Here is a 71171-nt window from a genome sequence, read left to right as displayed (position 1 = left end):
CCCAAAGGTCCCCTCCCAACACCATCACCCTGGGCATCAGGGCTTCAATATATGAAACTTGAAGTGGGAAGAGAGCAAATTTCAGCCCAGAAGGCAGCAGCTCCCCCAGGGAAAGGGAGCTGAATATGAACCTCCTGTGATCTTCAGCCAAAGGTGAGAAGGAGAGGAAACAGGAAATGAGCAAGGGAGATGGAGAATTCCACTGATGGGTTAGTTTGCAATGGCCCTGGGCAGTTCCCAGGAGCTCGATGGGCGCACCAGACTCCGCTGGGGAATGAAAGCTAGTCAGCTGGACCCCATTAGCTAGGTTTGTTTTCCATCCCAGTTTGCTGCCCGAGGCTGGGAAATAGTGGGGCACCACCTTGGTGCTGAGTCACCCCTCAGCCACCAGGATCCTTATATAACCAGACAGTTCCACATGTTTGCACCTTGGGCTCAGGCTACGGGGACAGGAAGAGGTGAGGCTGGGGGCAGCAGGAGAGGATAGGAGGTGCTGGTCCCAGGGACCCTGAGGCAAAGTCATTCATGCCCGGGATCCCTGTGGACCCAGGAGAGAGTGAGAGGTCACAAGACTTGGCAGAACTCCTACAGATTCTAGATACAATTTAAAGAGAACAACAACATAGACCTTCAGCTTTAAATCCATACGACTAAATTCTTCTGCACCCTCTCCTTCAAGTTTTGCGAAATGTTAAACCAGGTCAAAAAAAAAAAAAAAAAAAAAAAAAAAAAGCAAAAACAAATAAAAAATAAAAATGTGAACTCCTGAACTCCGACACGTCTTCAGGGTATTATTACTGCCCCAAGAGGCCTCACTGCAGGGACTGGGGACCATGTTTGCTGGGTAGGGAAACAGTCCGTGGGCTAGAAAAATGTGAGTGGGCAGCTTTTTGAACTGCAAAGCTCCTTCCAGTCATGACCCTTTGCAGATGAAAATGAGGAGACCGGAGGTAGGGCATATTCTGGGACTTGGAACATTCCCCTTGGTGAGAATCTTTTCCCACCCGAGCTGGTCAATAGCTTCAGAACACCCCCTCCACCCGCAACACCCTAGGAAGATGATCCAAAGGAAAGTTGCTTCCAGATAAAAATGAACCCGTCTTTCCCACCAAAAACTATTGCTTTGGTGCATTATTTATATGCATACATTTTCTTGACCTCTTGTTATAAATGGAGTGACAACTTGTCCTGTTTCAGCCCGTGTAGAGAGAAGAATGACCCTTAGGGTGAGAGAGCACGGAACTGGACTCCTACTCCACCTTGGTTCATCTTCCTCTACCGCCTTTCTGATCCTCAGTTTCTTCCTCTGTAAAATGGGATGGTCATAGTATTCAACCTCACAGGTCATCTGTGAAAGTTAAAGTTCAACTGAAAACTTTGGATACTCTAAAGCCCAGCACAAATATTTGCAAGTTTATTGGTCACTTTTGGTTTTGTTCTGTTTGTAGGGCTGGAGATTGAACCCAAGAACTCTCTACCACTGAGTTACATCCCTAGCTCTTCTCAGTTTTTGAGATATGCTAAGTTGCTGAGGCTGCCCTTGAACTCGCAACCCTTCTGCCTCTGTCTCCAGAATAGCGAGGATTAAAGGCACACACACGTCACCCGGTCTAGTTCTTTTTTAGTTGTAAATGACAACTGAACATTAAAAGAAAAGGTAGCAGAAAGTGAAAAGAAGAAAGTTTTATCTTATAGTGATAGTAGAAAGGATAGAAAAAAGAACAGTATTTTTTTTTAATTGACATAATTTGGCCTCATACACACAAGTGTGCACACACACACGATCTAATAAAACTTATAGGCAAACTTTCCAGGAAAAAAAAATGATCATATTCATCCAACGTCCATACAATTTTACGGAGGTTCATGGATATTCTGAAGGTGAATAGAGAGAGATCTCCAAATAAAAGTCCTACAGTGTAAAAGGATTCATGCAACTCCCAAGCCAGTTGCTTGGCATCTCTAGGGAAAAGGGAGAAAGAGAGGAAGGTATCACTGAAAAATATTGTGACATAAACATGGTCCCCACTAAGGGACAAATTCCTCAACAGAATTTTCTCCTGTGTAATTTTTTTTTCCTGATTTTTTGTTTGTTTGTTTTTTGTTTTTGTTTTTAAGTCTCAAGGGCTAAAGGCGACTCTGGAGGACTGAAATTCATTGTCTGCCTAGTGCAAGGCTGGAGCTGGAACGGGAGGGTCTGCTACTTGCAGCTCCAGATTCCCCGGGGGGACTCACCTTCTTGCCCACTGACAGGAGGGTCCGTCAGTGCTGGGGTGCTGAGGAGGAAAGCTCTGTCCACAGCACAACTAAGAGAACTGAGACTGAGAACATAAAGGTGATTTTCCATCCTCAACTGCCTGTCTTCATCACCAAATGCTTTCTCTTCTCTGGGGGTCATGCAGAAATTAGAGAGGGCAGTGCAGTCTCCTCACCAACACACCTGTGACTTTGATTCCGGTGCAAAAGGATGCAAAGCAAGTGCAAAGAGTGATCAGACCCATGATGCTAAAAAGATGTCCAAAACGTGTCTCTAAGCCTCTACCCTGAAGAATCCTTCAAAAGTCAGACTCAATACCCCTCCTCCCTCACTGTGAACGGCTTTCCTGGGGCTCGATGGCTCACACATGACCACAAGCATTTAGATGACAGACTGACTCAACCTGCTGAGGCCAAGAGAAACAGAGAGGGGTGTGGGTAAGGGTCCAGGCAGAGCAGATACCGCTGCTGCCAACCGGATGTTCGTCCTGGCTTATTCTTAAGGCAAGACCCGAGAGAGGCCTTTTCTTTGGCAGAGAACTGAGCTTCCTCCATTAGCACTCTGGTCCTCTGCTGAGTACCTGTCTCTCCCTCTGACTGACTTCTCTCAGTTAGTAGCTTAAAATACATTTATGAAAATGTAAAGGTTGACCATGTCTAAACAACCTCTATTAAACCATGACCCACACAGCTGACTTGATATCATCTATCGGGTAGACGAGCATGAAGCAGGGGCCCAAGAAAATGAGACACAGTTTAGGTCGTGTGAATGGCAAGAACAAATGGGGCCACGGAGGCTCCCAGAGAGACGCTCTGGTGAGACCCTTGAGGTCTTCTGATGTGACCCGAGCATTCGTACTAAGCTGAGTAGGGTGCGCAGGATCCACGTTCTCCTGGAGCCTGCAGGTGAGGACTTACTTGGAAACAGGGCCTTTGCACATGAAATCAAATTCAGTGACTGGTGTTCATAAAAGAAGAGGGCCATTTGGACACACAGGGAGAATGTCATGTAACAACGGAAGCAGAGCTTCCAGTGATGCATCTGCTAAGCCAATGAGTGCCCAGGAGTGCTGAGGAATGCCGTGCCAAGGACTGCCAGCAGCCACCAGAACCAAGGAGAGAGACATGCCATAGATTCCCCTTCGGAGCCTCCAGGAGGAACCAATCTTGCCAACACCTTGGTTGCAGTCTTTGAGTCTCCAGAACTGTAAGAGAATGAATTTTGGTTGGGTTAAGCCCCTGGCCTGTGGCATTTTATTACAGGAACCCTAGGAAACGAATCCATAGTTTTTGAAACTTCACCATGTGGAATGAAAAGGTGTTCCAGGCTCATCTTGAACACCAGGTGGCTCAGGCCTGGAATGTTTCCTGACCAATTTCAGAACTAGAGGGAAAATAGATAATGTGAATTCATGGTGACATTTCCAACTCAGATTCAGCATTGATATTCCCAGTACAAATTCTGAGAATCTCCTTTCTCAAGGATCGAGGAATATTAGAATTATTACAGCCTCCAGTGACCCATTTGCATTATAAATTATAAATACAACAGTCTCAGAATATCCATACCAACACTGCTACCACTAATTATAATGATTAAAAAGTTTTAAAATACTTGCTTATACTGTCTCAATTTCACTTTTTATTTTTGGATGGCTATACTAAGCGTGCATTGTCAGGGCATGTAGCTACACCTTGTGCTATATCCTCTGCCTTTTAACCCTCCCTTAAGCCAATTCTATAAGCAACTAGATTCAGTTCTCACCAACAGTCTGCATGCTGGTTGTTCTCAGGTCATTGGTTGTCTGAGGCACATTGTTTAGTAATATTCCTCCAAGGAGTAATATTCCTTGAACTCTTACAAGTTGATAAAGTTGTCGGTGTCCTTTCCACTTTAAGGTAAGTTTTGCTAGATTTAAAATCTTTAGTTCAAGCTGGGTGTGGTGGCCTGGGCCCATTGTCCCAGTTACTTAGGAAAAACACACAAACACACACGTACATACATACATACACACAAAATTTAGTTCATATTTTCTTTCCTGGAGTACTTTAAATATGTTACTCCATTTGGTAATAAGGCATGGCTGTTAAAAAGTTTGATAATAAATTCATTTTCCTTCCCTTACAAAAAACACACTTTTTAAAAACTAGATGCCCAGTGGATTTGTTTTGTTTTTTAATTTCCTTTTTTTAAAAAAAAAATATGTATGTATGTGTGTATGTATCTATCTATCTATCTCTCTAGGTGCTGAGGATTGAACCTAGGGTGCTCTACTCTTGAACTACATTCCTAACTTTTTTAAATTTAAAGATAGGATCTCCCTAAGTTGCCCAGGCTGACCATGAACTTGAGATCCTCTTGCCTCGATCTCCCAAGTAGCTTAGATGACAGGTGTGTGCCACCCACACCCTGCTGTTCATTTTTCATTTTCTTTAAGAGTTTTCCCAAGACAGAGGCCCTCAACTTACAATGGTCTGGCTTAGGACTTTTTTGACTCCGTGAGAGTGTGAAAGCAATATGCATTCAGAAGAGTTTGTGTGTCCGTTTCGATCTTTTCCCAGGCTAGCGAGATGTGAGCCCGTGCTCTCTCCTGATGCTGGGCAGCGGCAGCACAGGCAGGAGCTCCCAGCCAGCCACGAGACCCTGGGGGTAAACAACTGCTACTCCCTGGTGTCCTGTGTTGCTAAGCTATGAGGCTCCACAGGTTAAGTGTGGTAAGTGCGTTTTTGACTTAGGATGTTTCAACTTATGATGGGTTTATTGAGAAGGAACCTGATCATAAGTTCAGAAGCATCTGTTTGTATTTATTCTCAATTACATTATATGTTCTTGCAATATGTAGCTTCAAATCTTTTTTTTTCTTTTGCAATTTAGAAACACTTTTCATGAGTTTTTGCGTTTAGTGTTCATTCTCTTTGCTAGTTTTTGTTTTCCCCTTCAGGACTTCCTTCATCTTTATATGGTGTTCATTGGCCACTTTATCTTACCTGCCACTTTATCTTAAGCCCTTTTTAACTCTTTTTTCCATTACCGTTTGAGTCTTAGTATTCCTGCCTCTATTGCCTTCTATTTCTGTTATCCGTTGTGCTTATCTGCTTTTGTATTCATTCTGGTTTGATCTTTGAGTTTTTCCCCATTTGTCTCATTTCCTCATTTTGTCACCTCATTTCTGAGTTTATCCAATTCTGAGTCAAGGTATTTTCTTATCTTGGAAGAAAGGAGAATATTACAATTTTGATCAGGTTTTTTGGTTTCTGAGTATTTCCTCCTGGCATGCTGTTCTGCTGTGTGGGAATGTTGTTTTTCTTACAAAACTTTTGTTTGGATTTGAATTGATGCCTTTCTGTTGCTTCTCCTTTATGGAATTAATATTGTAGAACTGTTTTAAGGAGGCTTAATTCAGGTAGCTTTCTGGGTTTCATGGAGCTTCTCACATCAAAAATAAAACAAAGTCCACAGTGACCTCCTTTCCTGAGATTTCTTGCTTCATTCCGTCCGGTCACTTTGCTCTAGAACTTCTTTCCCTGTCTCCACTGTCCTGCTCTGTTTAACTTTGAACTCCCAGAAGTTTCTTCTCCAGTGAACTATGTCCAGGAAGGGAATCTGCAGCCTGGAGAGTCACTTGGGACTGTTGGCCTCACCGTAGGCCACATACCACCTGCCTCCAGAACATTCCTTTCAAGTTGGCCTTCCGTGCTTTCCAGTGGACAACCTGGGCTTTCTTGTGGTCCTTCTGTCCTCAGGTCACCAAAGCCCCCATCCCTTTCCTTTGCTTAGATACTGATTCAGCCCAGGTCCTAGGGTTCCTAATGATTTGTTTCTGTCCACTTCTACTTGGGGATGCGTGAGAATACCTCATCTCCTAGTTTTGACCTAAATGCTCTCCAAGGGCTCGTGGTTCCCTTTCTAGCATCTCTGCCTGTTTTTCTCACAGTTTCTGAGACCCAAAACTATACTGCCACCACTGTTATCACCTGTTCAGACTCATTTTTTTTAAAAAGATGTCTGACTGTGCTGCTTCTCTGTTCAAGATTCTGGAGCTGACTCCTCATCTCACTCAAAGTAGTAGCCAACATCCTTAAAGGCTCCCAAGCACAGAGGGGCCAGTGCCTCCCGGCTCCCATCACTGCTCCGAGCCTTCTTCTACTGCCCCTCCTGGCTCCCTCTGTTCTAGCCACCCTGGCTTCCTGCCTGTTCTTGAACTTCCCGGGCGTCTTCTCATCTTGGGGCCTCTGTTCCAGCAGCTTCCCTGCCTTGATCATCCTCCTCCCAAGTCAGTCAACCTCTTCCTCCAAGTCTTCACAATTCCTTCAGGACATTGATCTGGCTACCTTATCTGAACACTGAAAACACGCCACCCAGCACATGGCTGGCCTTTACTCTGCCCTCTTCTTCCTTTTTTCCAGAACATTCAGTACCCTCTAACAATTAAAGATTTTACTTATTTGTATACTTTTTCGTTTTCGTTATCTGTCTTCCTCTTGCTAGAACGTAAAATCCACGAAGCCTGAACATTAAGTACGCCTTTGTTAATGGATTTGAAACACACAGAATAAAGCCTGGCGGGTATAACTATCTCATAAGCGTGTGAATGAATAAATGAAGCATCCGCGGGAGCAGTAGCGTGGAGCCGGGCACTGCGGAGCTCCTCAGGTGCTGCGCCGCTGATTCCATCACCCCTTGTCCAGGCCCCTCTGATGTGGGGACACGCCTCTTGGTCTGAAATGATGAGGGAACACACCCAGGCAGGGTTTGTCCCTGTGCCTCACACATTCCCAGAAGGCGAGAAGTGTCAGAAACATTCTTTCTAGGACTTCTGAGCTCAGCCCAAGCCAGAAATAGCACCCAGCTATGTGCCCACTGGTGTTTCAGCACATCTGTTCCTCATCCCACTGGAACTGCCGAGGAGCCTGGAAGGCCCCACACAGTGCGACAACACAGGCCTGGGGAAGAGGCAGACAGTGGGAGAAGACCAACGTGCGACGCTTTGCCTGCAGCCACCAGGCCCGCCTATGTGCTGGGCCCATGGACGGCCTCTGACCTGAGTTCTTTATGTCCGTTGGATGGCTTCATGGCCATTTTTTACTTGGTGGTCACAGCTTAGCCTCAGGAAACAGAGGTCACATTGTCCATTTGCTAATTTTCCTAGCACAACTAATGAAGTCAGGACAGGTTACACAAGCACCAGGCACAAAAGTCTTACCTCCAAGCAAACCTAGTAAATCCCAGGCAATCCGGACCCCCTTGTCCATTTCCTCGGGACCAGACAGCCTAAGGTGGAGGCCATTTAAGAGGAGGAAACAGCCCCAAACACTCTCCTAAATTCTAACTAGTCCTGGAAAATGCTCTCTGAACTTGGACACCTGTAGAACAATTGTCCAATTAGAAGATTGCGAGCCTACTGTCAGGACGAAGGGAAACAGGTAGAAGGTAAAAGTTAAAGGTGTTTTCCATCCTAAGCTTAGGATGCTCAGCTTTTTCCTTCAGTTCCTTTCTCTTGAGGAAGAAACTACAAGCTCAGCAGCCAAGGTTAGCTCCCACACTCCAACCACGTTGTCACCGGTGTGTTTACACTGCTGCTTCCTCTCCTCATCCCCCCACCTCCAGGACAGAGCAAAAGTTCGTGTTGAAGTTCTTCCTTCTTTTCTTTTTTCTCTTCCTTATGCCTCGATGGTGAATGGATGTCCCTTGAACTGTTAAAATAAGTGGGCTCCATGTCCATCCTGTGAGAGGTGGCCAAGGAGTCCCAGACTCACAGGAACCTGAAACTCAGATCATCCTTTCAAGGTTTATAGAGTTTTCCTAAACCTGAACTAAATATTTAGTGGTCCTCACTTCCCACCATCAACCACCAAGATCCCCAGTAGAGCTGAAAAATAGACTATTACCTTCTCGATGTGGCATGTATGATATTTGATTGTTCCATGGGAACCCCTTGAGATAAATACCATTGTGCCCATCTTAAAGCTGAGGAACTGAGTTCAGTGAGGCTCCGCAGATTAGTCAAGGTTATCCGGCTTGGGAAAGACCCCACCAATTTTTGCTGTCTTGTGAAGTCTTCCGTCCTATCTGCAGAGCAACTCTGTGTTCAAAGGCCTCGGAGACATCCCTTCTCTGAGCTTCTGAGATGTCATGGAAACAGGATTTCCACAATAGGAGAACATGCATCCAGTTTTTCCTAGGAGAGCCCTGGCTGATGTCTGATATACAAGCATCATTATTAATGGTGCCCTGTTCTCAAAACTGTTTTAGTTTAAAGCCAAGCATGGCTGGTAAAACAGGAAACTGAGGCAGGAAAGTCATTTGAGCTCTTGGGCTGGAGACCAGCCTGTCTCAAAAAAAGTATTTGCTTGGACAATAAATTACAAAGTCATCCTCCCCATATAGACCAGGAGCAAAGGAGTGGAAAAATCTACAAAAAGAATTGCTCAAGAGCTCACTCAGCAGTTGGCATGGAAACAGCCTGGCAAAACCTTCCATCCTCTGGGCTTGTCCCATCCCAACTTCTCCCAGGACTTTGCCTCAGATGTTCCCTTCCAAACTGCTCGTGCCTTTCCTTGCGCAATGCCAGAGCTATGTCCTGCAGGACGAGAGCAGATGAGGGTGTTCTATGCTGGAGAGTTCGTTCCTCCTGAGGTGAACTTTCGAATAGGTCCCTGCATTGCTGCAAACAAACTAATTTTCCTTCTAGTCCTCACAGGTCAAGAATTCGCTCCTGTCCAGGAGAAATTGAAGAGACCATCACCACCAAGGTTTGGAATACCCTGATACGGAAGAAAGAATGTCTCGGACCAAAGTTTAGTCCACGTTGGAGCTTGCTCCAAGACTCCCCTGGATGGTAGTGGAATGATATGGAAGAAGGAGCAGACATTTAGAAATCAGAGATCTGAGCTTGCATGTTGGCTTACCCACTTGTTACCCAACCTCTCCAGGCATCGGTTTTCCAACTCACGTAAGAAGTGGGTTTAAGAATGCCTACTTAGAGACATAATTGCAAAACATCAGATGAAATTATGTGTAATGTGTGTGACACAGGAGAGCCACTTATAATTGATGATGATGGTGACGATGCTGAATGGTGATGATGATGGTGGTGACGGTGGTGGTGGTGATGAGATTCATCTTTTACTGAATGTAACACAGCAATGCTAATCTCTAGCCATAGAAGGGACATTCCAAAGCCATAAACTCCACAAAGAATAAGCAATAAGTAGAATTTCTAAAGCAGTCACAAGGTCTGAGAATAAGAGGTTCAATTATGGAACCAAGTCAAACTAAAATGGTACTTATTTAGCAATCAGTCTGTGCCTGGTTCCATCATGGATACTGGGGATTACAAATAAATGAGTTCGTACCTGCAGGGTGCTCATAGCAAAATGAGGGGCCATGTTAAAGGGGGACATGTGTCCCTACTTCATCATGATATCAGGCAGAGTTTTAAAACACTGTGGAAGAGAAGGATGAGAAAGCCTGGTCTTGCTTAGCGGATACAGGAACCTCGTAGAAGAGTAGGCGCACCAACTGCCCTTGACAATTAGGTTGGATTTTTAGGCATCAGACAGCATGTTTTTTTTCTAGCTTGGGAAAATTCTGTTCCACTGTTCCTTCTGCAAAGAACAAGTTGTTCCTCAAAAAGGACAAAGGAGATTCCTTGACTCTCCTCTTCCACTTTCTCATCTGAAGCCAGGGGCCAATTCTAAAACGGAATACATATTTGGAAAGCCATTGAAGTGAAAACAGAACTTTTGATGCAAAAATTACTCAGGATGTAGCTACAAATTCATCACATATAAAAATGTTTCAGCTTCATAAAGTGATTTTTTTGAGACGTTTAATGACCAACAAGGCCTCGACTCACAAAATGCATACTCACAATATGACTTTTCACAGGTAAAAGATAAACAGTACCTGAGATAAGTCACTGCTCAGAAGTATCAACCAAGGTCATTGACTGCCACGGGGAACTGACAAATTCATTCACTGTCTTTCTGCCTTCATCTCTCTTCTCTAACCTTATTTAAACTAGTTATAGCTTCTTGGTTCAGTAAACAAGCTGTGACTCTGGAGTGGAGAATGGAGCAGAAGCACAGAGCAGTCAAACTGCTCCTCTTGCTTGCATACTGCCTCGGAGGCCATGGGGACTGGCTATCTTTCCTCTTTTGCTCTGAGTCTGCAGCACTAGTCCTAAAGGTGGGGACACTGCTTCCCAGGGGACAATTCCTTTTTTAAATCATTTTTTAATTTTTATAGACTGCATTTTGATTCATTGTACACAAATGGGGTACATCTTTTCATTTCTGTGTTTGTGCACGATGTAGATTCACATGTCATCGTACAAGTACAAAGGGTCATGATGTCTGACTGAGTCCACCATTTTTCATACCTACCCCCCATTGAAATGGACATGGGGGAGGGGGTACTGCTGGCATCTAGTGGGTGGAGGCCAGAGATGCTGCTACCCATCCCACAAGACCCAGGACTGACCCCACCCCCAAGCCCAGGTCATCTGGCCTAATATGCCAATAGTACTGACGTCAGGAATCCTGACAGGAAGTCTGGGTAAGTTTCGAAAGATCTTGCGAAGGGAAGAAGGAGGTGGGATTTAGAAAATCCATAGCTTTCTTAAACATGAAAACGTGAGATGGGTTTTAACACAGGCAGGTACTTCAAATCAAAGCTCCTACAGTAATTCGAGAAGAACCAAGGGAAAGGATTGTCCCTGGCTTCCTAGATCAGTCTCAACAGGAAGCTACTGTCCTCCCTGTACAGATTAGATTGTATGAACTCCAAATTGAAACTTTGATTTCCTTTTCTGATTAGTAAAATTATTTATAAAAACATTTTAAATGCTAAAAACAATGCCGTATACAAATACATGTGAGTGTAAGGACACACACCTAGAGCGATTCCCAATTATTGGCAAGAATTATACTGTGAAAATAACTTAAGAATCTATCAGTGGAGGTCTGATAAAATTAATTATGGCATACATCTTTTTATCAGAATTCCTCTGTATCCACTAAAAAAGAAAGAAAAAGTTATATGGAAAGATTTATTGATGAAATGATATGTAGTCAAATTTGCTTTGAAACACTACGAAACAAAACTTTCAAAAGAAGAATAGCTGGGCATGGTGGTGCATGCCTGTAATCCCAGCAATTCAGGAGGATGAAGCAGGAGGATTGCAAGTTCAAGGCCAGCCTCAGCAACTTAGAGATCCTCAGCACCTTAAAGATCCTCTGCCTCAAAATAAAAAATAAAAAGGGCTAAGGATGTGGCTCAGTGGTTAATCCCCCACCTCAGGTTCAATCCTCAGTACCAAAATAAATAAATAAATAAGTAGAAAAATAGATTTTTTTGTTCTTTTTAAATTTTCTTTTTATTTTTACAGACTGCATTTTGATTCATTATACACAAATGGGGTACAACTTTTCATTGCTATGGTTGTGCACGAAGTAGATTCATACCATTCGTGTGATCATACAGGTACATAGGGTAATGATGTCTGTCTCGTTCCATCAACTTACTTAATCCTCCTGACTGTATTTCTGTTCCAAAAATATACTAACCCTTCCCTACCTCCCCCACCCTCTCCAGTCTCTAGAAACCACTATTCTACTCTCTACTTCAATGAGATCAGTTTTTAACTTCTATCTGTATTTGATTTTTCAGTGCCTGACTTATTTCATTTAATATAATGTCCTCTGGTCTATTCCTGTTGCCGCAAATGGCAGGATTTCATCATTTTTATGGTTGAATAATATTCCGTTGTGTATATATTCCACAGTTTCTCTATCCATTCATCCTTTATTGGACACTTAGGTCATTTCCATATCTTGGCTACTATGAATAGAGTTGCAATAAACATGGAAATCAGATGTATCTTCGACATAGTAATTACATTTTCTTTGGATATATAACCAGTAATGGTATTGCTGCATCGTAGAATAGCTCTATTTTTTTTTTTGAGGAACCTCCATATTGTTTACCATAATGGCTGTACTAATTTACATTCCACTTTGTAAGAGTTCTCCTTATTCCAAATCCTTCCCAGCATTTGCTATTTTTTGTCTTCTTGATGCTAGTTGTTCTAACTGGAGGGAAGTATCTTTGTGGTTTTGATTTGATTTCCCTGATGATGTGTGATGTTGACCATTTTTTCATATAATTGTTGGTCAGTGTATAGCTTTTTGTATTTTTAAATGTTTTAACCATGAGAACACATTATATATTCAAAAATAAGAATAAAAATAAATGAAAGCATATCACAGGGAAACTAATCTGTCCTGAAACACTGGGGACATACTGTTTCTGTACTTACATTCCAGTCTTGAAAAGAACTCTTTATGAAAGTTCTTCATTCCTTATCTTCACCAAAACCTTAAAAATTAAAAATGAGGGATATGGGGGAGGAAGCAGGAATTTTAGTCTTTTACAGGCTGGTCACATCATGTGAAGCAGGATCAGATTTGTTCTCCCTGGTTCTAAGGGGTAAAAAAGGACCAAAGTATAATGTTATAGGGAGACAGCATTAGACTCAACAGAAAGAATTTTCTAATATAGAAAAAAGTCCAAAGAGGTCTCAGGATATAGGAAATTTTCTGCCTACTCTCCAAATAAAATCTTGGTGGGCTCTGCCATTTAACAAATATTTACTGAGGTTAGATTGTGCTGGACCCAAGTGGAGGATGAAAACAACATTCTTAGAGACAGGTATCTCTGAGGGAAAAGGGAGGATTATTTGACATTATCTTTAAAGATCTAAAAGGCTCACATCCAAACCTAGAAATTTTATTTTGTGGTATTTACATAGGTAACGGAGATATATTTATAAGGATAATCTTTGAACAATTATTTTGAAATAGCACAAGTTGGAAATGATCTCTACATTGAAGAACAGGGGATTGATCAAATAAACTATAACATTCTGATAGTAGGAAATATCAAAAGGCGGTAAAGTCAAGTCTCAGAAAAGCTAAAGAAAACTTGGGCTTGGTGTGTTTGTGCACGTCTGAAATCCCAAGTATTCAGAGGCTGAAGCAAGAGGATTGCAAGTTCAAGCCAACCCTGGGTGACTTTGTGAGATCTTTTCTCAAAAAGAAAATCAACATGGCGGGGTGCGGTGGGATGCTGGAGATGCAGCTCAGTGGTAGAGTTTTGCCTAGCAGGCATGAGGCCCTGGTTTCCATTCCCAGCAATGAAGAAAAACAACAAAAGGGAAAAAAATTTTGAGAAAGCTGCATCTAATTAAATAAAGGTAGCGAAGATAAATGGTTGAATTTTGAAAAAGGAAGTTGAAGAATGTTCCATACGATATGATACAAGGAAAACTTTAAAATCTCCATATTTTTCCCGGGTTTACATATATGTAACACATACAATGTATAGGAAGAGGCCTGAAGGAAAAACAGATAATAAATAAACCGAAAATAACGTTCACCTCCCAGGGTCGTCAAATGGACATTAGCCTTCTCTGTAAGAGTCTACTTCTTTACCAGGCGAGTGAATTCGTGGATCACTCATGTGGTGGAAATGGCTGATTTGATGCTTAAAAGCAGATAAGGAGAGGAAGGCAGGTATCCTTGCTTGAAGAACTTCTGATCTTTTACACGACAAGCGTTCAAATATAATTCAGTACGATTTGTACAGCAATTAAATAAGCAGACTAACTTTTATTGAGTTCTTATTAGCTACCATGAGCTAAATGTTTATTAAATCATTTTCAACCTGACCACCATCCTAGTAGGTAGGAACAATTATTATCCCCACTTTAAAGGTATGAAAACTGAGGCCTTGAGTGACTTGATCAAGCCCACAAAGCTGGTGGGTGGGAGAACAGGGATTTGAACATGTGTATTTCTGATTCCAGAGTCTGGACTCAGCTGCTGTGCTGTATTGCCTGACGGCAGAGAGCATCAATGATCTACGACGGCCGGGTCAGGACTTGTAACTACTTGTGAACGTCGTTGGGGGAGCTGTGGAAGAGTCCCATTTATGGCAGAAAGGGCTAACTGCCTACCAAGTATGGTTTTCCCTTTCCTTTTCACTAAGAAAACCCTGACTTGGTGCTGAGTGCAAAGCCCCTAAGACAAACTCCTCGGCCCCACATACATTTGGAGGCAGCCAGATAACAAAGTTCTGGCCCATGAGATGCAGAAAAGTTGGTTAAAGGGACAAACACAGCTACTTCGTCCCTTTTCCCTTGACCATTCTTCCATTTTTCTTGCCTAGAATACTGGGACGGTGCTGGGAGAGGCAAAAGCCATCTCTACCATGAGGACCAAAGCCACTTACTAAGGATAATGGAGCACAACTCGGGTAAAATCTGTTTTTTCCTTAAGCCCACAGTCAGGTTTCATACCACGTTGATAAATACAGTTTAAGGAACACACCAGGGTATACCCAGCCTCCTGCTCAGAAAAGGACAGAGGTGCCTGAAAGGCCTTAGCCTCGCCTGGCTTTGAAAACAGAAAGGAGTTGCTGCTCTACGCTGAGCTCCCCTGGGATCCCCAGGCCCAGAGCCTGGGTCAGCCACACCCAGACGTCAGGCATTGCTTGGAACACACAGGGAAATGGGGAGTGGACCCGGGGGCTTCCATGGGGTTTCAGACCCCCTCAGCAAAAGCACAGGGCAGAAGGACAGCTTGCTAGGGGGCTGAGTGTGGGTGGCCCAACCCCAGCGGGAGGGCTGTAGATCCCCTTCTACTTAGGGCACCGCGAGTGTGGCGGGAGGGAGTGGTGCTCTTGGCAGCTACTCCTTTGAACCTGCCCTGGCGGCTCCCTGAACATTTGTTTAAAAAGCAAACAAGGAAAGGGGAGAGTCGGGGGTGGGTGGGTGATTACAAGGAGCTTGGGAGGAGGGCAGAAGGAAGGGGCAAACCCTTGAAGTGAAATAGCCACGGCTACATTCCTGGAGCTTCCAATTTCCCCAAAGCCATCTTGGGGTTTGCAGATGGGCCAAATCGCCCTTGAATTGTTGTTTCCCGGAGCCTGGGCCACCTGTTAGGCCTGCGCTTGGCTGAGAGTCAGCTAGGCTAGAGTCAGAGGCTGTGTGAAAGTCAGAGGGAAACAGAGGAAGGGACAAGAGGCCCCGGTCACCAGCACAAGACAGGAAGAGCATTTTGAGAAGCATACCGTGTCAAGCTCTTAGGCGAGAGGTCAGAGAGAGGAAGCGAGGTGCCCAATTCAGAGTTCGTTTGGGGATTATAAAAGCAGACCAGGAACTTTGCAATTCACAGCATTAATTCATTTAATTACATCAACCCTATGAGATACAGACTCTGATGGGTGGCCACCTGGACACTGGGCAGAGCCTGGATTGAGACCACTCCATCCGACTTCAGAGTCTGTGCTCTTGACCACTACTTATTTGCTCAGTCACTTTTTCTCCACTGTCCCCAGCTCCCCTCCTGCTTCGCCACCCCACCCACACGGCCACCTGCTCTTTGCTGCTGTACTCTGATGGGAACAGGTGAAAAGGATGGTTTGCTTTGGTGTGAAAAAGGAACAGGAAAAGAAGGAAAGGGAGATGGGGATTGCTATGTGACCCTGTCAGAGGCCAGGAGGGTGCTAAGGAGCAGTCTCTGCTGAGTTCAAGGGTGAACTGGCCTCATCTCCCTCTCCCTTAGTCTGAGCAGAAACTATAATGTGAAGTTCATAACTATTTAGGGAGGTGGGCAGGGTGAACCCTAGGAAATGGGACACAACGTTTCGATCCTGTGCTTTTATTCACACTCCACCCCCATCCAACACAATTGCTGACCTACAATAAACCAGTCTCCTGACCTGCCCTTTCCCCAGTCTCCTGGGATCCCATGGGAGGCAGCCTTGATGTACAGCCCTTAACGTCCTGAGGTCGAAGTGAGGAAATCAGGGGTCAAACTCTGGCTCCGCCTTTTGCCCCACTAGGTGGTCTCTAGCAAATCACAGAACTTTTTGGAGCATCGGTTTCTTCATATGTTAAGTGAGGACAACCTCAGAGCTGCAGGAATCAGATGGAAACCAACTGAGAGTGAGTGCATCTAGTTGGGGCCACGCACATTGACAGCCTGGTAACCTGGGGTCACCTCTGAATCTGACAGCCTGGTAGACTGGGGTCACCTCTGAATCTGGGAAGTCACGCAGCCCTTGCTTTCAGAGAATGTCTAAGCCAGAGCAAAACCCGAGGCCAAGGGACTTAGTGGTAGCAGCTGGTTGAAAGGAAAGTCTGGAGGATAGGATTTGAAGCTGTATTTGCAGAGCAAGCACACTTTGGGGGATGTTCTCCTAATTACTTTGAAGTCTCGATTCACTTAAAAATGCTATTTTTGTCATAAAATCTCCTGTTAAGTAATTAAGTCTAAATGCTTTCATTGTAAAATAATGCCTTCCCATTATTAAATATTTAGAAAATGTACGAGGAAATCAGTTCTGCCACTTAATTTTAACATTTAACTTATTTTTTCTAGCTTTATCAATGTATGTTTTTCTTTGTTTTCACTTTGGTAAGATGTGGATTTTTTTAGAAAATCTAGTTCTTACTTGATTATAGAACAAATAGTGTAAATACTTTGTGTGTTACTCAGGACTCTCCAGAGAAACAGAACCAATGAGATGAGAAAGAAGGAGAGAGAGAGAGAGAGAGAGAGAGAGAGAGAGAGAGAGAGAGAGAGAGAGAGAGAGAGAGAGATTGGAACTGGCTCATACAATTGTGGAGTCTTGGCATGTTCAAAATCTGATAGGGCAGGCCATCAGGCTGGAGATTCAGAGATGACTTGCAGTTCAACTCCAAGGTCAGAATTGCTGGCGGAATTCCTTCTCGCTCAGGGGAAGTTGGGTTTTTGTTCTAAGACTTTCAACTGATTAGATGAGGCCCACCCACATAAGGGAGGGAAAACTGCTTTACACAAAGTCCACCTATTTACATGCTAATCTCATTCAAAAAAACACACCTTTAAAGAAACATCCAGAGGAACAATTCGCCAACTACGTAGGCACCATGGACCAGCCACACCGATATATAAAATTTGCTCATTACATTTTTGTAAAAGCTTTTCGTCAATAAAAGCTATGAAGAGCAAATGGGGCTTTGTATAAGTTGCTTCTCGTCTCATACCAGGACTTGCCCAAAGCCTTGTAGAAACCATTCAGCCTTTCATCCTGCTACGACTTATTGTCTGGATCCAGCAAGAACACGGCTTTTGTTTAAATTGTCAGAGGGGATGGGGGTGATTCAAGCTGAGGTGATTAAGGTGCAGGTGGAAGAACCCCAAACCTTCTGTCAGGAGTGTCCCCGGAATTGAAGGCACCAGGTGAGCTAATGAATGCCCGATAGTGACTCTTAAGGAGATGACAAAGTGTCCTTGTTGGCTTCTCTAGATCATGACCTCTGGAAGACCTGCCAGCCCAAACCTGACAAGGTTCCATGACCCTCACAAGGAGGCTTAAGGTGGTCAGGACAACAAAGCAAGCAGCAGCCCTGGAGAAAGACTTCAGGCCAGTGAGAGGAGGAACTTGGAACCAAGAGCCCTGCTATTTCTATCTTCATCTCTACCGGGAGAAACTTGCAGGGCCTGAGAGCCTGCCTCTTCAGAGGGACCGGCAAGTGCAGCGCCCCACCCCTGCCCCACCTCCCAGCACACCCCCGGCAACCTCCGTCACCACCAGCCTAAGATAGAGGTGTCCTGGAGCCTCAGGAAGAAAGGTCAGTTGATTTAAATAGCCGCAGCCTCTGCAGCAACTTTCCTGGCCTAAGAAAGGAAACCAGAGCCATGAGAGATGTTGCACCAATAGCCCCACCACCTCTGGGGGTGGGGCAGGAAGGACAGAAAAGGAGACTAACATGCACTTGTCAGACATCTGCTGTGTTCCCTACAGAGTGCCTGGCACACCGCGGGGTGGACTGACAGTCCTGAGGGCTGTATATCACCATAACCACTTTGTAGGTGATGGAACCGAATCTCAGCAAGGTTAAGTGACTTATCCAAGGGAAGAGGATCGGGCGCGGCGTCTTCACCAACTCAGTGCCACATCCAATGAATGTGTTTTTTGAAAAGATCATCAATGCATGATTTTAAAAAACTCCAAACAAACAAGCAATTCTTTCCTCCCTCTGCCTCTAGGTTCCCTCCCTAGAATAAGTCACTGCTATCAGCAATCATAGACTTCCCAGGGATCGCCTGTGGATATGAGCATATGCATTATATGCCTGACACCTGCCCATATCTTACCTGTCACATGCCGACACCCCACATGGATACGTACCCCCTCATCCATGATTTTGCTTTGCAAGCTGCCACATGTCCTTTTTAAAACCAGAGCTCTCGTGCTCGCTTCGGCAGCACATATACTAAAATTGGAACGATACAGAGAAGATTAGCATGGCCCCTGCGCAAGGATGACACGCAAATTCGTGAAGCGTTTCATATTTTTAAGAATGTTGGCAAGCAGGATCCCAAACGTCATTTGGAAGAACATGTGGATGTACTTATGACTTCAAATATTGTCCAGTGTTTAGCAGCTATGTTGGATACTGTCATATTTAAATAAAGCAACACACAAAGCTACTCTAGTGATACTTTCATTGTATCTTCCTCTGCTGTTCCTAATGCTCTAAATCAAGGGACCACTGAAGGTGTATTTGGTTAAATGTAAGACATCTGGCATCATTTGCAGCACTGTAACACTTCTAGTCTCAGTTGTGCAATTACTTCTGTTTTCTTTAGTCAGGGTCTTTGCAGATTCCAAAGTTGAACAAGAATACATCAAAGTGGACACATTTTGTTAAGATCCAATTTAATATTTGAAGAAATCAGTAGCACAAATATATTTTGATTGTTGCTTACAAAATAAAATACATTTACAATTAAAAAAAAAAAAAAAAAAAAACCAGAGCTCTCTCTGAACTATGAGACCCCATCTCACCAGCCTCAGCATTACTAAGGTCCCTCACCCTGCTCAGAACTGGAAATAAAATCAGAGATCTACATGGTTCTCAGAAAGAAAGGGAAAGATAGCAAGTGGCTACTGCTGTACAGTCGAAGTTCTCTCTTCTTGGGCACTCCCTTCTCCCTTCCCCCTCAGATCCAGTGTTTGAGCTTTCTCCTCCAGGGACTCTTGGACAAATGGCTTCCCAGAAGCCTCTGGTTTCCACCCAGCAACCAGCCCTCCCCTAAGGCAAAGAAACAAAAATCTCCTTATCTGCAGGCTCCTGGGCTGGCTGGTGGGGGAGACCTGAGCTGTGGGAGAGGGAGAGAGAGATCCCTGCCCACATGATCCTGGGGCCATTTGCAGTAAACTTGGAAAACATCAACAGAAGAAGGGAACCAGGACCCTGTGCGTTGGTGTGTGCTGCCCAAATTTCTCACCCTATAAACTTTGGCAATAAGATTGGTGAGATTTTACCACTGAAATAAATTTTAGGAAGATGATTACAGCCAAGCATCCAGTAGTAACCAGAAACAAAAGTTCGGATCATGATGAAGTGCACAAGTAGGCAAATGAAGGGGGAAATCGTGACAACCTGGACAGGTGTCCTTTCCTTTGTTAAAAATTCCCTTTCCTTTTTTTTTTTTTTTTCTTTCCCCTTATGTACTGTCTTGATTTCAGTAGGACATTTGAAAAATTTTTTTACGAACAAACTAAAAAAAAAAAATGTACAGGACGTAAAGGAAAGCAAGCTGGATTTGTATCAGATGGAACAAGCGATATTCATAAAGCGCTGATGGCTAGATTCCAGTGGGAAGGGAGACCTTTCAGACGTCTGCAGCAGAATGTTGTTTCCCCCCACTCCGCTTTTGGTTGTTTACTTGAAGAACTTGTAAAAATGCACGATTAAATATTTCATCCTGGGACTCCGAAAAAACAAGGGTAAATTCAAAAAGACACAATGACCTGAAAAAGTTGTACCAGAGTTATCAAGATGAAATTAAGATGAAATGCAGTAAGGATAAAATTCATATCCTTAGTGTGTCCCCCAAATCAAGAGTGCAAGTGTATTTATATTTAAGAGCAAAGTGTCCCCTCTCTCAGGTTTCTTTTACTTTCTTTTTGTAAAATGAGTGCATTTTAACTATACAAAATAATGGATTTCCTTATGACATGTTTGTACCCATGACAAAAATACTGTGATCATATTCATCCACCATTACCCTTCCTTCCTGCTCTCCCCCTCCCCCATTCTCGTTCTCTTCTCTGTCATCCTGCCACTTTCATGTCATCTTTTCTTCCACCGACTCTTGATTCCGTATATGAAGGAAAACACAGGATATTTGTCTTTCTGTCTGGCTTATTTCACTTAGCATTATGACCTCTCTCTAGTTCCATCCATTTTTCTGACATAATTTCATTCTTCTTTATAGCTAAATAATACTCCATTGTGTATATAGCGTTTTCTTTTTTTAAATTTGGGAATATTTTTTATTTCATCTTCATTTTTATTTTTTTGTTTATTTAGTTGTTCTAATTAGTTGTACTTGACAGTAGAATGAATGCATTTATCCATTTTGATAGATCATACATAAATGGAGCGTAATTTCTCATTTTTCTGATTGTACCTACTGTAGGATCACATTGGTCATGCAGTCACATATGTACATGAGGTAATAATGCCTGTTTCACTCTACCCATGCCCCTTCCCCTCCCTATCCATTCATCCACTGACAAACAGACCCCTAGGCTGGTTCTATAACTTGACAATTGAGAATTGTGCTATGGGTATGCAGGTGTCTCTGTGGTATGCTGACTTGTATTCCTTCAGGTACATACCAAGGAGGGCATGACTTGATCACATGGTAGCTCTATTTTCAGGGTTTTGAGGAAGCTCCATACTGATTTCCATAGTGGCCATATGTATTTGCAGTCCCACAAATAGCATATATGTGTTCCTTCCCCCTGCATCCTCACCAGCATTTATTGTTGGTTTGTTTGGTTTTTGTATTCTTGATATGGCCACTCTGACCTGGGTGAGATAGAATCTCAGTGTAATTTTGACTTGCATGTTCCTGATGCTAAAATTGTTGAACACTTTTTCATATAACTGTATGTACTCTTTTGTGACGAAGGTACTTCTCTTCATTTCATTTGCCCATTTATTGATTGGCTTGTTTCTTTGGTGTTGTTTCTTGAGTTCTTTGTATATTTTGTACATTAATCCTCTGGTGGAACGGTAGTTGGCAAAGACTGCTATCCACTGTCTTCGCCCTGTTAGTTTCCTTTGCTGTGTAGGAGCTTTCCAGTTTGATACCAACCTTTGTCGATTCCTGGTGTTATTTCCAGAGTACTGGATTTCTAGTCAGGAAGTCATTGCCTAGGCCAAAGTCTTGAAAGATTTCCCCTAGGGTTTCTTCTATCAATTTCAAAGTTTCAGTCTTCCATTTAGGTCTTTATCTGTTTTGAGTTGTTTTTGTGCAGAGAGATAGGAATCTAGTCTCAATTTCTACATGTGAATATCCAGCTGTTTTCACCAGCACCATTTGTTAAAGAGACTGTCTTTTCCCCAATGTTTTTGACACCTTTGTCAAGAATCAGGTGGCGTTAGCTGCAAGGGTTTGTCTCTGTGTTCTGTGTTCTATTCCACTGGTCTACGTGTCTGTCTTGATGCCAGTACTGTGCTGTTTCCGTTACTATGGTCTGTAGTATATTTTTAAATTGGGTGGTGTGTTCCTCCAGCATTGCTCTTTCCATTCAGGATTGTTTTGGCTATTTGGAGTCTTGTTTTGCTCTCGTATAAATTTTATGATTGTTTTTTCTAGTTCTGTGAAGAATGTTATTGGTATTTTGATGGGGATTGCATTGAATCTGTAGACTGCTTTCACGAATGTGGCCATTTAAACCATATTAATTCTGCTGATCCATGACTTTGGGAAGTCTTTCCATTGTTAGTGTTTTCTTCCATTTCTTTCTTCAGTACTCCATCATTTTCATTGTAGAGGTCTCTCACCTCCTTGCTTAAGTTTATTTCTAGGTATTTTGTTTTTTGAAACTATCGTGAATGAATATCGTTCTGATTTCTTTTTTGGTGGGGTCATTACTATGGTGTGTAGAAAGATCATTGATTTTTGTATGTTGGTTTTGTTTCCTGCTACTCTGCTGAATTTGTTTATCAGATCTAAAAGTCTTCTGGTAGAGTCTTCAGGGATCATATTATCTACAAATAGGGATCATTTGACTTCTTCCTTTCCTGTGTGTGTTCCTGGTATTTCTTTCTTTTGCCCAATTGCTCTGGATATCATTGTAAGTACCATATTGAATAGGATTGGGGATAATGGATATCCTTGTCTCATTCCTGAGTTTAGAGGAAATGGTTTCAGTTTTCCCCATTTGGAAAGATGTTGGCTCTATTTTTTATAACCTTTATTATACTGAGGTAAGATCCTTCTATACCTAGTTTCTATGGAGCTTTGATTACAAAGTAATGTTGAATTTTGTCAAAGGTTTTTCTAAAAAGGTCTATGGAGATAATCATGTCATTTTTATCCTTGGTTCTATTTATGTAGTGTATTTGTTTATTGATTTGCTTTTGTTGAACCATACTTTCATCCCTGGAATGACACCAATTTGATCACGATGTATGATATTTTTAATGTGCCACTCAATTCAGGTTACAAGTATTTCATTGAGGATTTTTGTGTCTATGTTCATCTAGGATATTGGTCTAAAATTTTTTTTGTGTGTGTGTGTGTGTCCTTAGTTGGTTTTGGTATCAGGAAGATACTGACTTTTACAATGAGTTTGGAAGCACACCTTCCTCTACTATTTCATGTACCAGTTTGAGGAGTGCTGGTATTAGTTCTTTAAAGGCCTGGAAAAATTCAGCAGTGGCTGTGTCCAGTCTAGAGCTTTCCTTTGTTGAAAGACATTACTGCTGCAATCTCATTGCTTGTAATTGATCTGTTTGGGTTTTTTATATCCTCTTGGTTCAATTTTAGTAGGTCATATGTATCTAGAAATATATGCGTTTCTTCTAGATTTTCCAATTTATTGGAATAAAAGTTTTCAAGATAGTCCCTAAAGATCCTCTGAATTTCAGTGATACCTATTGTAATATTTCCTTTTTTGTCTCTAATTTTACTAATTTGGGTTCTTCTCTTTCTCCAGATTAGTTTGGCTAAGAGTTTATCAATCTCGTTTATCTTTTCAAAGAACTGACTCTGTGTCATTGATGATTTGTATTACTCTTTTAGTTTCTATTTCATTAATTTTTGCTCTGATATTTATTAATTCATTCCTCCCACCAGCTTTGGGTTTAGTTTACTCTTGTTTTCCTAAGACCTTGAGATACATCGTTAGGTTATCTCAGATCTTTCTTGATTTTTTGAAGTAGATAATCATAGCTATAAACTTTGCTCTTAGAACTGCCTTCTTTGTAGCCCACAAATTTTGGCAAGTTGTGTTTCTATTTTCACTTTAGTTTAGGAATTTTTAAATTTTCCTCCTCTCTTCAATGATCCCCCCCCATCATTCCAAAATATGCTATTCAATATTCATGTATTCGTATAGATTCTGTAGTTTCTCTTGGTGCTTATTTCTGGTTTCATTCCATAATTATCTGATAAAATGCAAAAAATCATTTCAGTTTTTTTGTATTTGTTGAAACTTGCTTAAGGGCTAAGATATGATCTGTTTTGGAGAAAGTTCTACAAGTTGTTGAAAAGAATATGTATTCTGCCATTGTTGAATGGAATATTCTGGAGATGTCGTTAAGTCCACTTGCTCTAGAGTGTAGTTTCATTCTGATATTTCCTTTCTTGATTTTTTGTCTGGATGACCTATCTATTTGTAAAAGTGGGGTTTTGATGTCACCCACTATTATTGTATTGGGGCCCATCTGTTGCTTTGTGTTAAGTAGTGTTTGTTTTATTAAATTGGGTACACTGACATTTGGTACATATATTTACAATAGTTATATTTTCTTGGTGGATTGTTTCCTTTACCTATGCATAGTGACCATTTTTTCTCCTATAATTTTGATTTAAAGTCTGCTTTTTTGGAAATGAGTGTAGCTACTCCTGTTTGTTTTCAGATTCCATTTGTGTGGAATATCATTTTCCATATGTTCACCTTCAGTCTACATACATCTTTGGCAGTGAGGTGCGCGTGTTTCAGGTCACAGTTGGGTCTTCTTTTTTTATCCAATCCACTAGTCTGTGTCTTTTAGTTGGAGAACTAATGCCATTTATAGTCAGGATTATTATTGAAAGGTATGTTCCAATTCCTGCCATTTTGTTGGTTCTCCAATGTTTGATTCTTTCCTATTTCTCATTTACATATCCATTCTTCTAGTGAGATTTATTTTTTTTTTATTTACTTGCTCCTGTGGTTGTATTTATCTTTTTCTTCTGTATATAGGATTACTTTAAGTATCTTTTGCAATGCTGACTTGGTGATCATGTATTCCCTGAGTTTATGCTTATTTTGGAAGGTCTTTATTTCTTCTTCTATTCCAAAAGATAGCTTTGTTGCATATGGCAATCTATGTTGACAATTATTTTCTTTCAGGGCTTGAAATAAATCAATCTATGTCCTCTTGACCTTTAGAGTTTTTGTTGAGAAAACTGCTGTTTTCTTCTAAAACTTCTAAAACTTTCTAGTTTCTAAAATTTTCTAGTTTCTTCTAAAACTTCTAAAAGATTTTCTAGTACAAGTGACTTGGCACTTCTCTCTTACAGCTTTTAATACTCTTTCTTTATTCTTAATGTTTGGCATTTTAGCAATAATATGTCATGGAAATGTTCTTTTCTGGTCTTGTCTATTTGGAGTTTTAAGTGCCTCCAGTACCCAAGTGTCCATCTCATTTCCAAAATCTGGGAAGTTTTCCGTAATTATTTCTCTGAGGAGGTTTTCTATGCCACTAGTATGTGTCTCTATTCCTTCCTCAAGACCTGTGAGTCTTCAGTTAGGTCTTCTAATGTTGTCCTAGAGATCTTGTATATTCTGTTCATAGTGAATTTTTTAAAAGTTTTATTTTTCTAGTGTTTAAAAGTTATTTTTGTCTGAATGTTCTAGTTCATTTATCTTGTCTTCAAGTCCTAAAATTCAGTCTTCCGTTTAATGTAGTCTATTAATTAGTATTTCTATTGATTTTTTTTTATTTGTCTTATTGAGCTTTTCATTTCCAAAATTTCTGTTTGATGCTTTTTTGAAATCTTTATTTATTTATTGAATTTCTCATTTGTATCCTTTATTGTCTTCCTTAATTTTTTCAGTTTTTTTCTGTGTCCTCTTGCAATTCATTGGTTTTTATAATAATGCTTTTGAATTCTTTTTTTTAATTGTTTATTTATACTTGATAGCAGAATGCATTTTGATTCATTGTACACAAATGGAGTACAACTTTTCATTTCTCTGGTTGTACTTTACTTGGTATTTCATCTCCTTCAGTATCTTTGGAGTCAGTTACTAGTGGATTATGAAAACTAGAAGGAAAATAAATAAATAAAAACAAAAAACTTGATTAAAAAAAAAAGAAGAAGAAAACTAGAAGGAATCATGTTGCCTTCCCCGCCGCACCCTCCCCCTTTTGTGTGTATTTCAGATTTGCACATCTGTTGGGTTGGATTTCTCTTCCACTTTTGTATGAGGCCTTTTAGGGCACAGCTTTTTCTTGATGTGTCTTAGGACATAAGGTTGTTGCAAAGTGTTGACTATATATTTCCAAATGGCATTTGTAGTATGGTTTCCCAACTACTTTGGAGGTGACTAGTATGCTTTGAAACTATGTACTATCTTGAGGTCTGAGGATCCCACTTTTTCTTCAAGTCTTACAGGAGTGGGGCTCTGCTAGCAGACCAGGTGATTGTGGTTGAGCAGCACAGTAGATCGGGTATACCTCTGCAACTGCTTTCTCGTCTTATTAGCATTGTACATTCTCAAAGGGTAAGGGAGCACCTGACATTGCTTGCAGGTGTGGTGTCCATAGTTTGTGTTGTTTCTCTCTGATGCTGCTGTAAGGTGCAGTTCTTTAGCCTCCTACCACCATGCCAGGCCTAGTTGGGGCCTGGTCATAAACAGGATTTTTGTCTCTGCCATTCTTTGTGTTAAGTATTTGCCAAAGTTTAAGCAGGATTGGATTGTGTGTGCAGCAAGATGTGTTGTCTCTTAACTGAACTGGAAGTAAAGCTCAGAGGCAGAATATCTACCCCATGAACTCAAAGTGTCACATTCGATCTCCAGTACCTTATAGAAAAGGGAAAATAATTTCACATTAGACTTGTGATTGGCCAACACTAGTCTCTCAACACTTCGAGTCAAGGAAACATCTTTTCCCTCAGAATTTTAAGATAGCAAAGTGACAGGTATGATAAGGCTTTCAAAATGTTTGTGAAATATTTGGGGGTTAATTAGAAATTTAATGTCTAGAAGAAGGATGTAGAAAGCTATTCTGAAATCACACCCATTAAGGCTCACCTACAGAATTAGCTTTTATAGAACCGGACTGATAACAATCAGGAGGATTTCTAGAATGAAAACAGGCTCATGAAAGATCTGGAAGTCATGGTGGAACAGAAGTAACTGAGAATGTTTAATATGAAAAAGAAATGACTCAGTGGAGACGTGCAGCCTGTCTTCAAATCTCTCAAAGATTGTTGCATGAAAATGAAATTAGCCTCAGTCTATAGTTTCAAGAGGCAGAATGAGGACACTGGCAAAAAGCTACATAGAAGGCAAATTTTGCTTCATCATAGAGAAAAACATAAAGCTGTTTGTTAATAGAAAGGGGGTCCTTATGACTTAACAACCTCCCAGCCCCAGAGGGTCTGAGACTCTGTTCAATGACCACGTAATTGAGGCTTTAGAAAGGGTTCTTAAACCTGGGAGGCTGGACAAAATGACCTGTGGGAGGATGGAAGGAGGGGTTCTTAATAGGAATCTTTAGCCAAATATCAGGAACACTTTGAACATATAGAGCTTATATTTAAAGCATAGCTGAGAAGAGGAAATTCATAAGTATTTTCATTTGTATGTCTTTACCAGAGTGTCAAAATAAGGTTCAGGATGACTCTCAGCTCTGAGATTACAGGAATCAAATTTATGTACCAACATCTTTGAGCACAAAAAGTCAATAAAGTTTCCATTGAGCATGGACTGATGAGAAAAGAAGATTCCTTAGATGTTTGGGATACTAAGTGGTAGGCTATAGTCTGAAATACAGAAGAGGAGAAAGACCTCCCATCTCCAGACCTTTCATGCTTCCACGCTCACTAGCCTCCAGACTCAAAAGAGAGTCAACATAAAGTTGTGGTGGAGGCTGTGTGGTTGGAGACAATGCCTTGCCTATTATTTTCCATCAAGAACCACCAATACTACACCAGGCCAGCCTATGGCTGCCTCCAACTGGGATGCTGCAAGGTCCTGAAGTGATTACTGCTGTCACTCATCTCAGTCATCCACAGAAGGAGCTAAAAAAATCAAATGCCCAGTTAAAATAGAGGAAGAACTTTAGGCAGCATACCGAGTCACTGGAAACCAAGAACATGAAAATGGGAAGTAGATATTAAATAGTCTCGCTGTCTCCACTCCCACCTCCATTTTGTTCTCTTTTCCTTCTTCTCCCTGCTTGTTCTCCTTCCTCATTCTCTCTCCATTTTATTATTCTCTTTGCCCTTCCCCTCCTGTTGTGACCTCCAAGTTGGCTCCATGCCACTGTTCAAGATGTTAGTTATGTAATAACTAACTTACGCAAGCAAAATAACCTGCTGCCTGCCGTACCAGGCTGGGTGGAACCCAGGGTAAAAAGAAAGCACCCTTACTTGGCACTTCTGTGCTATTTTTGACTACCTACAAGGAAGATCAGCTGGACAGGGCTTACTTATTCCACGTGCACCAGACTTTAAATCTCTCCAGAGACTAATTCAGCCAGATCTTGGAGCTCTTTAGTCTCAAAGGACAGAGAAAGAGCTTGTCAGAGACAAGGGAGTTTGGGGGTGGGTGGGAAGGTGGTAAACAAACTCAGTGATTAAATAATGTGAGGAATAGGTCAAGAATCTTCTATCTTCTATCATCAGCTGTGAGATTCTCAGTCAGCATTTCTCCTAAAATTTTTGCATAATCCACATTAGCTTAGTAGACTCTAGAAGTGTTCCTTCGTCTTTTTCCGTAGTTGTCTAGACAAAAGGGCAAGGATTTACGAATAATTCTAAGTTCCCAGAAATGACTTAAGGTAACTTTTTTCCTTGAGGGATATCCATGATTCCTGGGGATCCTAATTATTAAAACAGAAACATTAGTAAGGACCCCTTAGGGCCCTTTCTGAGAATGCTGCAGCAAGAACACAAAAGTATGTTCAGGGTTTCTGGTTTTGTGTTTTTCTGCTTAGGAATTATCCCCTCCCCTGCCCCTGCCCCAAGCTCTAGAAGAGCTCATCCACGAAGTCATTTTTTAGGACTGAAGAAAGTTTGGCCTCGGGTGAAAAGGGAATTGATCAGATTGTGTATGTATGTCATCTCCAAATATTTTAATTCGGGTGAAACGTGTTTACAGTCATCAAGAGAGTCTTGGATGGGAAGATGTCTCAGGAAGGAGCACACAGGTTTGAGCTTGTAGTGGGGTTAATGTGGATGTAGAAATTGTAGCTGGCTTTGGAAGGCCTGCAGGACTCCAGTCTAGAAATTACCTCTACTACATAAATAAACAGTTGCAGGTTTTATGTCCCTATAGATATTGTTTCTTTCTTCTTCCCTGTTCCAGTTTCCCTGAGTGGCTCCTAGCAGACCCTCCTGGTGTTTGGGAAGAAGAAAGGGAAGAATCAACCCTGCCTTTCTTTCTCCAGAAATTGAACTGAAAATCCTTTATGTATTTTATTTACTTTGGGTCCTAGAGATGGAAATCTGGACACTTTATCACTGAGCTACACCCCCCGTCCTGCTTGTTTCTTCATTTTTGAGACAGGGTCCCATCTAAGCTATGAGGGTCTCACTAAATTGCAAAGAATGACCTTGAATATGTGGTTCTTTGGTCTCACCTTCCCAAATTGCTGGGATTACCGGTTGCATCACCGTGCCTTGATAAAAGTCCTTTTTTATTTTTATTTTAATTAATTAATTATTTATTTATTGTAGTATTGAATTGAACCAGGGTGTGCTAGGCAAGCTTTCTACACCTCCACACCTGAACTACAAATCCTTAATACCACTCTCTGACCGACGAAAGGGCATAATTTAAAGGAATGATAAGACTAAAGGAATTAAAGGAGTCTAAGGAAACCAGAAACCTTAAATAAAGGCCTTTTTCCCCAGGGTAACACTTTCACCTGGACCAGTCCTTCTCTGCAGAGGTGGAGCTTGCCCTTCCCCTGAAGTGGACTGAATTTAGTCCCTCTCATTTTCTCTCTTGTACCACTCACTTTAGAGAAAGACTTGTCCCAGACAACACTATGGAGAGACCCATGTGACAAAGCACTGAACCTAGTCGAATCTTCAGAGACTGTGGCCCTGAGTCAGAACCATGCAGTTAAAACCTGCCCAGGTCCTCATCCTTGGAAAAAAATCTGTGAGAAGATAAATACATGCTATTTTAAGTTGCTACATTTTGGGGCAATTTGTTATACAGCTGTTGACAGCAAACTCATGATCCTTTCCAATGGCATATAACCCTCAGGGCTGAGCTACCTGAGCATGATTATTACCCAGCTTTAGGGACTTCTGGGGTATATGATGCCAGAGTTCTCCCTGAAAGGAATGGTTAAATATTCCTATTACTAATATTATTACAATATTATGGTTAAATATTCCTGTTACTACTAATATAAAATGTTGCCTCATAAATTTTCCCCCAAAGAAATGCTATAAGCCTTTATGTGCAATAACTGATGAAAAGTTTGAAGACTTTCAAGATAGCAAATTCAGTCCAGAACAGCCTTGACGGTTCAAGGCATAGAATTAGAAATCTAGAAGGAATTTGGGGGATGCTAGCTTATCTAAGGCTGATTCTGTAAGGATGGTGTCAATTTCTGTAGAAGTAAACCACTTAAAGCCACAGATTGACTAAGTATGTTCCCAACTCTCCCCTCCCACAGGAAGGGAGGTACCTGGAAGATTTAGCTGCCTCCAAATTATAGCAAATTGGGATGATAATCATCAAAGGTCCTGCATTTGGGATTATGGAGAGGAGAATATTTCTGGAACAGATGATTTAAGATTGTCTGGGGGGGTCTATGGCCATAACACCTGGACCACACCCAATCTTGGAAACTAAGTAGGTCAAACCTGGCTGATGCTTGGATGGAAGATTAACTCTGGCAGCTCATATACAGCCATTAACATCTAAGGTTTATGAAGAAAATGCCCCCTTCTGATTTCCACCCAATTGTCCACTCTTCTGTTAGTCACCCTTCTGGTAGTGTCCTTTCTCAGATCATTTAAATTCAATAAACATTTATCGAAAGTCTGCATAGCTAAGTAATAGGCCAGAAATGTATTTATGTAAACGTTACTAGATTGTCAGTTTCTAGATCCTAAACCCACCTAGGAATGATCCTGATAATAGTTGGTGGAGACAGTTCCTCTCCTCTAATAGAAGTTCTGAGAGAGTGAATCTTTCTACTGTGTTCTTTCTAAACTTAGCTCCCAGTTAGATCCCAAGTTCCTTTCCAGAGATGAGAAGCATTCACTTCTTAAAACATCCTTCCCCCTCCCTTTCCCCATATGATTCTATACTTCATTCTATACCGTTACCTGAGTAGAGTTATCAAAACAGCTCATAAAATCATTTGAGGATAAGCCTATACACATAGCATAGTCCCAGAAATCCCATACTATTTGGTAAGGTCAATAAAATCCATTAGCTTTAAGAGGAGGAAGGGTATGAAGAAGAGGAAGAGGAAAAGAAGAATTTTCTTCCCTTGTTCAGTTTCTAACATGGAAACACCAAAATAGTGCCTACTTGGCCTCCATTTTATCTGTTAATTTTTTTGGCCATATCTTGAATGACTCTCCAATGTAACAGTAGTATGATAGTCACAAGGGAGGAGTTACTCTAAACCTTTGTTGAGAAGCAAGTGCAGAAAGGCTTCAACAATTTAGATTTAGGGGTTGAGTGCCCACTGGAGTTAAGTCAATAGATCTGCTGACTGTGCCGTATGGTGGAGGAGCTGACCAAGCTGAGGCAAGTTGAGATTTCAAAACAATGCAAGTGATTTGCTGAGGTCCAAGCCCCTGAAGAGCCTTTCACTGAATGACAATAGGAACTGCCTGGATACTTCCTCTGTAACACTGGACTAGGACACTAATCTCCTTTATTAGTGGGGCTCTGTGCAGTCGATCTACTTACTAGTTGACAGAGCCTGAGAAACTCTAGTCCATGAAACAGAGGAAGGGGGAGTTAATTAGAAAGGGCTGGCAATAGGACTCTGCTTTAAGAATGGTCATAGCTTTCATGTTTCACCTTCCCATACTTAACTAGCAACAGCTTTTTCGGCTCAGCAAAATCTCCTATGTATTTTTTCTAGAAGATAAAATCTCTGTCTTTTTAAAACATTATATTTTGGGGAGGAAGAAGATGCTACACAAGATCAGTATCGTTTATTCAAAGCGTGTGTGCATGCATCTTCTCACAAATATGCATGTTCATATTGCACGTGTATATTGCACGTTGTGAAAACAAGAATGAACACTTTGTTTTTGCAGTACTGGGGATTAAACCCAGGGCTTTGCTCATGTTAGCAAGCGCCCTACCACTGCTACATCCCCAGTTCAGTATGAGATTTTTTTATACATCATACTTTTTTACACATTTTTATGGTTGGTGATTGAGCTAAAGGCTATAAAATGGCAAGGTTCTAATCAGCTCACTTTGTTTACAGGAACAATTTGTCTGAAGCTTTTGGATTTATATGATGAATTGCCACTTTATATTAGTTATAACATAAAGCAACAGGAGGCTCTTGGCAGCCTGATTCCAAACAGAATTAATGGAGCAAGCACTGGTTCTTCCCCATTACACACTTCAAAGGCTTTAGTGGGGCCGTGTTTTGTAGTGAAAAACAATCAACATGTTCAGCTCTTTTTAAGCTCAGTAGCAGAGAACTTCACCTTGGTGCCTCTGCTGGAGTCATAGCAATCAAGACTTCATAGGTTTGACACCATCCAGTAAATAGAGCTGTAGGCTTAAGGCTCACAAAATTGATGCTTTTAATAGCTCATTAGTCCAGCACAGTGGTGCACACCTGTAATCCCAGAGACTTGAAAAGTTGTGGCAGGATCACAAGTTCAAGACCAGTCTCAGCAATTTAGCAAGTCCCTAGCAACCCTGTCTCAAAATAAAAAATAAAGAGGGCTGGGGATGTGGCTCAGTGGTTAAGCACGCATGGGTTTAATCTCCAGTAGTGATAAATAACCAAACAACTCATTAAACAAGTAATGCTGGCAATAAGACAGGTATAGGAATACTGTGGTGGGGAAAGAAAGCAGGATACTGATTTTCATGGTTTATAATTGCCTGTTATTTATTTTTGATTTGGAGGATTGAATCCAGCTACATCCCGCGCCCTTTTTATTTTTTATCTTAAGGCAGGACCTCGCTAAGTTGGTTAGGGCCTTGCTAAGTTGCTGAAGCTGGCTTCTAACTTGTGATCCTCCTGCCTCAGTCTCAGCCTCACAAATCACTGGGATTAGCCGTGTTATTATGCCTGGCTTATGGTTTACAATTGAAAAGTCCTGTTGAGTGATGGGACTTCTGCTTTCTTTGGGACAGCAAGTTGCTTTCGAGACATTGCACCTTACTGGTATAAGGATCAAGGAGTAGTTGGAGTTACCTGTGAAGGTGAGTGAGCTATTTAAAGTCCCAGCAGAAAGTATTGGTTCAGGAACTCCTTTTACTTTTTTTTGAATATATTGTGTTTTTAGTTGTAGATGGACACAATACCTTTATTTTTATGTGGGGCTGAGGATTGGACCCAGTGCTTCACACATGCCAGGCAAGCACTCTACCACTGAGCCACAACCCCAGTCCCAAGAACTTCTTTTAACCACTAATATAGCATTCTATCAGCAATACAGATCTTTTAAAATGGCCCTAAAAAGCACCTATTGAAGGAATTCCTTAAGACTCCTCTGTTAACTCTTATTCTATAACTGGCAGGATATTAAGGGAACTCATGTTTAAAGGGCATATGGTGAACGCTGATCTGTAACTTTAAGGCTGAAGACTTGGGCCATGGTGGTTTAATCTGTCCTGTCAACCTGTTTAATCTATGACTGATAAAAGTTATCATGTAACTCAGTGTCTGCTAAATGAGCTATAAGAAACACCTTAGAAACACAAGGGAATTGCCCTGTGACCTGTAGGTCAAGACCAATTCTAGCTGAGGGCCGAGAAGGCAATGTTTGTTTCCATCTTAATTCTGATCCCATAAATAGATTTCCTTTTCATATGATCTTGTCTGTGAATTGATTACAGTGAACAAAAACCCAAAGTGCTGGGGCTGGCCATTGCCTCTGCAGTCTACTTGTAGGTAGGAGTGACCCAAAGAAAGGAAGCAACTCTAGCTGGGGAGGTGGAAGTAGAGGCTTATTTGAAATGAGACAGACTGCATAATTTTGACATCAAAACAAGGAAAGTGCTAAGAGGGCATGCAATCATGCTAGAGCAACAGGTGTAAACTGAGACCATGCTCAGCAAACCACCAGGTAGGATGCTCCTACTTTGAAAATGGTCATTATGGGTCAACATTCCTAGGAAGTCACGCATACCTAGGATTATACAAGGCTAGAACAAGAGACACTTGCACGAAGAAAATGGTCATCTCTAACAACTGCTGTAACAGGCCCCAGCTGCCTCCAAACGACAGCACACACCACCCTTTAAAACAATCACTCTGCCCACCAGTCTCAATAGTACTGCATGTTTGAACTCCTGGTAGATGGACAGCTGTTTTTTGCCAGAGGTATATACTCAGCACCACAGGAGTAGGAGGGAGCTCCTATCCAACTTAGTAAGGAATGCACTGAAGTAGGAACAGGCCAGAGCAAGTGGAACCACCAGAGACCAAGGACAAGGACCAAGGACAAGGACACAGAGGCATCACCGTGGAGCCTGCTGGTTGAGTGCACACTGGGTCAGATCTAAGGACAAGCTTGTCAGCCTTGGAAGATTTTGCCCAGGGTAGCAATGTGGTCAGTGTTTGCTGTTTAGATCAATCACTGGCAGCCAGGAAGAGGATGAATGTGGGAAGAGCAGGGAGAGTAAAACCAGTTAATCGCACATTAAATACTTTGAGCTGTATAAAATAAGCCAGGACTGTTGGAAACCATGTCATAACAGAGCTAGTCAAAACCAACTCTGGCCTGCAGGAAGGGGAGACATGGAGGTTGTACCCTGCCACAAAACTCTAGAGCTAGGAAATGTCAAAGTGGTGAGACCCGACAAGTCCAGGTGAGGACAACCCCCAGGATCCCACGTACCCCAAGTTAGAGGCACAGGAAAAAAAAGCTCATCAGCAATGTGACTCCAGAGTTTCAAAAATTCAAAGAGCTGATAGGCCTGAGCTTCTTTTGCCTCCAAAAACAAAACACTCCCCACTTTTATTGTTAGGAAATACAAGAATGAAATGGCCCAAGTTTTTGAAACAACCACAAAGAAACAAGTCAGAAGAGATCTTATGTTAGGTTGATTTATAAGCGCTGCTCTGGGCAGTTACAGTTTGTTTACAACAAGGAGTTATCTAACTCTAACATACTGTACATGGCAATTAGAAGTTGTCATGGCAAGAGAAAACCACAGCTGGCCTGCTGTGGCCAGCCAAAAACCAGAGAACAGTAGGGGAAATGCAGGATGGAGGTGGGGTTTGTTTATTATAGAAGAAAAAAGGGTAACTCCTTAGGAATCTTAACAAAGAAGGGAATATTCTGCACTGGGAGAAAAGACACAAGGATACAACATTACAAGGATTTTTACTCCAGCCCTGTCCCAACTCCTCCAAGAGAAGAGTGGAAGGAGACAGCTGAAGCAGACAATTTTGAAAAATTAGACTTAGAAACCCTACAAATTTGATTAAAATCTAAACCTCTGTTTTGCTTTTAAAAAATTTAATGTATCAAAAGGCCTGCTTTAGTGACATGCTAGTTTTACCAGAAAATAATCCAATGCCTCTTGTCAGGAACATGCTCATGTGGGCCAGCCAACTCGCTCCCTGAAACCCATGGACAACTATGCTGGTCTTAAACCCCGCCCTGGGCTCATGTGAATACCAGTCATGAGCATCCACCTGGCCACTGTCCAGGGTCCACTTCCGGAGGAAGTGTAGACAGGGCAGGGCAACCCTTAAGTGGCAATGAAGATCAAGAGCCCCTAGTCACCAACGTTTCTGGTACCACACTCCCCACTCCTGCTCCAAAGGATCTCCTTTATTTCTAAACCAAAGTATTTGCCTCAAATTTAGCACCCAGTGACCAGGATGGTTTCCTCCCTTAGAAAAACACATACCCATATACCCATAATTTTTTTGTTTTTATATTTAAATATAAAAATACTACTCTGCTTTGTGTTATAAATGAAGGTCCAAGCACTAAGAAATTTTTCTTTTAAGACAGGGTCATCTATCAGTTTACTCGGCTTTGTGTCCACGGGAGGGCCTGCAGCCCCCAGCAAGGGGAATGCGGTAGCGGGAGAGCTGGGTGTTTCCCTCGCTGAGCGCCACCCCTGCTTCTCTACAAAAAGTTGTTTATACCTCAAGAAAGGGAGCTTTCCACCACGAGGGGAAATTCTAACCTAACCTCCCCAGCCCCCCAAACATGCTGCATCCCACAGTCATGCCTAAGGAGGAGCACGGCCCTGCTTCCCACCCTCCCACTACGCATCAGAAAGCTCCAGCGATGGGAAAAAGGGGCTGAGGTGCAGAGGTTAGGAACTTAACACCTCTATCCTGGCCGAAGAAAGCAAGGTTAACTGGGCTTGAGGAATAAAAAAAGACCTTGATATCCACCCTTTGAGTTACAATTGGGACAAGCAGGACAACAGAGAGGGTGAAGAGATGGACTGGGATGCAGAACTAGGAGGGGCTTGATTTGATGGCTGAGGTCTAGTCCACTTAGTTTTTGTACTGGAAGGGCTCATCACCGGTTTCATTGAGTAGACACGTGCGGATGAGGGCTTCTGTTACTGAATAGGGGTCGCAATTGGCAGAGGGGCGGCGGTCTTCAAAGTAACCCTTCCTTTCCTGGCCTACAGTCCGGGGAATGCGGATGCTGGCGCTACGGTTGGCCACACCAGCAGAAAAGTCGTTGATGTTGGAGGTTTCGTGGAACCCAGTCAGGCGCCGGGCATTGTCCAGGCCCCCCTTGGGATCATAGGCCCGGATGTGGTACTGGTGCCGCTTACTTAGTTTCTCGATGGCCTCTTCAATGTACCTAGAAGGAACAGAAGATGAGGGTCAACCCTGTCACCAGAAAATCCTTCCTTCAAGGGCCAGAGCAGGTGTGCATCCAAGACTGAAGTTCAAAGCACAGGGCTGGCACAACCAACTCTGCACGAGGGCAGGGACCCCGCCTTGTTACCTGTGTCCCCCAGTGCTCAGGATGCCTGACACACAGCACCAAGGCATTATCTGCTGAAAGACTTTCTCTCACCCCTAAGTGTCAATCTCTGTGCCTATATTGTTACTAAGTTAGTTCTTATTAAATACTTTTAAACACATGAATCTGTCAACTTTTCCCTATCACCACCTTTAACTCTATTCCTTGGGTATTATTTGGTACTTTTCAAATGAAAACAAAATGACAGAATTAGAAAAAATTAAGCCAACTGTCAAGAGCTAAAGCATCTATATAGCCTGAAGTTCAGATTACCTGTCCCCAATACAAACACTTGGCAGATCAACATACAGGAGACTTAAGAGATTGATATTCCTCTCCCAAGCCTTTTCCACATGAGAATAAACAGGGCCCAAGCAGCGGGTACTCACTTCAGACCATTCTCCTCCCTCATGGCCTTGGTACTAAAGTTGGTGTGGCAGCCGGCACCATTCCAGTTCCCAGGAATGGGCTTAGGGTCAAAGGTAGCTATCACTCCAAAGTCTTCACATACACGATGCAAGATGAAACGGGCCACCCAGAGATGATCTCCCATGTGGATTCCTTCACAAGGTCCTATCTGGAATTCCCACTAGAAAGAACGAGAAGGTTGGCCTTTAAAATAAAGCCAATTGTTCATCCAAACTCAAGCTCCTAAGCCTGCTTTCTTCCCACCTCTACTCCAACCCTGAAATTGTGGGTTAGTGACTGGTGCATCAGCAGCTCTTGGTAGCCCAAGTCCCCATTTGCCTACCTACACACTGACATCTTCAGAGGGGAGGAAGCTGACAGACCAGAGCCACTTACCTGGGCAGGCATGACCTCAGCATTAGTCCCTGTAATCTTGACTCCAGCATACAAGCAGGCCCGGTAATGAGCCTCCACGATATCCCTGCCATAGGCTTTGTCTGCTCCCACACCACAGTAATATGGACCTGCAGGTTTCAAGACAACGTGGTTAAGAGCTAGGAAATCCAAAAAATCCCCAAGTCAGAAATCAGAAGGCCTTGACGATGGAATCTCCCGAGTCACCATCCCTGCCTTCACCTGCAGGTGGGCAATGAAGAAATAAGGGGGTCCCCTCTTTGCCACTGACTCAATGGAGCCAAACCCGTTCTCACGTTACACACTTACATCCATCTTTGGATTTGGGTAACGAGAAGGCTGTCTTTATTGTTATTTTCAACTAGTGTCAACTTTTTTTAAAGAGTTGTTCCCATCTCTGGAGAAAGGGGCTTTCCCGGACTAAGCAACTGGAGGAGGATTAGTCTGCCTTTTACCCGAAGTTACTTACCTTGGGGACCAGGAAAGCCATTGGAAGGCCAACCAAAGGGGTGACCATCTGTGCCCATGAGAGTGTATTCCTGCTCCATTCCAAACCAGGGGTGCTGGTTGCTCACCATGTCCATTATCCGTTTACAGGTGTGCCTTAAATTGGTCTCTAGAAAGAGTCGCAAGCTATTAGGGACACTGCTGAACCTGGATGCTGAAATGAAAGCAGTCCTATGCTCTCCACAACTGAGAAGTTCACTACATGCTGACTGACTAGGGAAAACCTTTGTGTCCCATCACCAAGTCAGGAAAATGGGAAAAGCTGCATTTACACATGTGTAGGGGGATCCTCTGAAAGACTTTAGTTATAATTAAACTCAGTTACAACCAAGTCACATGGCAGTGGATTCAGAACAGACCAAGTGTTCACCTTATCGGCATGCTGGCCACCTCCCAAGTACCGAATGCCAGGCACTTCCACCCTCTATTCACAAGACAGCTGCTTCTAGTTGTCAAACTTATCCTTTAATTTCTCAGGCATGTAGAGCCAAAGCCAAAGCTGTAATTATTTTTTTGCATGACACTGGGATGGAACCCAGGGGCGTTGCATTGGGTTACATCTCCAGCCACCCCCCACTTTTTATAAAATTTCAAAACAGGGTCTCACAAGTTGAGACCCTGGCCTTGAACTTGTGATCCTTCTGCCTCATTCTCCAAGTACCTGGGATTACAGGCATGCACCACTGTGCAGCCAAGTCTAATTTTTATTGAGAATAGTTTGTCCTGTAGGAGGCTTACATTCCAGGTGAGATTAAGTGGTAAATTATATAGCATCGGCTGGTGCAAAAGAAAAACAAAAATGAGATGAGCTCAGCTGGAAACAATTTCCAAGCTAGAACAGAACTTCAAAACAAAAAATACTTATCTGAATAACAACCCTGATGCGGGCATTAGAAGTACTTTTTTATTTTAAATTGAGACAGGGTCTCACTAAATTGCAGAGGTTGGTCTCACACTTGTGATCCTCCTGCCTCAGCCTCCTGAGTTGCTGGGATTATAAGCATGTGCCATGGAGGCTCAGAAATGTTATGTTAGGTAACCTGCCCATATTTTGCAGCAAACCACAGAGCCAGGAAACCCAAGGTTGCCTTGGCTTCAGAGCCCAGGCCCTATACCAACAATAATGCCTCTCAAAGGTAAAGGTCTAGTGCCACTAAGTCTCACTGGCAGTGTAAAGAGACTTACTTCACAGAAGTGAGACTTCCTCTGGATTAAAGAGCTGACTAGCTGACAACTGGGAACAGACATGTCTGCAATAGGGACCTTAAGTTGCAGTTACAACATATATCATTTGGGAACCAAGATGCTCATGATTCGTCAGAGGATAAACTAAGCTAGCTATCTAGTGAAACAGCAACCAATACTTGATATACAATTGTTTCAAAATGATTCATATGTATTAAATCATTTAATCTTACCAACAACTTTCAGATGGATTTTACTATTCTCTCAATTTTAAAATCAGCAAAATGGCAGTTCAGAAATCAAACAAGATTCTAAATCCAGAATCCAGCTTCTTAAAAATTTACAGGCAAGCAGATGGCTTTGTCAATGGGGACTCCCAGAAGCAAACAGATTTAGAATTCATCATTTTACACAACTAGTAAAAGGGACCATGGAAGGTGAAGAGATAGACCCTCCTACCCCCCAAATTCTTAACAGTTCTGAGATAGTCTAGTCTTCCTAATCCTGATTTCAGAATGTCTCCCTTCACAGAATTAACGGACTGGGGTGGGGGCATCCAAACCCATCCTACACTCACCTGCAGGCTTTCGGTTATACTTGAAAACTTCACAGAACACCAGCTTGTTGGGATCCTTGCGGAAGGGGTCTCGAAACATGGCAGAAGGTACAAGATACATGTCACTATTGGAGCCTTCAGACTGAAAAGTACTCGAGCCATCAAAATTCCACTCAGGCAACTCTGAGTCAAAAAGAGAAGGAAAAATTAAAAATGAATATGAGGCTTCTCAGGCAAGAATAGAATCAGCCCCTCATTCATCTTTCCATTTCTAAAGATTTACTTTGTCATTCTCAGAAAGTGAGGCACAAATGCATCCTTATGTGAAACAACATCTCTACTTACACACCTGCACTCCAAGTAAGAATTTTAAGAATTACTTCCTTAAAAGAATTAAGTCACAAAAGTCACCAAAGGTTGACAGACATTTCCTACTTAAGTAAGTCTACTCTCTACAAGCAGACAATGAGATACTGTTATCACAATCAGTGAATCAGTCATTTAAGAGACATGGGAAAGATTCTGATTCTCTCATTATGCCACCTGTGTTGCTTCCTACTCTCATCCCCCACTTTCACTGACGGTTCTAGCTAGCGCTGTGTCCTTATTTTGTTGATGAGGAAAACAGACTGATGCTCCCATAGGACTAGTCCACTTTCCCCACTGTTGTGGAGGTCAGTTTCTTCATCTCTCATATTGACTGAGTTCTCAGATGGCAGAGACCAGATTCTCATATCCCAGGGCCCGTCCAACACCTGCCACATAGCAAGTACACTTTATACACTCTACATTACGGTCATTCGTTCATTCAATCAAATGTGAAATAAGCAGAAATATAAGTTAATTAGGCAGGAGGTGACAGTTTTTCCCCTGGTCTCTTCCCAGAAGGGCAAGGGCTACAACTTGTTCTAGAATGAAAAAATGAAGGTCACAAATCTAATATAGTAGCTCCTGGAGGGACATATAACCAAATCATTTAAAATTTCTAAAAGTGGCTCCAACTAAAAACAAATGGTCAGTGCCATTTATAAACCACTTGAGAGCACATACTTTGTATGGACAAACCCAGAGTACTAAACACAGACATCAGCAGTGTGCAAAGTACTTGGCATATTTACATTAGAGCAGTGGTTTTCAAACTGGGTTCCTGGGGGTGTCTTAGAGTCAATTAAGTAGGATGGCCAAGTCAGTAAAGTCTCCAGACCCACCCCCTCTACAAATTAAACCTTTTCTCCTCAATATATTGGTTTACACATTAGTCCATTTAAATAAAGAGTTCCATTGTTGCTATGCTTTTAGGCTAGCAGAAGCTTAACACTGATTGAAGTTTGAAAAGCCCTGTTTTAGGAAAGCTTTGCAAACAGAATGAAGAGGTCAAATCCAGTGACCTAGTGCTGGTCTAAGGGTGTCTGCTGCCCACCCCCACACTGCCCCCACCCTAGGTGAGTACTCCATTCCTGTCCAGTCTCACCTTCTACACTCTTGGGCTCAGAGTCCAGGGTGCGGGTCTTACAGCGAAGTCCTTCTCCAGTACCATCAATCCAGATATACATAGCTTGGACTTTCTCACCCTGTGGCAGGGACATATACACCTGCTTGATGCCTTTGTTCAAGTGGGAACTTGCTGAGGTGGTCATGGTGGAAGATGTTCTGAAAAGAAAAAAGTAACTTTATTAACAACTTCTCCAAACAGATCCCCTGTAGGAATGACAAGGGGCACAATTGAATCCAGAGTGGTAGTGGCAGGCCCATCCCTTTGGAACTCAACACAAATAAAGATACAATTATTTGCTCTGCCTTCAGAGGGTTCAAAATTCCATATTAAACAAAAATCTCCTAAGAGTAGGGTTTAAAAATCTGATCAGCACCTTTTGAAGCAATTAAAGCAGATGCTTGGGGTTGGGGATGTAGTTCAGTGACATAGCACTTACATGGTATGTGCGAGACCCTGGGTTCAATCCTGAGTACAGCAAAACAAAAAAAAGCAACAAATGCTTCCTAAAGACCAAGGCCTTGGTATTAACCGACATCTCTTGGCATCGTGGAGCTCAGAGGTTCAAGTTTCAGATACTACAGATCCGAAGCTTCCAAGCTAGAATCTATGCTAGTAATTCTAAAATTTTATTAGTCTACTTACTGCAAAGTGAGGCTAAGGTAGGTGACTTTTTAAAATAGGTGATTAGGAGGAAACAAAAATGATAATACAAAAGTTCAGGGACAGAATGTTTACTATCTTCCAATACAAGCAAAATTCAGCTAAGATTTAGCTGCTGTGGTTTCTATTCTGAATCAGACTCAAAGGTGCATGCTGCATAATTTTTCATTGGTGTGAAGTAAAATTCTCACTTCAGAAGACAGGCCTCAGATTTAAATGTGAGAATGACAGTATTCTGGAGATTCTACTAGAGAATCTTTACAAGTAGAAAATTTCCATTTCTCATCAAAAAGATCTGGGATTTCAAAAAGATCTGAGGCATGCTAAAGACTGCAAGCCACGGCCACAAAGCCTCCAAAAGAAGAGATCTCTGAAGCCACAAAACCAGCCTCCATACAAGAGGAAATGTTCCCCCCTCCCTCTCCAGCCCAGGGTGGCTGGTAAGGGAACACACTGTTCTCCTCCAATGACTTGGGCAACTTTCTGTAGTACAGTGGCAAAGTTTCTATGGGCAACCGTCCATGTTTGCCCAGCTGAAAAACTGCTTCTCCCTCCAACTGCCTCACCCTTCCCCTGGGGAAGGAGGACCTCGCCTGTCCAGTCCTATTACAGAACCAACACCATCTTTGCCTACAGAGTCTAGAAGACTGGTCGTCAAACCACACTTCCCACCCCTGCCTTGGAAGGCCAGAGGGACAACTTCTGAAAGCTACAATCCAGTCCCAGCTTTTCTCTCCAACCTGTTAATCCTCCAACATCTGACCACTGTCTCTAAGATCTCCTGTTCCAGATCTCCTGTTCTTTGGTGAGATCGGCTGGAGCCTGGGTATCAACTGGTGCCGACTCCATGCCAGGTTCACGTGGGAGAACGGGTTCTGAAGTTTAGGGCGGTGTCTGCAGAGGCCCCCTTCGCAGTGTCCTCCTCCCCGCCCCCTCACTCACCCCAGCCACAGAAGGTCTAAGGGACCGATGGAGTTGCCCTCTCTAGCCCTCCTCTTTCTACAGCAGTGTTCGTGCTTCTCTTGCTTCTCTTCGCCCTGGGTCTCTCGCTGGTCCGAGCACCGGGGCTTTTTGGGTAAGGGCGACACAGTGGGGGACTGAGACAAAGACACCGACCGGTGGTCGGACCGGGAGGTGCTGGAATAGGCAGGCTGGTGGTTTGAGGTCTTAACCTTGACCCATGGTTTCTCCCCGTTGTTGGAGTAGGCCATGAAGCCGCAGCAGTTGGAGGGGGACTCCGAGGCCTGTGACTCCGCGTCATCGTCATCTTCGTTCGTGGTCTTCTTTGAGTATTTGCGGCCGGCGGAGGACCTCCGCTTCCCGCCCCCGGGGGAGTTGGGATAAGCCACCTTGAGAGCAGCCCCTACCACTGCAAGGTCCTGAAAATCGGCGCCCCGCCCCTCCGGCCCGCGGTGACTTCAGGGCCTCGCCGAGCCGGCCATACCCCGCTTGCCCGGGGTGGGTCTGGCAGGCGTCGGCGGGAGGGACGGTGCGCGGCTACTGCCTCGACCGGGCCTGGTCTCTCTCTCCACTGCCGCGTCCGCCCGCCCCGCCGCGGCGCGGCGCGGCCCCGGCCCTCCATTGTTCGGTCACACTACGAGCGCCCGGGACCCCGCCGCGGGAGCTGGCCGCGCGAACAACGCTCCCGGCTCCCGGCGTCTAACAGCCGGGCCCCACCACGGCTGCCCGGGCGCGCCCGCGCCCACCCAGCGCAGCGCGTGCCCTCGCGAAGGGGACCCGGCGGCCACTCGGTCCGCACCGCACACGCCGCCCGGGCGCCGGCCTCCGGGGGCGGCGCTTCGAAAGGAGGATCAAAACAACACCCTCCCCCACCGGCCCCGCTCGGTCCCGGTCGAGGGCGCGCCCCACCGTCGCCAACCGGACGGGGCGGGCTCGGAGCCGCCGGCGGCCAAGCACGCGGGAAGCGGGAGTATGTGAAACCCGCGGCCGCAGCGCAGAGCTGGACACAGCAGGTGGGAGGCGGCGGGCCGGGCGGCCAGCAAGGCCAGGGCGCCGCGGCCCGGGGGGCGCGCGTCACTCCGGCGCCCCGGGCCGGCCGCGTGCTTACCTGGGCGGCAAGCAGGTGGCGGGCGGGCCGTGAGAGCGAGGTGAGGAGAGGAGAGGAGCTCGCCGTGCCACTCAATCGCTCCACTCTTCTCCCATTCTCGGCTCTGTCGGGCCGCCCGCAGCCCCGCACCCTTTATCGGCCGCCCGGGGCCGCCCCCGGCGCCCTGATTGGCTCGCCGCGCCCGGGACCGGGGCCCATCAGCTGATGCGCGCCGGGGCCCCGCGGCCATTGGGCGAGGAGCCGAGCGGGCGCCGCCGGGTGGGGCGAGGGAGCCGGGAAGAAAGAAGAGAAAGGGCCGTGGGGGAGGGGAGGGCGGCCGGCCGCGCGGAGGGCCGGGCTGGCGGGGGGGCGAGCCCTGCCGCCCACCCGCCGCCCCAGGGCCGCCGGCCTCCCGCTCGCGGCGGCCTCCGTGCAAGTCCTGCGAGGAGCGCGCCCTCTGGAAGGCCAGAACCTCAGACACCGAATTCCGCCCTTTGTTGTGAGACAGCCTCCCTGCCCGCCTTCCGCGCGCCCGGTGAAGTTTGACGGGCAGCACCGGCGCGGGAGCCTGGGCCGGGGCGGGAGGCCTCGGCCGACAGAGCCCGGGTCCCTGGTCCGGTGGTGGACCGGGAAAGTACAGAACCCTGTGATTCCATATTTTGACCCCAAGTGCTGTGTTTCTGTTATTCCACAGAGAGGCTTCTGGAGGGCTGTACAAAGGAGACCATGGGCAAGTCTCAGCCTCTCGGGCCCAAGTTTCCAAGTCTGGAAAATGAAGTGGTTCAAAGAATGACCTTCAGAGCCACCTACCTGATTTGAAATTTCTGCGTGCAAACTGCCCTAAGGAAAGCTAACGGAAAGCCACAGGTTTCCAGCTCTTCCAGGTCCCCTTCCATGCCTTCGCCCCCTCTTCAGAAGTCAGCATTCATCAGAAATTTAGGATCCCTTAAAGGAGTTCTCCCTGGTTTTGCTCTCCAGTGAATTGATTGTGGCTTCTTTTTTAGTGCCCGAAATCCACCTGACATGGCTGGCCTTTATTGCATCCTTCGGGAGTTTCCCTATTTGACACTGTGATTTTTCTGTTTAAAGACCAAGAATTCATGCTTCCATTGCCTTTGGAAGAGGAAGGGAAAATGTTTGTTCTTCTGGTTATGTTTTGTACCACAAATATGAAAAAGAAGTGTTGCTTGTGACCACAACCACATTACTTGGCTTCTTTGGTCAACATCCCTTCCCTTTAAGTGTGTGGAACACTGTAGCACTTTCAAGTGTCAGATGCAGTATTTGTCTCTAACACAGGTTTCTGATAAGTTTTGCACTGGCTAAGGCACCTTGCAGATTTCTTGTTAGATTTTAGTACTACATGTTGAAGCCTTATGGTATGGCGTTTTAAAGGCCAGGCATCAGTTCAGAAAAACCTAGGTTCAAACCTAAACCTGACCTCTTAACCACCTTTGTGTTGACCAAGTTACTTGACCACACAGAGCCTGGGTTTTCTTGCCTATGAAATGGGAAAACAATAGCTTCCTATATGCTATAGGGATTAATTGTGATACTTTTTGCAAAAGAGGTTAGGGGAGGGCCTGGATCATAGTAAAGGTTTAGAAAACGTGATGTATGATAGGCCAAAATAATCTGAAGAGATTAGAGCATCTCTTTCCCCATTTAAGAAGTCTTAAATCAACTTTCTGATTTAGCATTAAGCTCCTTCTTTGGGTCGATGTAGGGGGGCTTAGAACTGGTAACAAAGTGAGCTGCCCTCATTCTGTCTCTTTTAGTGAATTCTTCAGAACTGGCTGGGGAAGGAGCAAAGGAAAAAGTGATGTTGATCCCCAGATGTCAAACCGCCAAAGCCTTCTGTATCTTTCCTAGCGCCTGAAATAGGGATGGTAAACAAATAGAAGTGAAATAGGAAGGTGCAAATGTAATTTTTTAAGCTTGTGGCATTTCTGCTGTTTGTCTACTTCCCTTTTTATGTATGTCAACCACCAAGAGCAGCTCTGTCATCTTCATATCCCCCAGTAGTGTCCAGAGTGAGTGTTCAGTAAACGTTTGTTGACCACACAGAAATGACAGCGGCATCATCAAGAGAACATGTGCTTTGAGCTGCTTTTCCAAGAATGGAAATGGATTTGCTTTGATCCTTTCCTGTGACCAGGGGCATGCTTTGTGGCAGTTAGGAACATAATACATGACCACTGACTCTTTCAGGAGTGAGCACAACGCTTGCTTAAATCAACCAAGTTAGAACCCAGATAAGTCCAGGGGCTGAGCAGGGATGTTTAAGAGTGTGTGATAGAAGAAAAAGCAGAAGAAAGTTCTTTTAGCCGGTTCGCCTCCAGAAAACCAGATTGTACTTTTAGAGAAGTAAAAAGTAGAACGCCCTGTTTCACCCACTTTGACTTTACTGTATCTGCTGCCCTTTGATTTTCTTCCCCTTCTTCCCTAAATTGCCACCGCCCCCATTTTCTACCCCTCTGTAAAAGGAACATTAGGATTCTTGGACTCATGAACTTTTCATTCTCTGGGTACACACAGTTTCAAAGCCAACTGGGTTCTTAGGGCATGTGCTTTGAAGCCGGGTTCTCTCGCTGAGTTGCTCTGTCCCAGAGGTGGGTGGAGTGGGATTTTATTCCAAATCTGCAGACATAGCCGGGACTAAACGCATTTCTTCACTGTTATTCTGCTGCCTGAAATGAAGGCCTTGTCTTGCGTGGGCTTTACCTTTGAGTTCTCCTCACGACTTCTTTCTCATAAGGACCTCTTCTCACTTTGCAGTGCTCTGAGAGGGCTTTTCCAGGGCCTGTGTGGTTGTCTTACACTCATTAAAGTTCAGGGTAGGGCGCAAATGAACCCAAACCTTCAACCATATTGTCTTGTTTGGGATATGGAGTTTTCTCTATAGATGAATGGTTTTAACAGGTAATCAGTGAAAACTTTAAATCAGGCTAGGCTAAAGAGGCACAGGTGAGACTCAGAATTGGAGACACCCTTAAAAATCGGACCCACATTATCAACTTTTTCTTTCCTTTTTAATTTTTTTAATAAACCAACATCAGTTCTTTTCAAAAGAATAGACCACAACTGAATCTTAAAAGAAAAGAAAAAAGATGAAAAAGAAGAACAGTTTTAGAGGTTGATAGAATTGCTTTTAAACAATATTTTGGGAGGAAGGTATAGTTGGAGGACCTTTCAAACTTCACTCTACACAATTAAAGATGGAAGGACCAAATTATACTTCAACGTAGTAACCAACCACTGAGCACAGGAAGTGTTCTTTTATATATTGATTATTTGATATTCTTCAAATGAGAAAAGGAAATTAGAAGTTTGAACCTCAGCCATGTCTCCTAAGCCCGACTTGAGTCTTTGTCGGACACTCACTGAAATCATTTAGATTTAGGGAACACGCCACTTCCCATACTGTGCGTTAGGATGGAAGGCTTGGGTCTGTTTGAGCTCTATTCTAAATCTTGTCTTTACTAGGAAGCTAATTGGAAAGTTGGGAAAAGTCAGGTTCATCTTACCTCACGACATGGGAAAATAAGTCTCACAGAGAAAACGAAAGCCATACAGTTCTGGAATTAGATCTTCATGCCATTTTATCTTAAAGGGGAGAAACTGAGGCCTGGGTAACTTGTAACTTGCTGAAGTCAGGTTAGGGCAGCATTCCACAACCTAATGAACTTCCAAGGTGCCATTCCTTTGAGAACATTTCTCTGGTCCCCTTCCTTCAGTATCCTCAGCTTATGGTTGGAACTTCTGGGCCACCACTTCTAAAATACTGAAATTCCTACCAAACCCACTGAAGAAAGTACAGAGCACAGGAACTGACCAGTTTACCCCAGAATCCTACATTATAGCTACTTCTGTACAGTGAACATTCTGTGTACATTTTCTTTGTGATTAACTAGGTTAGGAGAAAATAAGTGCTACATAGCAGGTTCTCTCTGAAGGGATCTTTGGAAGGTCTGGGGGTGTAGCTCAGTGGTAGAGCACATGCTTAGCATGCTCAAGACCCCGTTCCATTGCCAGCACCACACACACACACACACACACACACACACACACACACACACTCTCATCAGTAGGGTGAAGAAATCTTTGGAGATTATTCATCGTATACACTAATCTCCCCTAGTTTCATTCTGAGAATCTGGGATTTTCATAGATCATTTTTGTTTCCTATTCTCAATGCGTACACAGATCTTTGTTCTCTAGATTGAAGCATTATTGAAGCTTTTTAAAAGTTTAGGAAATTATCACCAATTTATATCGTTATGTTGTATGTATGTACAAATATGTAACAACAAATCTCATCATTACATGCAACTATAATACACCAATAAAAAATGTGGAAAGAGAAAAAAATTAGGAAATTTGGCGTTCTGATCCAAAATACACAAAATATTTTGATCAGAATGCCCTTTAGTTGGTGCTTTTCCCAAAGAAATCCTCAGCTGGATCCAGTCTTTCCTTCCTCCCCACTAGCCCCATTAATTGATTTGGATTCCTATGTATTTCACTTTTGTGTGCCACATTTTAACAGGAAACAGCCCTAGGGTATTTTCTGGATGCTTGGGCAATATTTTGTCTGCTTCTGTACTTTTCCTGCCCTCCTTTTTCCTCTCATAATTTTTTTGTTTTTTTTTTTTTTTGTACCTGGATTGAACCCCAGGGTGCTTAACCACTGAACCATCCCCAGCCCTTTTTATTTATTTTTACTTTTATTTTTTTAGTTGTAGATGGACACAATACCTTTATTTTATTTGTCTTTATGTGGTGCTGAGCATCGAGCCCAATGCCTCACACATGCTAGGACATGCTAAGCAAGCGCTCTACCTCTGAACACCCAGCTCCTTTCTTTTCTTTTTTAAGACAGGGTCTCTGTAAGACTACTTTGGGTCTCGATAAATCGCTGAGGATGGCTTTGAACTTTCCATCCTCCTGCCTCAGCCCCCTCAGTGACTGGAATTACAGGTGTGGGCCACCGCACCTGGCCCTCTCCCACTTCTTTTAAACAGGTTCTCAGGAGATTCGTGTACTGGGGTTGAAGAACTAATTGCTTGGCCAGGGTGATGGGAACATAGTGCCCTCTGGTGGAATTCTGTGAAGATTACCAACTTCTCCCCCAAAGCACGAGTATTTGGGAAGTTTTTTCTTGACTGTCCGAGGGTGGACTTTTCTATTAAATCTTATATATGGTAAATTAATAATGCGCAAGTGGATTGCTTATATGGGTATTTGAGAGATACTGTGTTGGGAGTACTGCGTGATTACAAGAGGTTGATCTCTATGAAACGAGACCTCCAATGCCTGGGATTGGGCAATTAACAGCATTTGTGTTTTTTCATCCTCTACCATCAGTGTGTGAGAGAGGTGAAGGGAAAAGGAGGTCCCCAAAGAAAGGCAATTGATCAGAGTCTGGAACTGAAAATAAAGGGGAAGTGGCAAGGACTTGCAGGCTTAGTCACAAACAAGTCTCCTCTACCCTCACTTGGATCGGAACACAGAGATTTAACACTGTGCCAAAGGTTGAGAGTAGGCCAGATTCTCATTCCCAGAGGGGAAGGGCCGTGGTGAGGGTGGGACAGAAAGTGTGACCAAAGCACACCCTTTTGGGGTATCTATGGCGTATACAGTGCTACTTCCTCCACCTGGGCCTGCTGGCTGAGCTACCACCCCTCCTTCCTTCCTTCCCTCCTTCCCTCGCTTCCTTCCTACTTCGTTTTGAGGATAACTTCCTTCTCCATTTCCCTTGTCAAAGTCACTGTGGCCCGAGGGACACAGTCACAGAACTGGGTCTAACACACCTGAGTTTGAACACCTGTCCAGCCTCGTGGCAGTTATGAGACTTGAGCAAATCAACCTGCTGGATCTGTTTTCTAGAATTTCCTTATAGAAACACTTGAGAGGATTTTTTAAAAATCGGAGTAAGCAATTTGGAAGCAGGTTACTAGATTTTACTATCCCCAAGAGCCAGGAAGAAAGCTGGCCTGTTACCAAGGAGATGACTCAGGATTTAGGACTGCTGATGTGGCCCAGAGGTTCACGAACCCTCTGACCAGTCCTGTAACACATCTAGAAGGAAGAGGGGGATGTTCTGGAACCAAAGTAGCCTTTAGTAAGCATCGCTATGTCTCCTAGTTGGCATATACTTAGGACATTCTGTAACTGGAATATAGTTACAGAGTTTCTACCCTTTAGGAACCTACAAGTGTCAGTGAGGTAAAAACTCCCCAAGGGAAATGATTTCCCCAAACAGAACAAAACAAAGCGAATCAGCTGAATGGGGAAAATAACAAGGTGGATTTGATGTAAGTGCCCGAGAGTTCAGGAGTTCTTGGAGAAGGTCACCTTGGGGTGGTCACAGGGGTGGAGGTGGGGTTTATGCTGCATATCTAATCCATGGCAAAACTGTGATGGTGGTATGACTTTCTCTAACTTTCTGTGAGATGCAAGGGATGGAAACTTGTGAACACCCAAAGATTGTGTCTAATAAATGACATGTATCAGGGTGGCAATGGTGAAATAGATAAGCTTGACTACAGCATTTCGATTCTATAAACACTTGAATCATGCAAATTCAAGGTATTTTTTTTAAGTTACTTCATATGTAAAATTTGGAAATGAACCAAACCCTAAAGGTCAGGTCTGGGGAGAAGGAGGCACAAAGAGGAAGTTTCAGATGGGGTGCATCCATTATAAATGCCGTCACTCAACCTCTGGAGAGTGGCGTATGGTCGAGCACACACCATACCCACTGCGACAGGATGAAGCTTGAATGAGGCCAGCGTTGAACTATCAGAAGTATTTATTCCCTCGGGTAAAGGTAGTCACAGGTGCCTGGAAAAGCACTGCAATGGCATCACTGCTGGACTCTGCCCAGCCCTCCGCAGACTCCTCCCTTACAGCCCTTCCATGGCATTCTCTTCCCTCTTGGCTCTGCTTTCATGCTCACCTATTCCCCTGGTCCTCCTTCCTCCCTCTCCCCAAATCCCATCACATCCCTTTCCCAGGACTCCCCTTATCTCAGCAGTGATGTCTCAGAGACAGCAAGTATGCCAACTGCTGCCCTCGATGGCCGTTACCTTCATTGGGGAACAAAAAAAGGGTGCCACCCATGAGGCTGAGAGGACCCACGGTGGGGAAGAAGGGGTGGAGTATGTGCCAGGCATTCTAGGCCCGGCTCAGGGTGAGCTCTTTGCAAGCAGAGGAGCCTGGTCTTCCTTCTCTGGCTGCTCCACTTCCTGCAACAGCCTGTACAGGGGTTCTGGACTGCTCTCATGATACGGAGCTTCTTTGGACTCCGTCATCTTCAAGCTGGGAAGGTAACAACGATGCCAAAAGTAAGAGAAGCCATAGATTGCCAACAGGCACAAGGCATCAAACATTGCATGCCAGCAGAAGAAGGTGGTGACAAACATGAGGTCGCTCATGTCATCATCCTCCCAGGGGTAGCCAGAGACTGGTCTGTACAGAATAAAGCCTGCCTGCATCAGCCAGGAGCCCATGATCACAAACAGAAAAGTCTCCATCATCCAGAGGTGAACCATCTCAGGAGTCCACAGCTCTGCAGTTAACACCAGCAACAGCAGGAATACCACCGAGATGAGCAGGGAATGGACTTGCAGCTCAATCCCCGATGACTCCTTAACATGTGATACCAGCAGCAGCAGGAGCTCATAGGAGGACAGGACCAGGGCACCTTTTTCTAGGGCCACACACCTCTGAGGCAGCACGTTGTTGCTCGTGACATCTACAAAGCCGTTGATTATGAGGAGGGTGAACATGGTGAGGTGCTGCCACTCTTTGGGGTACATAAACCTCGGTGGCAGCTCCCTGTTCATCAATGTCAGCTCTCCATGAGTGCAGCTGATCTCATAAATCACTAAGAGGGAGCCGGCCACTATCTTCAGCAAACCTTCGCAGGATATTTTCCACAGCCTGGCCCATCTCCCCTTTTTCTTAGAAGGCCACAAAGGATACAGGAGAGACTCGTTGAATATCACAGCTCTGGAGACCACTATTCCCTGATACAGTCCATATAAGAAGAGAAACAGACCTGGGCATACATGACCAATAAAGGTTCCCATTGAGTCACAAATCTGTCTAATGAAGCGGACTCAGAACTCAGGCCTGCCACGCCTGGTGGGGCCACATCAGTTCTGGGCTTTGGAAAGAATTGCCTTCCATCTGCTTTTATTATCTCAGTTCACCTTCTGCTTCCCCACGGAGAGGAAGCATTTCTTGAGACAGACCTACACATGTGGCGGGATGTGGCCTCATTATTCCATCCCACTCTGGTACATGGGGAACAACCTGGCTTCTACTGAAGAAGGAAGCTGTGAAATGGGCGTTCAGGGGCTTCTCTCTATAGCCCTGGAGGAGCTTGGGTTTTATCTCCCACGTTCCTTGCCCTTATCCTCCATGGTACTCAGAAGAGAAGAGGAGAGGGAAATGGCGTGGGGTGAGGGGGTGGTATCCAGAGAAAGCCTGGGCACACAGCACTCCTGAGGATCCTTTGGGACTTCTCAGACAGGGCTTTGGCCCCAGTATAAAGTCAAATGCCTTTGTGGACACTGTTATAGTCATTTGGATGTGTGACCATGTAGTGCATACTTAGCCTCTGCCTGGCGGTTCTGGTCTGTGACAGCCACGTCTTGCAGAGACCACGAAGCCCCCTCCACCTCTCTCCTACCTTCAGACATGCCCCTACCCGCCATCACTTTAACAGGCCTATGGTCTGTAAATGAACCTCCAAAGCCACCCTTGGAAATTGATCTTAGGGGCTGTGGTGGTTTTGTAGTGTGTTGTCATAACTTGACCCACGTTTCCCAGCGTGCCCTTCCCTGGATGGCCCAAGAACCTGCAAGTGGAAGCGAGGCAGCAACTGAAGTACTCTGTGCAGCTGGGGAGTGCAGGGCACCACTGTAGCTCATGTATTCCATAAGGCGCCTGCTGGTGACCCCCAGGTGCGAGCAGCACCCAGGCTTAGAGCTCCCCCAGCTTCTCTTTAGCATGAAGAGCACCAGATTCTTCTGCAGGTTGCCTGCCACTTAGGTGGTGAGAAATACACACGGCTCCAGTTGGTCTTGGTACGTTTCCATTTGTCCTTGCTTGTCACTACTTCAGGGGATGGATTCTTCCTTCCTGCTGCCACTGGAAATGACTTCAGGCCCACACTCAGCCCACACAGCCTTCCACAGTAACAACCTTCCGTGAACTTTGTCACCAGCTCCCACAAATTCGTAAGGTCTACTTTTTTGTTGCAGTATTGGGGATTGAACCTAGGGATGCTCTACCAAGGAGCTCATTTTATGTTTTATTGGGAGACAGTGTCTCCCTAAGTTTCACACGCTGGTCTCCAATTTGCAATCCTCCTGCCTCAGCCTCCTGAGACCTGGAATCACAGGTATGCACCACAGTGCCAAGCATATGTACCTGTCTTAAAACGTCTATACTACATCACTCACTTCATATTCTACCGTCCATCTTTTTTTCTTAATTTTTTTTTTTTTTTTTTTTTTTTTTTTTTTACTTTTTACAGACTGCATTTCGATTCATTGTACACAAATGTGGTACATCATTTCATTTCTATGGTTGTGCCCGATGTAGATTCATACCATTCGTGTAATCATACAGTACATAGGGTAATGACGTCTGTCTCATTCCACCATTTTTCATACCCCACTCCCTCTTATTTCCTTCTTTAATACAAGAAATTAAGTTATAGTTCTTTAAATGTAGACACCAAATGTAGACATACGCTGGCCTTTGCTATTTTAATGTGAATTCACCTACCAGCTTCATTTTTCCATTTGACTAGTGTTTAGTGCACCTTGGATATTGTGAAACAGCCAGTGAGCACAGGTAGGAGGGATGGTGGAGAACCAGGTACAAGGGTGTGTGAAGCCTCCCTAGGGCACCTCGATGGTTCTGGGCCTGTTGCAGAGTGTGCAGGGAATAGGAGTGTGTCTGGGGGTGTTAGGTGTCCTGAGGAAACAGGAAAGCCACCAGATGGTGAACCATGCTGATCAGGCTTCTGCATAATCCTCCATCCTCTCTACAAGCAGTGTGTAGGGCAGAGCAGAGGCGCCTGCATGCTGAGGGCGCCCCAGTGGAGAGGTGGAGGGTTGACCCCTAGGGCACAGCACTGCCTGAGCTCTCACGTCTATCTCAATGCAGATACTCCTTAACTTAGGACGGTGTTACGTCCTGATGAACCCATCAGAGATGAAGATAGATTAATACAATTGATAGAGCCTGCCTACTGACCATCGTAGCAATAGAGTGCACTGTAGAATTTCATTGCTTGCACTTGTGATTGCGAGGTAGACTGTGAGCTGTGGCCCGCCCAGCATCTGAGAGAGAATCACCATACATGTCACCCGCCCAGGGATCCATCAGAACTTAACATCTGTCGTACGTTTCTACTAAATGCATGTTGCTTTTGCAGCATCATAAAGTTGAAAAGTAGCGGTTTGAACCATCCTAGTCAGGACTGTCTCCACCTGCTCTTTCTCAAGTGTGCTTAATGCCAGGAAACTTAAACATCTCTGTCTGCCTTTAAGGGTTGCAATAATTCAGATTGCCTCTTGCCACTGAGAACTTGGTGGGACTGGAGAATTGAATGTGAAGGGAATTTGGGAAAAGAAAGTTTTGTTCTGCCTTCTGAAGGGATCGCCTTTGCTCATTTAATTTTAGATTTTAGATGTTTCTAAATCTTTTTAGTGACTAAAAAGCAGGTGAACTATATTGGAAAAAGGAATATTAGAAACTACCTCTTACCCCACAGCCTGGCTGTGGCCCTTGCACCAGTGTGTTAGAGACACGGTTTTAATAAGAACGTGAGGAAGTAGAAAATACATTTGAGTTCTAGTTCCGGTTCTCTCCTCATTTGCTGAATCCTTACCTCAACAAACAAACAAAACAGTATATTGGACTTCATTTTCCATGAAGTGAAAATAAGAAGGCATGGAAGTTGTTACATAGAAGAAAACATATTGGTCTTCTTTTTCCTTCTTCCCTTCAGAGGAACTGTTCAGAGGAAGGCAGTTCAAAGGGGGAAATCTGACCATGACTGTTGCTATGTTAATCAGGGAGGGGAGAACCGCAGGTGCTCTCCTTGGTTCTTGGGTTTGCTCCCAGAGAATCACAGGATCCAGGTATCAGCAGGGCCAGACTAGGGAACCTGTGACTTACAGGCCGAAAGAACTGCCTCTATCCCACAATCATTTCCCCAGCTGTGCCTGGCCACTATTGCAGGCCATCTGTGGTCAGGGGAGAGGAGAGAATAGCAGCACTGACCCAACAGCAATGGGAGGTTGCAAGTGCAGGGCAAGGAGACCCACTAAGGTCCCCTCTGGGGTGCTCAGGCCCCTGCCTTGGCCAGGCATGAAGGACACATGTTGCTCATTAACACATGAACATCCTGATCTCAGGACTTTGAAGATAGGAATCTCCCATGAAAAGCCAGAATCTGCCCACAGTAGCCAAGAAGGAAGCCAAGGGGGGTGAATGATTAGCAGAAACTGCCAGACTGCCTGTAAGTCTGTGGACACCAAGTACCTGGTCAACTCTTTCATGGGTGTTTCATGGGGGGAAATTGACTTGACCACAGGAACCTGTGGAGGGTTTTCTTGGTCTAGCTGCTGCACAGTGAACTCTCCAGACCCGCATCCCCTGCCAGAGAGGCTCCACATTCCTGAGGGTTCCTCAAATGACCAGTGCCATTGTCCCTGCATCGTAAGATGCCAGAGTAAGAAGGTGCTCAGAAATTCAGTAAATATGAATTTGCTCACTGCTGTGACAGAGCCTGCTGAGTGCCCGGGGGCATACACAGAAGTTTTTATACAAAGAGGGTAAAATTTAGTGAAAGGCACCACATCTCAACACACATATCACATATACACTAGAGAATGGTTTACACCTCTGCCCCATAGATATCAAATGTCACTTCAGTAGTTTAAATCTTTTCTTCATGCTGGGGATTAAACCTAGGGCCTCACACACACTATAGAACTCTACTGCTGAGCTACATCCCAATTCCCTAATTTTCTAACAACCCCATAAAATAAGAATAAAAAGTAAAATTAATGAGATCTATTTAATGTCTTCAAAATATTTCAACAACTAATTCACATAAAATTGTGAGCTTCCTTATTTTATACTACATCTTCAAACTCCAGTGTACATTTTACATTTACAGCACATCTCAATTAAGACAACCAGATGGCAGGTGCTCAATGGCCACATGTGACCAGTGTCAATCACATTGGACTGCATAGATTTAGACAGTAGAGAATGACATGTTGAGTAAAGTACATGTTGTAAAGTTTTCTTAAAGGAAGATGCAAACACTTGGTCTGAAATGGTATCTTCAGAGCTACACTATGAACTTCTTAATGCTAATGGAATTTTAGGATGGTGGTTTCCAGTAGCTAATTTTAATTTAGCTCCTTTCTCCTCCAGAGGGACATCATCATCATCAAAAAGTGACTGCAACTCACCATGCCACAAAGCAGAAATACACCACAGGAGAGAGGAGGCCAGGGGCCAGAGGCTTGCGAGAGTCCCACAGAGAGTGGGCTCAGGAGACAGCACAAGGCCAGAGACATCCCCTCTCTCATATTTCAAGTAGGGGCTACTTTAGGATTGACTTACAAAACCAAGTTTCACAAGACATGGAAAACACATTCTAATTTCTTAGTTCAAAAGGAAATACATCCTTGAATTTTTTTCCTGGCACATCAACTCAGAAATTGCCCCATGGAAATTTCCTATAATGTGAGCTTTATGCCTCATTGCAAAATCATGTCAGATTTCACCACTCACCTTGTTGATCTCAAGTTCTTTATAACTATCACATTTCAACACCTGCAAGTTTCTTTTTCTTCTGGAAACTTTCAGCAAGAGAGAAGCATGTAATCACCCTGCCCTGCTATACCTCTATCAACACTAGGACTGTGCTGTTTGCTCACACCCATAGATTCTTTCTTTTCCAAATCATATATATAATTGTACTTTGAGATTTATCCTTTGTTCCTTCAGGATTCTTTCTTTTTGTTTAAGTTTTAAATTATTTTCATTTAGTAACACAAAACATCTTGGAATAAAAAGAAAAAAAAAATGGGCAAATTTTTGCTCCCTGAGATTTTCAAAGCCATCACTGGCTCAGTAGATCCCAAGATGAAACACACTCTGTCAAAACACATTCAACAGAGATGGTATTACTAGGGATATGGATCAATTATACAAAGGACCCAGAGGATACCATTGTAGTGAATTCTTCTGGAATTGGTGCATATTTTCACCAAATTGAGTCTTTTACAAACTGCCCACTTCACTCAACAAACTGCACTTCCTGATCCTGGATTATCTGCCCACCGACCACTTAAGTGACCAGAGACTTTTTTCAAGATTTTTAATTGTGCAGTTCAGGAACCCAACTCCAAATTTCAAATTCCATGTGGGAAATACATCTATCTGGCTACCAGGGATGCTCACCCTACTCCCACAGTGTAGAGGTGCTTCTGGGAAGGAGGGGCCCAGGCAGGGACTACATCTCCAACTTCCCGGTGGCTGAGTTAGGGTCAACGGAAGAAGGTGTATAGAGAAGACGTACACCACCTTCAGACATGGCCCTAAGAATGTCCCTCCCATTGCTCACCTTTTATTTTTAACTTCTGCTGACTGGGTACAGGGAACTATGAGGCCCTACTGAAAGGCAGGACTGTAAGATGGGAGGAGTCTGCCTTCTGAAAGACCATGTAGAAGAGTACCTGCCAACCAGGATGTGTGCATTTGACTTTAAGCATGTGGAAGAAGTGACCTTATGCTGTGCTAAGCCAGTAAGGCTTAAGCATTTATCTGTTTTCAGTCAGTGTCTACATGCTGACCACTATATCTTCCTATACTAAGAGGATGTTAGGAGCTCATGAAAATTCAATCCCAGGCATCAACTTTGATTTGACAAACTGCTTGACTAATCCCATCCCATCTCCTCCCCTACCTTCAGTATCTCAAATCTGTAATATGTAAGTGCCCTGCCTAATGCAAAGGCTTCCTGGCCCAGAGAACCTAAACTCTGTAAGGGCGTTTTTATGAGGGACATGAATATGGAATGGGGCTGCTCTCAGTCCCTTGAGAACTCTCACTTCCCACAGCCTAGGAACTCAGACACACTGAATCTCCTTCTGTCAGGATCCCTGCTTCGCTCTGATGAAGTCTTGCAGTCACAGGGCCTCATTTCTCAATGTGATACAGTGTTTCCTGTTACAGACCGGGATAAACCTTCCCTAAAAATTAAAGTCTTTTATATTGGTTTCCTATTGCTGTGCAACAAGTTATCACAAATTCTGGAGCTTAGGCAACACTAATGTATTATCCCAGGTTCCATGTGTCAGAAGTTCAATGTGAGTTAACTGAGTCCTTTGCCCAGAGTCACCAAACTGATTTCAAGATGCCAGTCAGGGCTGTGATCCTTAACTGAGTCTCACTGGCTGGTGGAAAATTTGAGTTCTTTGCAGTTCTACGTCTGAGGCTCTTGTTTTCTTATTGGTTATCCAGAAGCTGCTCTCTAAGCAACTTGAGGCTGCTCTCAGTTCTCTGCCACGGGAATCACATGCCAGCAGCAGCAAATCCTTGACCATGCACCTTCTTTCAAAGGGCTCACCTGACTAAGTCAGACCCACTCAGGGAAACCCCCTATGGATCGATTGAAAGTCAACTGATCAAGGACGACTCCACTACATCCTCTGGACCCACCCACACTCAAGGAGAGGCGCATACAGGGCCTGTGTGTTGGGGCAGAATCTTCCAGGCCGTCTTAAAAGAGTTCTGCTTGCCACAGCATTCCCTTCTCCTTTGTGTTCATTATCATACATTACAACGTAATTGTACATCTTTGTAGCTTTCTCATTATTGTATTGCCAATCCTTGCATAGTACCTGGAAAACAGCTCTTTAGAATTTTTGTTACTGGATTAATTCATTCTTTGGTTGTCTAGATTGAATGTGCAAGATCCCTTTAATTTATTAGCCACGTCTACATATTAGTCTTTTTCAACATGTGTTCATTTTTGTGAAATTCAGTTGGGAAAGTTGTTGTTTTTTTTTTGTTTTTTTTTTTTTTTCCTTGCCATTGCTTCTGATCTCAGGTAGAGAATCTGTTTAAGGACCTACCCAGCTGAGCAGTACCTCCAGGGCTGTTTAGGGTAGGAGTCCAATGGGAAATATATGGAAACCCCAATTGAGCTGTTTAAAGAGGGTTTAATAAAGATACCTGTTACTGTAAATATGGGCAAGGTATAGAGATACCACAGGCATAGGCTGAGTAACAGTCATGCCCATACTACCTCCAGGCTCCAAAGGATGTGGGACATGGGATGGGAGAATTTCCTACTATGTGTGAAGATTATATAGTGGGTTGAGTGGTGCCTACCCAGGATAGGTCTAAATTCTAACCCCCAGATACTGTGCATGAGACCTTATTGAGAAAAAGGGTCTTCACAGTTATAATTAAGCATCTCAAAATGAGATCATCCTGTATTTAGGGTGAGCCCTAAATCCAATGACAGGAGTCCTCATAAGAAAAAGGCTGGTGGAGATTTAAGACAAAATGACACACAGAAGAGAAGATGATATGAAGATGGTGGCGGAGACAAGAGATGCATCCACGAACCAAGGAATACCAAAGATTGCTAGCAGCCACCAGAAGTGAGGAAAGAGGCCTCATTTTCAGATTCCTGGTGTCCAGTACTGTGGATCTCTGCATTTCTATTATTTTGGCCTCCAGGTTTATAGGAAAAGGTCGTGGAGCCCCCTTGGACACCAATACAGGTGTCATGGTGGCAGAACAGGGTCTGGACAGCCTGGAGAGCCCCATCCCAGGAGCTCAGAGTAAAGCCCTCACCTCATTCTTCCCCTTACCTCTGAGCCCTTGCTGGGGTTCATCACTGACCACACCTGCCAGGAGCCAGAGGATCAGGTAGCTCACTGTTGTGCTAGATACCAGGTCAGCTTCCTGGGAGAGAGAGTGAGCCTGTTGAGCATGAGTGGAAGAGGGCTCAGGAGGAACAAACAGGATGCACAGCACATCTCTTTTTCCATCATAGGTAGGTAGGTAGCCATAAATCCTCATTTGTCTGGAACAGTTTAACTTTTACCTGTTGTCCCAATTCCCAAGTTGAAAAGAATTAATTTTTCCCCTTTTCATCCTCATCCAGACTTGGTTAATTATAGGGTCACTTTAGTCATAGGGCCACATCCAATTAGATCTTCATTCAAATGGAGGTGGAAGTTCTGCAGAATATGGTGAGCGAGGCAAGTTACACCATCCTGCAGTGCCCTCTCCCGATTGCCCCATGGTCCTAGGCATTGTTGACAGGTGTATGACAACTTCAGACCTTTTGAACACACTGAACAGGAGCATACCTGCCTGTATCATATACCCCATCATCTCTGCATTTAGCTCTTTTCACTTCATCATGGAGATCCTTAAATCAGGCATCCTGACCTCCCTTGTTTGTCTTAACCCTGCACAATACTCCACAATTAATTTAAACATTGCCTGATTGGTGAACATTTGTCATTTAAACTTCCATGCAAACAGTGCTGCAGTGGCCATTCTGGTGCACATCCCTTTGTATATATGTGTAGACTTCTACTTCTGGGTGGAAGTCTTAAGTAGCTTGTGTAATTGGTCACGTGCTTGTACCCAGCTACCTCCAAAAGGAAGCTAGGGGTTGAAAATGAAAATCTTCCAGGAAAGCTGGGCCTGACAATATGGACCTGATCAGATTGTTGGGAGAGTGTTTTTCAAGGCATTGTTAGGCCTTGTGACAGTTGTCCACTGTAGGTGTCAAGAAGGGGGATTGTTTGCACTCTCAAGTTTGACAAGTGTTGAACTGACTTCAAAAAACTGTAGACCACTTTACATTGCTGTCTATAACTTACCATTCCGTTTTCTCTACATCTTGTTCCACAGTGGATATTATTTTTTTAATGCTTTTGACAATTTCAATAACCTGATGGAAGATCTCATTTTATTGAAATCTGCTTTTCCTCAAAATGGGTTGAGATTATTGATCTTAAGACCTGTGTATTCTAAAACCTATCTGTATCCATTGTCCTGATGTTAGATTTATTTCTGCTGGCCTGTAAATGTTTGAACATTTCAATATATCTGGATATTGATTTTTTTTTTGTGCCTGTTACATATGGTGAAAATATTTCTTTCATGGTGCCTCTTTTATCTTTTTGATTGTGACTTGTAGTTATAGAAAACCACAAGTGAAATGTGTAGTCTTTGCAGAGCTTTTTCTTACTTAAGAAAGTTTTTCATGCCCTTCATTTTAAAATATCTGCCTTTGTCCTTTTCAAAACATTTTAGAGTCATATTGCTAATTTAACCTTTTAACCCATCTATTATTGATTTTTGAGCATTGCACGTTTCTTATTGTGTACGTTTTTATTCTTTTTCTATGTGGGGAGCCAGTTATTTCTCACATTAATTGAAGAGTTCATCCTTAACATGTGCTTCATTCTCACATTCCTTGTTTCTGTTTCCGGAGCTTCTATTATATTATACTATGTTGGGTCTATGATAGTCGCTTGCTCCTACATCAGGCTGTTCAATTCTTGAATTAATTTCATAATGTATTGTGAAAGCTAGAAGTGCAGTACCTTCTGGGAGAAAACAAGTCCAGGCCTCTTTTTTATATTTCTTTCTGAGATATATTTTAGAATAGGTTTGCTGAATTTTGTAAAGGCTATATTGGAAAATTTTAATGAGCATACCATATACACATATATATGAAGATGCAACTAAGTTTTTGTGGAAAAAATTACAAGATACTATGTTGGGAGAATTTCACTAAATATCAGAGGTTTGTTTAGCATTGCAGAAGTAGGATACAAATGACTTGTTGAAAGCAACGAAGAAGTGATTTCTGAGTTTCTTCATCATTTCCCATGACAATATTCAATATGGCAATAAAAAAAATGGGAGCTCAGAAGACAAATAATGGGAGAAAGCCTAGGACCTAGGTGTAATGGGGAAAGAAAGAAAGATTGTCCCGGACTCTACTCTCACCAGCACCCATAATGCACGCTCTAGCCAGGAGTGTGGAGAACTGTCAGCCCACCCCGGAGGATCTGGGGGTACAGATCAGGGTGAGAAGCACACACTGTTTAGGAGGACTGGAACAATTGCACTATTCTTCGTGAACACTGGGTATCCACCCCATTCCTACCCATTTTGTTTTCTAAATCAGTCACATCCCCATTCTCTGCAGAGAAGTCTTTGGAGCCAAGGAAACAAAGCAGAGTTTTGACTTTCAGACCTACAAACTTAGGTCTCTGTCCTGTCTCTGACCAGCCATGAGTCTGCAGTCAAATTCCCCTTTTGGAGTCTTTGGGTTTTCATATGTAAAATGGAAAGTCTATATGGCATACCTCATGACTAGAATTTACGGTAAGCAATGATGTAAGAATAACAATTCTAGTCAGGTCAGTGAAGTTTATTGTACACATGGTCCTGAAAGAGTAGGCATGCTGTTTATACAACGCGTGCTTTAGACTGTCGATACCTCCTGAGGGTTTGCAAAGGAGTCAGTCAGACCATACATTTATAAGACAGAAAGAGAGACCTAACTGGAAGTAATTAAGACTTTATTAATAGTCCATTGTAACTGATATTCTCAAACATGCAGAGGAAACTAACAAGAGTATGAAAAATGTTTTGCTAACTAGAGAGGTCTAACACTCAGGTCGTGAGGCAAAAACCTTCCCAAGAGAAACAATATGAGACACAGGACAAAAAGGCTATTTACAGCCTTGGTAAAATGACAGTCAATTTGGAGGAATTGGTGATGAATCCAGATTCAAGGAATATATGAGAGTTTTCAGGATAGGGGACCTCTTGTTGGTGGCAGTATGAGGGAATTTAATGGTGGCATGGAATAACAATCAATGCATAAGGAAATTGTGACTGGCAATGGGTTTTGTTCAGAGTGTTATTTGTCAGACTTGAGTAGAGGATCTAGTAAATAATCCAGTCTGTTCTGGTGGGGCTGATGGTAGGTAATCAGGTAGCTGAGCACTTTGCTTTGACTGAGTGAGAGATCAGAAATGAGAAAGTGTCATTCAGTGAATGTTTGCTTTATGACAGCTTTATGACAGCCAAGATATGAAAGTATTAATTCTGACTCAATGTATAAATTTGAAACCATGCTGATCGACCCAAATTAGAACATACACACACACCTATAAGATGCTGATCATTTCATCTAGGCTGGGTAGGTGAGTTGGGCTATATCTGCTTTGTGGTTGCATTTGGCAGAATCAATTGGTTGATCAACTAAAATACCCGCCATTGAGTTCCCATTTGTTCTTTATTCCTGTTAGAACCTTGATGCATCCCTACTGCACTCTGCTCTTCTCTTCAGAGGCCTCCTGTATTCTCTTCCCACCATGGCTGTTTCTTACATGTGGCCCTGCTCTTTCGGGCCTCTTATTCCTCTCCCACTGTCCTCATTCACAGCTTCCCCTTTGTTACTTTTCCATGTTATTCTCTTCCTATGTCATCAGTAACGAGAGGCTCAGTGACAGACAGGGCAACAGTTGGGGATCAACTGTTGTCCTTTGGGGCTGTTACCTTCATTGGGGAGCAATGAGTGTGCCACCCATGAGGCTGAGAGGGCCCATGGTGGGGAGGAAGGGGTGGAGTATGTGCCAGGCATTCTAGGCCCGGCTCAGGGTGAGCTCTTTGCAAGCAGAGGAGCCTGGTCTTCCTTCTCTGGCTGCTCCACTTCCTGCAACAGCCTGTTCAGGGGTTCTGGACTGCTCTCATGATACGGAGCTTCTTTGGACTCCGTCATCTTCAAGCTGGGACAGTAACAACGATGCCAACAGTAAAAGAAGCCATAGATTGCCAACAGGCACAAGGCATCAAACATCACATGCCAGCAGAAGAAGGTGGTGACAAACATGAGGTCACTCATGTCATCATCCTCCCAGGGGTAGCCAGAGACTGGTCCGTACAGAATAAAGCCTGCCTGCATCAGCCAGGAGCCCATGATCACAAACAGAAAAGTCTCCATCATCCAGAGGTGAACCATCTCAGGAGTCCACAGCTCTGCAGTTAACACCAGCAACAGCAGGAATACCACCGAGATGAGCAGGGAATGGACTTGCAGCTCAATCCCCGATGACTCCTTAACATGTGATACCAGCAGCAGCAGGAGCTCATAGGAGGACAGGGCCAGGGCACCTTTTTCTAGGGCCACACACCTCTGAGGCAGCACGTTCTTGCTTATGACATCTCCACAGCCGTTGATTATGAGGAGGGTGAACATGGTGAGGTGCTGCCAGTCTTCGGGGTACATAAACCTCGGTGGCAGCTTCCCGTTCATCAATGTCATCCCTCCTTCAGTGCAGTTATTGACATAAATTATGAAAAAGGAGCCAGCCACTATCTCCAGCAAACCTTCGCAGGATATTTTCCACGGTCTGGCCCACCTCCCTTTATTCTTGGGAGGGCACAAAGATCGGAGTGAATCATTGGCTATCACTATGGCCTTATACAGTCCATAACAGAAGAGAAATAGCCCTGGGTAAACGTGACCATTGAAATTTCCCATGAAATTACTGGTCTGTCTGACTAAGGAGTTAGGAACAAAACTCAGGACTTCTCTGCCCTCCTTTCCCTCACGGGCCCCTCAAGTTTTTAGTACTATGCAGAGCTAACTTCTTCCTACTTTTATTATCTCTCTCTGCCCACTGCACTCTCCCACAGAATGGAAAGTTCTGGACAGGAGCCTACACTCCGTGTGAAAGGAGTCTCATTGTTCCATTCCATTCTGGAACACTGGGTACTAACTGACTTCTGCCAAAGAAGAAAAATGAATATTTCTGAGTATGCACCTGTAGGAATATGTGCTCTTAGGAGTGCTACCTGGGGACCCTTTAGGAGCTTCTGGTGACAATTCATGGCTTATTTCCTTCTGCCTATGTCCAGTTCTCAGAGACTGGAGAGATGCCTGATCGTGGAGAAGATCAGCTTATGTACAAATTTTTGTGCAATCTTTAAGACCTCTTTTCATATCTTGGGTCATACACTGAAGACAGATATATTCTTTATGGACATAAAAGTTATTAACATGTGGTTTTGTGTTCATATGTGCAGATGCTGAGTTCCTTCTTGGTCTAATTCTTCTGTTACAGACAGATTTTGGAGACTACCAAAAAAGCTGATTGCCTCTCCCCCAGTCTCTCTCCACTGGATAATAAATGAACCTAAGAAGCCATCTTTTGAGATCAATTTTAGAGTATTATGGTGTAATTTCTTATTAAAATGTGGATATAGGTATGTGAGGCAAGTATATCCAGTGAGCTGCTTATATTTTAATGTGAATTAACTCCTCAACTTTATTCTCTTCATCTAATACTTACAGGTAAAATGAGTCCTGGACATTATATGACAGCCAACTTCATATGAGAGATTGCATCCAAGGCAAGAATTTTCATTTTCCTAAATAAAATTGCTGGTAAGTATGGTATACAATGTATTGTTTTGATACATGTTGTGAAATGATTAGTGTAGTCAAACTAATTAACATCTTTCACCTTATATAATTGCTTTTTGTGGTGAGAACACTTAAGATCTATTCTGTCAGCAAATTTCAAGTATATAATGCCTCATTATTATTCTTAGTCCTTCTGCTATTAGCTCTCTAAAACATTCATCCTACATGACTGAAACCTTGTACCTTTTGACTAAGATTCCTACCATGTCTGCTTCTGGTAACCACCATTTGTTACTCTCTGCTTCTCTAAATTCAGCATTTTTAGATTCCACATGTGAGATCATGCAATCAGTATATTTTCATTCATTCTTTTTTTTTTTTTAAAGCTTATTCACTTAACATAGTGCCCTTCAGGTTCAGCTTGATCCATGTTGTCACGAATGACAAAATTTCCTGAATACTATAGTGTAGTAATTTTCTAATGCAGGCTCTGTTGATGGCCAGGTTGCTCCTGTATTTTGGCTGTTACAAATAATGTGCCAGTCAACCTGGGAGTGCAGATGTGTCGTCTGCTGACTTCATTATGGATATATGTGGAGAAGTAGAATTGCTAGATCATATGGTAATCCTATTTTTGATTTTTTGAGAAACTTCCATACTATTTTTCAGACTGGCTCTTCCAATTACATTCCCACCAATGGTGTATAGTGGTTTCCTTTCCTCCACATTCTCCCCAACACTCATTATTTTTTGTCTTATTTATTTATTTTGTTGTGGTTGTTTTGTTCTGTGCTGGAGATTGAACCCAGGGATGCTCCACAAATGACCTATATTCCCCACCCTTTTACATTTTTGAGGCAAGGTCTTGCTAAGTTGCCCAGGCTGGTCTTGAACTTGTGATCCTCCTGCCTCAGCCTCCCCAGTAGCTGGGATTGAAGGTGTGCACCACCATGCTTGACTTGTCTCTTTTATAAGAGCCATCCTAACATGTGGGGTAATACTATCTCATTGTGGTTTTGATTTGCATTTCCCTGTTGGTCACCTTTTCATATACCTCTTGGCTATTTGTCTGCTTTGGAAAAATGTCTGTGCAGATTCTTTACTCATTTTTTAAAAATTTATAAATAATAGAAATTTACTTCTCATAGACTTGGATGCCAGGAATTCCAAGATCAAGGTGCCAGAAGATTCCATGCCTGGTAAGGGTTGCTCTCTCTGCTTCCAGGATAAGTTGCCTTGTTATGGTATCCTCACATGGCAAAAGATGGAAGTGAAAAAAGAGAGGAACATTAATTCCCTTCAGCCCTTTTATAATGTTGCTAAATACACCTCATGACTTAATCGCTCTTCTGAAGGTCCCACTTCATTTTTAAATATATTTTTATTTCTAATTGACACATAGTAATTGTACCCGTTCATTAGGTACAATGTGCCATTTTAATACATGAATACAATGATCATACAATGATCATACAATGTGTAATGATCAGATCAGGATAATTGGCATATCTATCAACTCAGACATTTAAAAATCCTCTTTACTAGCTGTTTTGAAGTATTCAAATGAAGTATTGTTGTCAGTCATGGCTATCCTGCAATGCTATTCTTCTTATCCAATCCTACCTGTTAACACTCTGCACCCATTAACCCTCCCTCCACCCCATTCTTCCTGATACCAGGTTCTGGTAGCTACTATTCTGTCTGTAATTCTTTAAGATCAGCTTTTAAGTTTGTGAATGCATTTGTCTTCCTGCATCTGACTTGTTTCACTTGGCATAATGTTCTTCTGTTTCATCCTTGTTGCTGCAAACAATGGATTTTATTCTTTTCTACGACTAAATAATATTCCATTGTGTGTATACAGTGTATTTTTATTTTTCATTCATCTGTCCACGGCCACCTAGGTTGATTCTGTCTCCTGGCTAGTATGAATAGTGCTGCAACAAACAAGAGAATGCAGACATCTCTTTGACACACTGATTTAAATTCCTTTGGCTATATACCCAATAGTGAAATTGCAGGATCATACGCTAGTTCTATTTCCAGCTTTTTAAGGAACCTTCACACTGTTTTCCATAATTGCTGAACCAATTTACATTTTCACCAGTAGTATATAAGAGTTCCCCTTTTCCTCATCCTCACCTGCATTTTTTATCTTTTGTTAATAACAATTCTAACAGTGAGATAATATCTCATTGTGGTTTTGGTTTGCATATATCTGATAACTGGTAATGTTGAGCATTTTTTCATATATTTGCTGGCCATTTATATTTCCTCTTTCAACAAATGTCTGTTCAGGTAATTTGCTCATTTTTAAGTTGGATTGTTTATGCTTCACTGTTGAGTTGTTTGAGTTTCTTGGATGCTCCAGAAATTAATCCCTTGTCAGATGAGTTAGTTTTCAATTTTTTCTCTAATTCTGTAGGCTGTCTCTTCACTCTGTTGTTTTTTCCTTTGTTATACAGAAGATTTTTAGTTTTAAGGGATCCCATTATCAATTTTTGCTTTTGGGCCTGTGCTTCTGGGGTCATATCAAAAAAATAATCTACCCAGATAAATATTCTGAATTACTCTCTCCATTTTTTTCTTCTAGTAGTTTCATGGCTTCGGGTCTTATATTTAAGTCTTTGATCTATTTTGAGTTGATTTTCATATAGGGTGAGAAATAAGGATCTGATTTCTTTCTTTTGCATATGGCCAGTTTACCTGGCCTGATTATTGAAGAGATTTTATTTACTCCAATGAATGTTCTTGCTGCCTTTTTTGAAAATCAGTTGGTAGTAAATGTGTGGGTTTATTTCTGAATTCTCTATTTCTATTGGTCTATGTGTCTGTGTTTATGCCAGTACCATACTGTTTTGGTTTCTGCTGCTATTTAGTACATTTTGAAGTGAGGTATGATAACACCTCCAGTCTTTTTTTTCCCCCTTTTCAGGATTTTATTGACTATTCAGTGTCTTTTGTGATTCCATACACATTTTAGTTTTTTCCTATTACTGCGAAGAATATCTTTGGTATTTTGATAATTGCATCAAATCTGTAGATTGCTTTGGATAGCGTAGATGAGTTAAAAATATTAATTCTTCCTTTATAGGCACATGGAACAGCTTCCATTTTGTGCATTTTTCCTCTTTGATTTCTTTCTTAAGTTTTTGTAAATTTCATTACAGAAATTATTCACTTGCTTGGTTACATTTATTATTAAGTACTATTTTGTAGTTGTTATGAATGGGATTTCTTTCTAATGATTTCATTATATGTTTATTTTCTATCCCGCAACTTTTCTGAACTTGTTTATCAGCTCTCACCATTGTGTGGTGAAGTCAGATTTTTCTGTACATGACATTATCTCTGAAAACAGGGATTCTTTGACCTCCTCCTTTCCTATTTGACTTTTACTTATTTATCTTATTTTATAGCTCTGGCTAAGACTTCCAATAGTGTATGTGTGTTAAGATTGTCTCTCAGCCTGTATGTGATCCAGGCTGGCCTCAAACTCCTGGGCTCTAGTAATCCTCCTGCCTCAGATTCCTAATTACCTGGGACTGCAGTTTCATATCACCACACTTACCTCCACTTCTGTCCTGAATAAGAATGATGGAAGTGGACATCTTTGTCTTATTCCTGATCTTACAGGGAAAATTTTTAGCTTTTCCCCATTTGGCATGATATAGGTTGCAGATTTGCCATATGCTGATCTTATTGTGTTGAGGTATATTCTGTATATACGTAAATTTGTTTAGAGTTTTTCTCATGAAGTGATGTGGAATTCTATGGAATTCCTTTTGTGTACCTATGGAGATGATTGTACAGTTTCAGTCTTCATTCTTTTGATGCAATGCACTGTTTATCAGTTTGTCTTTATGTTGAACCATCCTCACATGGCTGCCATAAATCCCATTTGATTGTGGTGTATAATCATTTTTAGGTGCTGTTGGATTTAGTTTGCTTGGGTTTTGTTGAAAGTTTTGCATCTGGGTTTTTTAGATACATTGGGCCTGTATTTTACTTTCTTTCTATGTCCTTGTCTGACTTGAGCATAGAAGTACTGTTTGCCTCATAGAATGAGTTCAGAAGTGTTCCTGCCTTCCAATACTTTGGAAGAGTTTGAGAAGAATTAGTGCTAATTCTTTAAGAGTTTAGCAAAACTCAACGGTGAAGCCATCTGGTCCTGGGCTTTTCTTTGTTGGGGGACTTCTTACAATGGATTTTAATATCATTAGTTTTTATTGGTCCATTCATGTTGTTTGTGTCCTCATGGTTCAATTTTGGTAATTTGTACATATCTAGAAATTTATCCATTTCTTCTAGGTTTTCTGGTTTATTGGCATGTTGTTCTTCACAGTCCTTAATGATCCTTTTTATTGCTGTGGTATCTGTTATAATGTCTGTTTTCATATCTCATTTTATTTATTTGGATCTTACCCCTTTGCTTCTTGGTTAGTTTATATAAAAGTGTCAATTTTATCTTTTTAAAAAACCAACTCTTTGTTTCATTGGGATTTTTTTGTTGTTCATTTTGTTTTAGTCTCTATTTCTCCTATTTCTACTCTGATTCTTCTTATTTCCTTCCTTTTATTAATTTTGGTTTTGGTCTGGTTTTACTCTTCTGGTTCCTTGAATTGTATCACTAGGTCATTTATTCAAAATCTTTATATTTTTTTAAATTTTGAGACAGGTTCTTACTAAGTTGCCAAGGCTGACCTTGAACTTGTGATCCTCCTGTCTCATTCTCTCAAGTAGCTAGCTGGAATTGGAGATGTGCACCACCACACCCAGTTTCTATTTTTTAAATATAGGCACTTACTGCTGAAAACTTCCTTCTTACCACTGTTTTTGCTGTATCACATAGACTTTGGTATACTGTTTTCATTTTCATTTGTTTCAGTAAATTTTTAAATCTCCTTTTGATTTCTTTATTGATTCCTTTGGTAATTCAAGAGATTGTTGTTTTATTTTTATGTAGTTGTACAGTTTTGAAAGTTTCTTTTGTTGATTTCCAGTTATATTCTGTTGTGATAAGAGAAGATGCATGTTATGATTTCATACTTTTTCTTTTTAATTTGACTTTATCTTGTGATCCAACATGGTCTATCCTAGAGAATGTTCCATTTGGCGATAAGAAAAATGTGTATTCTGCAGCATTTGAATGAAATATTCTGTAATTACCTGTTGGGTCTACTTGGTCAATACTAAAATTTAACTCAAGGGTTTCTTTGTGGACTTTTTTTTTTTTTTTTTTTTTTTAGCAGGGGTGGGCTGGATGAGTTGTCCATTGATGAAAGTACATCATCGAAGTCTCCAATTGTTATTGTATTATAATCTATCTCCCCTTTTAGATCTAATGTTTGCTTTACATGATTTAGTGCTCCAGTGGTGGGTGCACATATATTTGCAATTGTTATTTCCTCTTGTTGAATTGATCCCCTTATTGCTATATACTGACCTTCTTTGTCTCATTTTACAGGTTTTGACTTAATACCTATTTTATCTAATATAAATATAGCTATCCCTACCTGATTGTAGTTTCCTTTTTTATGGTATATTTTTTCTTATTCTGTTACTTGTTACTTTCAATCAATGTGCCCCTTTACTAGTGAACTGAGTTTCTTGTAGGCAGCATATTATT

The 71171-nt window shown here is 42.9% G+C and overlaps 4 protein-coding genes and 1 non-coding gene across 5 annotated transcripts; 2 read left to right on the top strand and 3 right to left on the bottom strand.

Annotated features, from left to right (window-relative positions):
• The first annotated feature begins 18560 nt into the window (after positions 1-18560).
• LOC124962517 (U6 spliceosomal RNA) lies at positions 18561-18667 on the top strand. Its single transcript, XR_007104524.1, has one exon. It is a non-coding gene; the product is annotated as a U6 spliceosomal RNA (small nuclear RNA).
• A 16158-nt stretch (positions 18668-34825) lies between these two features.
• Glul (glutamate-ammonia ligase) lies at positions 34826-44190 on the bottom strand. Its single transcript, XM_047520324.1, has 7 exons — positions 44035-44190; positions 41283-41461; positions 39833-39994; positions 38033-38179; positions 37546-37673; positions 37131-37330; positions 34826-36576 (listed from the first exon to the last, which is right to left on the bottom strand). The coding sequence occupies exons 2-7, from the start codon at positions 41446-41448 to the stop codon at positions 36258-36260; spliced, it is 1122 nt and encodes a 373-aa protein (XP_047376280.1). The 5' UTR covers positions 41449-41461; positions 44035-44190; the 3' UTR covers positions 34826-36257.
• LOC124961442 (translation initiation factor IF-2) lies at positions 43176-45535 on the top strand. Its single transcript, XM_047519987.1, has 3 exons — positions 43176-43212; positions 43257-43939; positions 44708-45535. The coding sequence occupies exons 1-3, from the start codon at positions 43176-43178 to the stop codon at positions 44804-44806; spliced, it is 819 nt and encodes a 272-aa protein (XP_047375943.1). The 3' UTR covers positions 44807-45535.
• Positions 45536-51203: 5668 nt separating this feature from the next.
• On the bottom strand, positions 51204-52109 carry Teddm1 (transmembrane epididymal protein 1). Its single transcript, XM_047519811.1, has one exon. The coding sequence runs from the start codon at positions 52107-52109 to the stop codon at positions 51204-51206; it is 906 nt and encodes a 301-aa protein (XP_047375767.1).
• Positions 52110-63769: 11660 nt separating this feature from the next.
• On the bottom strand, positions 63770-64657 carry LOC124962429 (transmembrane epididymal protein 1-like). The gene has a single exon (XM_047521757.1). It carries the CDS (start codon positions 64655-64657, stop codon positions 63770-63772), a length of 888 nt encoding a protein of 295 aa, XP_047377713.1.
• Positions 64658-71171: the final 6514 nt, after the last annotated feature.

This window comes from Sciurus carolinensis, chromosome 12 (assembly GCF_902686445.1).
Source record: "Sciurus carolinensis chromosome 12, mSciCar1.2, whole genome shotgun sequence".
NCBI classification, from domain to species: domain Eukaryota; kingdom Metazoa; phylum Chordata; class Mammalia; order Rodentia; family Sciuridae; genus Sciurus; species Sciurus carolinensis.
Note: the sequence above shows the minus strand (reverse complement) of the source record. Positions and strands in the feature narration are given on the sequence as shown.

Excerpts from the sequence above, each read along its gene's own strand:
- Glul (XM_047520324.1), bottom strand. The coding sequence starts at position 41,448 with ATGACCACCTCAGCAAGTTCCCACTTGAACAAAGGCATCAAGCAGGTG. Across the intron at positions 38,180-39,832 it reads GTATAACCGAAAGCCTGCAG|AGACCAATTTAAGGCACACC; the intron begins GTGAGTGTAGGA and ends GACTCTTTCTAG. Across the intron at positions 37,331-37,545 it reads CTGAGGTCATGCCTGCCCAG|TGGGAATTCCAGATAGGACC; the intron begins GTAAGTGGCTCT and ends CGTTCTTTCTAG.
- LOC124961442 (XM_047519987.1), top strand. The coding sequence starts at position 43,176 with ATGAAGCCGCAGCAGTTGGAGGGGGACTCCGAGGCCT. Across the intron at positions 43,213-43,256 it reads GGAGGGGGACTCCGAGGCCT|TATTTGCGGCCGGCGGAGGA; the intron begins GTGACTCCGCGT and ends GTCTTCTTTGAG. Across the intron at positions 43,940-44,707 it reads CGCAGAGCTGGACACAGCAG|AGAGGCTTCTGGAGGGCTGT; the intron begins GTGGGAGGCGGC and ends GTTATTCCACAG.
- LOC124962429 (XM_047521757.1), bottom strand. The coding sequence starts at position 64,657 with ATGGGAAATTTCAATGGTCACGTTTACCCAGGGCTATTTCTCTTCTGT.
- Teddm1 (XM_047519811.1), bottom strand. The coding sequence starts at position 52,109 with ATGGGAACCTTTATTGGTCATGTATGCCCAGGTCTGTTTCTCTTCTTA.